This window comes from Rhea americana, unplaced genomic scaffold, assembly GCF_003343005.1.
Source record: "Rhea americana isolate MKP2758 unplaced genomic scaffold, rheAme1 scaffold_13, whole genome shotgun sequence".
NCBI lineage: Eukaryota > Metazoa > Chordata > Aves > Rheiformes > Rheidae > Rhea > Rhea americana.
Genome location: NW_028185372.1, coordinates 4,573,252 through 4,639,229, shown reverse-complemented (window position 1 = coordinate 4,639,229; position 65,978 = coordinate 4,573,252). Strand labels below are relative to the sequence as shown.

The 65,978-nt window shown below is 37.2% G+C and overlaps 3 protein-coding genes across 10 annotated transcripts; all 3 read left to right on the top strand.

Moving 5' to 3' along the window:
* Nucleotides 1-76: 76 nt before the first annotated feature.
* Nucleotides 77-23,945, top strand: PAIP1 (poly(A) binding protein interacting protein 1). 2 transcript variants are annotated; one of them, XM_085326407.1, is made up of 11 exons: nt 77-483; nt 1,562-1,731; nt 5,847-6,035; nt 9,549-9,661; nt 11,639-11,750; nt 13,016-13,141; nt 16,964-17,070; nt 19,249-19,366; nt 19,500-19,554; nt 20,295-20,388; nt 22,474-23,945. In XM_085326407.1, exons 1-11 carry the CDS (start codon nt 219-221, stop codon nt 22,565-22,567), a joined length of 1,443 nt encoding a protein of 480 aa, XP_085182533.1. In that variant the 5' UTR covers nt 77-218; the 3' UTR covers nt 22,568-23,945. The 2 variants fall into 2 exon arrangements, with proteins under 2 accessions (XP_085182533.1, XP_085182534.1); XM_085326408.1 differs by lacking the exon at nt 77-483 and adding an exon at nt 894-996.
* Nucleotides 23,946-26,508: 2,563 nt separating this feature from the next.
* Nucleotides 26,509-39,052, top strand: CUNH5orf34 (chromosome unknown C5orf34 homolog). Of its 4 annotated transcripts, none has more exons than XM_085326404.1 (12): nt 26,510-26,929; nt 27,085-27,174; nt 28,613-29,247; nt 29,848-29,946; nt 31,233-31,356; nt 33,091-33,182; nt 33,420-33,489; nt 33,797-33,967; nt 35,365-35,453; nt 36,226-36,318; nt 37,125-37,165; nt 37,757-38,123. In XM_085326404.1, the coding sequence occupies exons 1-12, from the start codon at nt 26,762-26,764 to the stop codon at nt 37,780-37,782; spliced, it is 1,698 nt and encodes a 565-aa protein (XP_085182530.1). In that variant the 5' UTR covers nt 26,510-26,761; the 3' UTR covers nt 37,783-38,123. The 4 variants fall into 4 exon arrangements, with proteins under 4 accessions (XP_085182531.1, XP_085182530.1, XP_085182527.1 ...); XM_085326401.1 differs by lacking the exon at nt 37,757-38,123 and adding an exon at nt 38,457-39,052 and having other exon boundaries at nt 26,511-26,929; XM_085326405.1 differs by lacking the exons at nt 33,797-33,967; nt 37,757-38,123 and adding an exon at nt 38,457-39,052 and having other exon boundaries at nt 26,509-26,929.
* A 341-nt stretch (nt 39,053-39,393) lies between these two features.
* TMEM267 (transmembrane protein 267) lies at nt 39,394-54,129 on the top strand. 4 transcript variants are annotated; one of them, XM_085326399.1, is made up of 4 exons: nt 39,394-39,587; nt 42,238-42,405; nt 43,951-44,338; nt 50,278-54,129. In XM_085326399.1, exons 3-4 carry the CDS (start codon nt 44,015-44,017, stop codon nt 50,611-50,613), a joined length of 660 nt encoding a protein of 219 aa, XP_085182525.1. In that variant the 5' UTR covers nt 39,394-39,587; nt 42,238-42,405; nt 43,951-44,014; the 3' UTR covers nt 50,614-54,129. The 4 variants fall into 4 exon arrangements, with proteins under 4 accessions (XP_085182525.1, XP_085182524.1, XP_085182523.1 ...); XM_085326398.1 differs by having other exon boundaries at nt 39,394-39,600; XM_085326397.1 differs by having other exon boundaries at nt 39,394-39,641.
* The last annotated feature ends 11,849 nt before the right edge of the window (nt 54,130-65,978 follow it).

The following is a 65,978-nucleotide window of genomic DNA, read 5'->3' as shown; positions in this document are numbered from 1 at the left end:
GGGTTGCCATGGCGACGGGCGGTGCGAGGCCGGCAGGGGGCGCTGCGGGCGGCGCTGGGCCGCGACCATCGTGGCGCTGCGAGGGGGGGTGAAACTGAAAGTGAAGGGCTGGGGCCGCCGCCAGCGGCGAAGCGCGGCGCTGCTCGCGGGCCCGAGYCCCCCCCGCGCCGCGGCCTCCGCCTCCCGCCCAGGAGGGCGTGAGCCGCGCCGGCCCCAGCATGTCGGAGAGTTTCGACCGGGCTCCGGGCGCCGGCCGAGGCCAGGGCCAAGGCCGGGGCCGGGGCCGAGGAGGCGGCGCCCTCCTCAGCGGCGCGGGCGCGCCGGAGAGCGGCGGCGGCCGCCTCGAGGGCAGCGGTTCCCACGGCCCGGGCCCGGCCGAGCAGCAGCAGCAGCAGCAGCAGCAGCACAAGCCGGGCGGTTTCCCGCAGCAGCAGGAGCCGCTGCGGCCGCCGAAGACGGCGCCGCCGGGCACCGGAAACGCAGGTACTGGCCGGCCGCGGGGGGCCGCGCCGGAGGCCGCCGCGAGGCCCCGGGCGGCCGCGCTCCCCCGGCAGGCGCGCCGGCGCGGCCTGCGGCCCTGCGGCCGCCCCCGGGCGAGCGGCCGCCTTCCTGGGTGGCGGGCCCGTGCCCAGGTGAGGGAGGCGCGTTGCGCTGAGCCTGCCGCGAAGCCCCCCCTGCGCGGCCTTCCCTCCGTCCTGCCCCCGGCRCCGCCGGGCGCACGCACATCTGTGCGCGCCTGGTCCCCATCTGCTCCTCCGACCGCAGATGGCCGCAGCCTTCCTCCCGCTGAAGAACTCTTTGATTCGGGCCTACAGGTTTGCCAAAAAGAAACCCAACCCAACAATAGCACAGAGCGTTTGTTGGCTGGCTTTCCCAGATAGCTATCAGATCCTGTTTTCAGCAAGCTTAGGGGCTATCCCAAAGAGAAAACGTGGAAAATAAGCTTAAAAAGAAATACAGTTTGATTGGATTTTTGGCTGGTGATTTGTAACAAAGGTAATAGCTAAAAATCTTTGAATAACGTGTTAAGATTTAGCGAGGCTTGCCCTTGCCTTTGAAATCTGTGAAAACAACTACAAGAGAGCAAGCTTAGCAGAGGCAGATTTACTAGTTTCTCCAGTTAGCTCTCTTAGAAAAAGTGTTTTAATGGTAGAGGAGAGAGCTCCTCTTTTTTTCTCTCACCTTCACATGAATGTTGCATCTACTTTCTGACTTGTGGAAAGGCCTCTGGTGTTTGCCAAAGTCAGAACTTCTTACATTTTAGGAAAAGCAGTAAAAATGGAGCCATTACTATAAGTTCTAAAGTAAAACTGGACTTTAGAAATTAAATCTCTAAAGATTGTCAGACCTAAAGTATTTAAACTGTTCTRCAGTCTAAAAAGGAGTACAGTATCACTTTGAGGGGAAAAATATCGTGGTAACATTGTTATTGCCTGTTAGAGCAAGTAATTCCTGTTCTCTTTCCCACACTGTCCCCGGAAAGTTGTGTATTAGGTTATATGAATGCATAGAAATTCCTTGATGTCYAAGAAAAGATATTAATGTAACAAAATCTTTCCAGAACACTTGCGACAGACAAGGATTCCATCTGGATCACAAGATAAAATTTCAGTTCCTGATTCTGGACCACCAATGGCTAAACCTCAGGTGGCCGTGGCTCCTGTGGTAATCTCAAAATTGTCTGTTAACGCACCTGAGTTTTATCCCTCAGGATACAATCCAAACTTTGCAGTGAGTATTCATCTTCTCTGCTTGATGTATGCTAATTTATTTATATTGAACTTAACAATATTTTCTTCAGATCTTGTGTATTAGAGAGCTTGAATGCTGCACTGGCCTAAGAGAATTCCAAATTTGGATAACAACCACCTGAGACACAGAATGCTAAGTGATAATGGGTGAATAACAGGGAGTACTTCAGAGTCTTCAGTGTGGGATGATTTGCTAAAGTTAACTGAAGATAACTGCATTCCTTCTTAATTGCACCAGGCATTGACTTCACCAACATGAGAGCAAGCTGTTTCTTCTGAGACTACATCTGTTTAGCTGCATCTACGCTTCATTTTAAGTAAAGGCTTAACTGTATTTAATTAAGATTTCTCATTTTTTTTGAAGCAAGTGTGGAAGACAGCTTTAGCTCGTGTTTTTCTAAGCACAGGTATCCCTTTCTTAAATGTACCGAGCCTTGGCTATGATTGACTGTGACTGCCCAACTGTTTGTACCATCATGTGTCTTGTATTACTGAAAGGCAAAATTACAGTATCATCAAAGGAAAAGTACGGTTGGGCTCCTTTCTAGCAGCTGTCTATCTACTATAGAATATATTGGCAGCCAGGCTAGGGGTAATCTCGGATCTGAGTTGTAGATGCCCCATGTAAATACAAGCTGATTGCTTCTTATTTTCTACTCCCCYGTCTTACATGTTACTGGTACAGTAATTTTATTCCAGGAGAGACCTATGTTAATCCTGTAATGCCCTTTTGCCACACAAGCAGACAAAATCTGGTGTGTGTGKGGGGGGGAATTACGACTTTTACAAATATGGTCAAGTATAATAAGCAACTAATTTAAAGCAATTAGATTTTGAATAATTAATAGAAAAATACTTAAGTTGAATAGTAAATAACGTGTTTAGATGTTTTAGAGGTTTTTTTTCCTCACTTTTATAAAACTCATGTTATCTGGATGTTACAAGCTACGTCAGTTTACTGAATAAAATTACTGTTCCGAATAATGCAAGCCCATAGCCGATAGACAACTGTTGACAAAATACCAACATGAACATGCTTCAGTGAATGGATAATCTAGGGGGAAAAGAGTGCTTTGCCCCAATGCATGTTTCCAATAAAAGGATTTCAGTTCCAAGATCAGAAAATGCTATTTGGAATGAATACATTTGCATGCATGTAATTACAAACACTTAAGGCCAGTGATGTTGCTTTTTGACTGTTTTACATAAACACACAAGCATGTGGGACTTTCTAGTTGCCATGCTGTAAGAATGGTATGAATATAAGTGATCTATTAATAAAAATAGCTTTAAAATGTTAGTGAAACCTAGAACAGTTATCTGRAGGTATGTTTGGTATGCTGTAAGGATCCTAATCTAATCAGAGTATACTAGACATGCAAGATCCATCACAATCTGATAGACATAAAATAGTGATCCCTAAGAATTGTTAGTCCTTCACTATTACATTAGTAGATTTTTATTTTGTTATTTTAATGACCAGATTATTTTAAGAAACTGGGTTCATCTGCAGCAGTGTGAAATTTAGCATGCTTTGCACAGGTTTGAGTTTTACAATGGCAAATAGGAAGCAAAACAATTTTGAGAAACTTGTTTCTCTGAGTTATAAATAATACTTAATAGCTCTCATTTAGAATATTCCCTAGAGTTTTAACTATGAAAACTCACATTTCTCTGAAATAATACACAGCTTTTTTTTGCTATTTACTAAGCATTTAAGCTTTGGTTGCRTATAATCTGAAGGAAAAATAGCATCTTCCTAAAAGGTCTGAGGAGAAATAAAGTTGATGATAAATTGATGGTGACTAAGACAGTTTGTGAGGAAAAATGTTTTGAATGCTTCTCAGGTATAGCAAAGTAGTGTTTGGCACGTGCTGGAGCAGAGGCTGAGAGCAGATTTGGATCGTAGATCTTTTCCTACAGTTTGGGGGTTTTATGTTTCTGTAGATAAAAGAGGGATCTTACTGTCTATGTAGACTTTATTTAGCCATTATTATGTCTTTAAACTTATAAATGGATTCTTAGTAGAAGAGAGGTAATGTTAGAAAGAGCAGCTTCTTTTGCGAGCTACAGTATTTCCTACCACCTGACTATGAAGTTCTCAAACAGATTGTTTGAGGAGATGTTAGTTCTGCTGTATGTTACTAATAAAAGCTACAGTTGTTACACAATGTCATGTTTTTGAGGAGCAGGATAGTCTAACTTAATTGTATAGTACTTTTATTGGGGTATTTGAAATTGTCTAGTAAAAGTTGATTTCCTTTACAGAGCTAGAATATTTAGCAAGTTATATAGAGGCCTGTTAGCTTCTGGAGCCAAGGAGTAAAAGCACCAAATTGTTGGAATCATAGAATACTTTAGGTTGGAAAGAATCTCTGTAGGTCATTTGATCCAACCAGCAACTCAAAGCACAACCAACATGGATCAGGTTGTTCACAGCTTTCTCGTTATCAGTAGTAACATTTTGTCACAATTTCTTTAAGTCAAGGTGATTTTTTTTTTCCCTTTTTGATGGGCCAGATTAAGTCCCTTTAAGTCTTGTTCAGTGTTGGCCATTGGGCAATTATTCTACTTAATTAGATATCCCAGGAATGCCTTTCTAGTTTATCTTGTTATTTTGATGTGTCCCCCATTAACTTAAGTTGTATACCTTTAAGACATGGGTTTTTCAATAATTTTGGAATGTATGCAAGGTTTTCCATGTATGCAAGGTTTTCCATGTGTTCCTTACAGGCCCTGACATTAATGTCAGTACTTGATTTTTTTTCAGTAATGTTTATCTGCATTTCTCTATAGCTCATATCATGGTCTTTCATTTTTCACAGATGGCACAGTAGAGGAGAAACTGAGGCATTTTGGAGCCAGAAAGTAAAAGACATCTGCTCCTTTAGGGAAGTGAGGGAAGAGAGAGAGAGAAAATAAAAGCCTGTTCAGTGTATATATCTCCAAAAAAAAGAAAAAAAAAGTTCTTTAGCTTAATTTTTCCTTGCAGTGTGTTTTAAATCTTATTAAATAGTCAGTTGAGAATTCTGTTATCCTAAATGTTACCCTTCAGTTTTGAATCACTGAAGTTGATTCTTTAGTGATTTGTCTTTGGGTTTTGGCTTTTACTTCTGAATGCTCATGTAAGAAACTATTTGCAAAATGAATTATTTGTACTGTATTAGTTACATCACAAGTTATCTCATTCCTGATGCTATTCCTTTTGTGACTGCAATCATTCAGGAGAGTATTGAACTATACAGAATGTTACGTATGTCCATTCAAAAATTGACAAAACTATCAGCATTCTGTCCCATCAGTGGGAGCATAAATGCTGATAAGTCAGTATTGTGCTAGCTCCTTTCTTTAGGAAGCAGGTGTGTTTACTGTCCTTTCTTTCAACATCAGTAACTGCTGATTAATGCCTTACTACCTAGCTTCATTTGATGCCTTGTGGTCTTAGTCCATTGCCAAGCAGTTTGTTGACTTTAGAAGATTAGTTTTTGTAGCTTTATTGTACATGGAAAAATTACACTATATTTACTAGATTTCTTCAGTTTCTCTTCTCCTGCTTATTTGGAGCACTTTTTTCTGTAAGCATAAAACATTCTGTTTCCAATTACTTTTTATTATACTATTCTGTTATCTTCAGTACTATTTGTGTATGCATCAGGCAGGAAGGGTTCTGAGGCTCAGTTTGGTAGCTTTATTCTTAACATATATACTTATTTTTTTGTTTAAGGGGTTGAAAGTTAGCTGATCTTACACTCAACTTGGCAAACCATTTGATTTGCTTTTTAGTCTCTCTCTCTGACATGTTTGGCTAGGAGACTCTAATCTGTGTAATGACAACTGACATAGTTCTTAGAATTACAGAACTTAATGGAGCTCTCTGATGCATTGAGGTGTATGCAGTCTAAAAATGTTCTAGTATACTATGTTTTTTCTTAAAAAAAAAAAAAAAAAAAAAAGAAAAGAAAAGAAAGAAAAAATCCCACATGCGGAGTCTCAGGAGTTATTTAAGGGCCGTATAGCTACTTTTGGAGATGGTATGTGTAACAACTTTGTTTTAGGTTCTCGTTAAATTGTTGGTATATTCCTTCACTGTTCTAGGAGTCTTCCTTTGAAGATGGGTGTGATGGCTATCTGACTTTGACAGAGTATGTACAAGATTTCCTGAATCATCTCACTGAGCAACCAGGTTGTTTTGAAACTGAAATAGAGCAGTTTGCTGAAACGCTGAATGGCTGGGTCACTACAGATGAAGCTTTGCAAGAACTTGTTGAACTCATCTATCAACAGGTAGCCTGTGTATACTGTTTTGTGATGTGGATATTATGCCTCTGTTCCCTAGTCCAAGATACACATACGCATATAATTTGTTAGGTAATTTTATATATGTAGTATTTTATTTTGACTTTATTTTTCTATTTTTTTTCTTTCATTTTGGACTGAACAGTATGGGGAAAGTTTGTGCCTAGCAAACTAGCTCAAATGAATGCTCAAGTGTGGAGTACTTGCTTGGCTGATAAATTCCAACAATTTACTTCATTTCCTTTCTTCTGTCTTTGGATTTCTGGGGGCATATACTGGAGTGCAAATTACAGCAATTAAGAGTTATATTTCAAATGTTTTATGGTAGAGATTGAACAAAGCCTTAAGCTATGTCAGAATTCTCCATTTTTCTTCTCTTCCACAAAAATAAATGTTTCATAGTACTTAGATATATTTTCTTTTCATTATTTGCTATTTAAAAAAAACAAACTCCCACTCATTATACATACTACCCTTTGGGAAACACACTGTTATTGACTGGCTTTGTTCTTTTTTTGGAATCTTATCTATTTCAGAACAGCATAATTGGAGAAAAAGAAAGCTAGTCTGATGGGTAACTAGGTCCAGTCTCATTGATGGCTATGGAAATGAGGGCAGAGACCTTGAATTGAACTCTGTACTAATTGAGGGAGCCATTGGAAAGAACAGCTTAATCTGTGTTGCTAAGCAAATGAGCTGCTGTTACTGTCTTTTGGTCTTGCTGCAGAGAATAAGATTAATAAATTACATTGGGTATCTCTTAATTTCCTGTGTTGGTTTCTGTCAAATTCTGTTTTTTAAGGATGAGAACAACCAATCTTTTATTCACTTTTTAAGTGCAGATACTTGCACRTTGTTTTTTCTCGTGAAATAAATGAGGGTATGTAGAGCTGCATGACTGGTCATCATACAGTACTGTATGGTATTAAGTTTCTTAYTGTCATACAGAATTGATGTACATTTAATTCAGAACATAGTTCAGCCAGCGGTTAAGAGAACCTGTGCTTTGTTCAGCTGCATTATTTTTTTTCCATCTTCTATTTGGACACATGGGAGTAGAGATAATTAAAGACTAAAATATGCAATATTACTTTATTGGAAGAAAATGCAGGAAATTATCCCACATGTAACACTTCATGTACATAAATAAATAGTCTCATATTTTGGTGTAAAGTCTTTAATGTCACCTCCTCTTCTCTCCTCCTGTTTAAAACAACAGTACAATGTTGGGGGATGGCTGTGCCTTCCTCAACTGAGAAACAGTGGATGCAAACAATTTAAAACAATATTTATGTGAGAAATAAAACTGTAGCTCAATGTAAAAAAGCTGTCTTGCTATCTAAAAGCATAAGACTTCAGTTTGTTTGTAGATCAGGAGAATATAGCATTTGAATGCCAGTCAATTATGTTTATTATTCTTTCTTGAGCTTCTACTCAGGCATTTGTGTTTCCTAGTCCTAGCTTATCACAAAACATCAGTTAACATTTATGAAAYGCATTTATAAGCCATTGCTTCAGTGATGTTGATTTAACCCAACTGAGCAGAACTACAGATGCTAGGTTTGTCAAGGAAAAAGGCTAAAACAAAAAAACTCATTTTTTGTACAGCTTTTCCCCTCATCTGGGTGTCAAGTAATTCAGACTTTCCAAAAGATTATCTACTTTCCCCTGTTCTAATTTATTTATATCTCTATCCAGAGTGAAGTGTCAGTTCTCCTGTCTTCCAAAAGCTGAGCACTCTGACTCAATGGCCTCAAGAATCCTGGTTGTTGTGTAGTTTGCTACTCTTATAGTAACTAAAATTTCTCAAGCTGTGCATTGATAAACTAGCCTTTATGCTTAGATTCTTTTTTTTTTTTTTTTTTTTTTTGAGTAGGAAATAAACTGGATTTGCCAGCAGGAAAAGCATTATACTGTAATTGGTTATTAAGATGATGTTTTAAGTGATTTTTTTCTCCTTTGGTCTTTGGTCTTTGTCTGATGTGCAAGGACATAATACCTAAAATTGAGTTGCTTTAGTATTTGATACAACCACAAATGAAGACCAACTAATTATAGGAAGGCAATGATTATAAAAATGCAGCTGAGGTTTGAAAAATATTTATTGTTGTTCGTTTTTATTGCTGTCAGTAAGGAAAGTTGTGCTCTTAATTAATGCATTTTACCTTTTCTTAAAAGCACCTTCTCAGATCCAGGCAATTTATTGAACAGCACCAAAATGCTTATTAGATGTTTTAATAACTCTTAATGGATAGTTTGGCTAAATCAAATTCACTGTAGCTTCCAAAAACAGCTCAGTTCTTTACAGCAATATGATGCAGATTGTACAAGTGCACTGAGTGCATGTTTTCCTCTGCTTGTAAAAGGTAACTAGATATAACACATTGACTTGTTAACTGCAAGATTTTTTTTTTCAAACACTTAAGCAGAAGCCTGCAAGAGCATCTGCAGTGCAGACAAGTATTCAAGGTGTAAAAAGAATGTTCAAGGATGATAAAGCCAATGGAGAGAAGTTTAATAAATTCTCAGTATCCATTCTTCCTTTGGTAGAGCTGATGGAGTTTCTTAGTCCAGTGCCGCCTTTCACTGAAGTTGTATCTGAGAAATAATCTTAAATTTGAGTGTCACTAGAGGAGAGTTTAAAACAAACGAACAGTAACAAATTGCCAAAACAAGGGGATGTTCTGCTTGAATTTCTAAAAGAGACTTCATGAATTTCTAATTATTTTTCTGCACCTCTAGAAGTTTCCAAGTGTCAGATTTAAAGCAAAGTATTTTCCAGGCAGTGTCTAACTCAAATTATGGAATTTTATTGCCATCACCTGTGTTTTAGTTGATAACAGTGTAAGTGTTCAAAGGAAAAGGAGTCACTTTAGAGAGAAAATAAAAGACACATCAAGGACTACTGACTGGAAAGATGCAGTTTTAGCAACTTCCTGATTCAGCACTTACTCTGCAGATTGCTGATGAGTGAACTAGGGGAAGTATTTATCTTTACTTGACCTGTTTTTGCGTTCTTTCCCTAAACATTCACTATTGCCAGAAACAATTATGGGCTAGATAGCCCTTAGACTGAATGAAGGTGAATTTTTGATTTTAATGGCCTCATTGCTCCTCTAGAGAGTGTGTGTCCTTAAGAAAGCATCTTAACTCTTGGTTTTTGTATAAACAGGTTATAAGTGACATTCAGACACTCAGTGTCGGTCACAGTGCAGAAGTAGAGTTGAGGACACGTGGCATAACRCTGGTTGTTTTCTTAAAGCCAAGAAATCACAATATAATGAACTTCTCAGTGCTGAAACGCAAATAGCAAAGTGTTGCTGAGGTACAAAACTTAACATGAAACAAATAGTAATTCTTGTAATTTTTGATAATACTGCTCTTCAGTGGTCTAGTCAACTGTTGATAAACATTGATTTCCAAAATGCATTTAAAGATACTTCCTAATAATCTAATCATTACTTTGATGGATAATTTATTTTTTCAAATTTATTTTGGAAGGCCACATCTGTCCCAAATTTTTCCTACATGGGAGCACGGTTGTGTAATTATTTATCTCACCATCTAACCATTAATCCACAAAGTGGAAACTTCCGACAATTGTTACTTCAAAGGTCAGTATCAGCCTGTCATTTTAAGCCTATTACTCCTGTTACATGTCTTCCTCTTTTGTGTATGTAACTCTTAACTCAGTGGGTAAAGTAGTATATCTTTAAAACCGGAGCTTAAATTGAGCATTATTAAAGCAGAGGTGCATACTGGATATCTAATACCTGTATGTGTATTATTTTTAATACAGAAAAATAATTTTAATATAAACATAGGACAGTTCAGGGTTCTGTAGGCTCTTTTGAACTCAGAAGAATGTTAGGCTCTTTTGAACTCAGAAGAATGTTAGGCTCTTTTGAACTCAGAAGAATGTTAGGCTCTTTTGAACTCAGAAGAATGTTAGACTGACATCAGATTACAGGGGGAATCTGAAAGATAGTCAACCTTAAAAGTACTCTAAAGGTAAATTATACTTATTGTCCTTGTCCTTGACTCTTTACTTACTTCGTTGTGTTTTTTCTTCAGTAATTACAGTCAAAAAAGTAATTGTATAAAGTTTATTCACACATTGGCTAATTGACTTTGCATGTGAGATAGGCACACAAAACGCAGAAGGATAAAGTATCTAAATTTTCARTTACAGAATTTTGTGGGCTTACAGTTCACAAATGATTAGACTTCATAGTTGGCAGAAGCGTGACTTATTTTTAAATGGATGTATTTCYTTTTAAATTGTGTTAGTACATTAATACTTCCTGATTATTTAGAAATGATCGCTTTGAGGACTTCTAGATTTTAAGCTACAGGTTTATTTTTCATTAAGTCTCATTTAGTCCACCTGTGGTTAGGAGCAAATGCGTGATGAACTTGTAAGTACATCATCAAAATGCATTTCTGTAAAGCAGAAGCATTTCCTTATGGAATTGATGGAAACTTTTTCATTGTCTTAAAGCAGATGAGCCTTTTCTCTTTCAAAATGACTGCAAACCACCATTTTTATCTTTTTTTCTTTTTTAAATATGTTTGCTTCTTACAACTGTTAGTCTTGTGAAAGATCCATGTTATTAGTGATTAGATACCAGAATATTCTCAGCCCATTTTTGAATGTTCTGCATCACTTTGTTTTTCCTTTCTCTGATTTGTGAGTATACTTGTTCCTTGAGCAATACCATAAAGGAAATCCCTGTTGATGCTCAATTGTCTATCTCATTCCTAGTTTTGAAGCCAATCCAATAAAAAAACATCCCTTTTAGCACCTTGAATCCACAAATTTAAGGTTGCTTATATTTTTATTGCCAATATCTATAAAATGGTGTGGGGGGGAATATGAACAAGCTAACAACACCTATAGAAAACCTTGATGTTTCTAAGCCCAGCCTTGTATTCAAATTTTGAATATTCCAACTCCTTAGATTTTTTTCAGTTTCTCAAGTGCTCTTTAATCTATTGCATAACCTCTGATTTGTTCTTAATGGTTATCTTGTGTTCCTTTTATTTCAAATACTGAATTCCTTTTATGAGCTGGTATGTAAACTTGCATGTTTTTGAGACAATTGTTGAATACTAGAAAAATTACCTCACTGCAATGTTATCTGAAATTATAAATACTACTAAATCAATTCACTGAATTTGAATCCAAGTGTTAATAACTAAATTATGCATAGCTGTAACTTAAAATAGCAGGATGAAGAATTTATGAAATAAATATAAAGGCATATAAGACAATGAGACTGCTCAACTAAAACTTCTTGGACCTATTTTCTGAGATAAACAACCATCTTTTATTTTTACTTGCTGTAATTTGCCCTATTCTGTTCTCTCAGACTTCATGGTGTTTCAAAACATAATAATGTAATCATGTTTATTCATATACAACAAATCCACATTATCTTTGTGAAGACCTCGTTTTCTTCACAATCTGTATTGACGTTTGGTGTTTAACAAGTTTCGATGCAGTTTATTAGTTCTTAGCATTGCTTTGTGTAAGTAATATGTTGTGTGTGCTGTGATGTCTACAGATGATTTTTTTTCCCGTGTTTCAGGTGTCGAACGGAGTATGAAAACAGAGATCAAGCTGCAAAAGGAGATGAGACTACTCGAAAACAATTTCATGCGTTTGTGCTCTTCTTAGCTGAACTTTACCTTAACCTAGAGGTAAGAAGAAAGTTCTGTGTCATTTTTTTTGTTAACGTTTTTGTTGTTTTAAGCAAACACTGAAATGGAATATCATTTTGAGATTTTTTTTAAAAGGGTAAAGGGAAGAAAGTCAAAGAACTTCAGAACGATTTCATTATAATGTGCATCACAGAAGCAGATAAGCAAAAAAAAGGACAAGAAGGTAGAAGAGAAATATATCCAGACGAATACAGTGTAAGAGTTTATACAAAGAAGCAACCATAAAACACCTTTCCTGAAATCTGTSTAGTCACAAGTGTTTTCTCTGTTTACCTTGGAAAATTGGAAAGAACCTTTTGATGTTTTCTTTTGTTTTCTGTCTTGAAACTACCAGATTATTATACTTAAGCTGTATATTTCCTATGTTTACCAGAAGTAGATCAGGATCAGTAATCCATRTAATTCAGTATTCTGCCACCATTGGGAGCTATTAACAAATGTTTGAGGAAGGTGTGGGAACCTTCAAAATGAACAATTAAATGCAAACTTTTAAAAAAAACTTTCCTGAAGATTCCGTCCTTCGCTTATATATAAAGCATGAAATCTTGTATTTAGATCAGTTTCTCTTATACAGATAAGAAGAGAACACCTTCTTTGGTACACATAAAATTTGTTCGACTCTTACATCCATGAATTCAGTAATCTCACTAACTTCTGTAGTTTTCTTAAATATTTTTCTGGTTTGTTTCAATGGTTTGATTTAATCAGGCACTGTAAAAATGTTCTCCTGGTATGAGAAAAGAAACCAATGCTCTGACCCATTTTTGTTTGTAAGTGGGCCTTAAAATTTACTTAATCACTTGCAAGAAGTAAAAAAAAGAAGCTTTCCAAAGGGTGTGGGGGGTTGACAAGGTTTGTGGAGTATTTCCTTAACTTAAACCATTTTCTGTATTTATAAATTATATAAAGAATGCCTTCTAGAAGCAAGCCATTGTACAGCTGTAGAGAATGCATAATGGAAAGGATGGAAAACAGCACAGGATTCCAAGAATTTGGGATGATGTGCACCATTTGTCAGGCATTTTGCAACTTCCTCCAAGAACTGATTAACAAAGAAACAAAATACTAGGCATGCACTGTTTGTCAGACTTGCAAGAATATTGCTCAGTCTGTATTGAACATGTGCTGCATGCTCTTCCAACTGAAGAGCCCATGTATGTTGATCACAAACCAGCATTTGCGAGGGAAAATGTGACTAATTTCTAAAACTTAAATCTTTTTAATGGGTTTTTGGTCTTCTGCAGATTAAAGGAACAAAGGGACAGGTAACACGAGCGGAAGTTCTTCAAGCTGGCCTTGGGGAATTACTAAATGCTCTCTTCTCTAATCCTGTGGATAACAACTTGATATGTGCAGTGAAACTGCTGAAGGTGAGACAATAGTTTTAAAAGAAGAAAAAATTGTAACTTCTGATTTTTCTAATCTATTATAGTCCTGAATGAAAGAGGGCGTTGTCTGTATTCAGCTTAAAATGTATACATATACGTATATATATATATATATATATATATATATATATATATATATATATATAAAAACAGCCTAGCCAACTGACCTGAGGCTTGTGCCTTTAAAATTTTGTATATAATTCCCATCAAATATCTCACTCAGTTAATCAGAAGAAAATAGACTATATTAATACTTAGGAATAATAATTTCTTAAATACTTTAAAGGTCAGAACTTTAAATAATTCAGTAGAAATCTCAGATAAAATCTAAACACTGCCATTTTATTTCTTCACTCCTCTAGCTAACTTACAAATTCAGATTTCCATGGCAAATCTTAGATGCCTCAGGTTGTTCCCTTCTTAAATTGAACAGCTAACGAATTTTGTTAAACCTTACTTAAACAGTAATAATTAGCATCTATGGAAAATATTTCTCATGCTTATTTAATTCTTGCAATTTAGKTTTTTTGGAGAGGGGGTTGAGGGGATAGTTTGCCTGACTGCAGGACCTCTCTTGTCKTCTTGTTTGTATGATACAAAAGAGCGCTATCTAAATTGAAAATGTTTGTTTGTAAGTAGTTATAAGTGCATTGGTTAAACTGCATGGAACAAAGGTATATCTGATTTCCTGAATATATGTGGCATCCACACAAATGCCCATTTTCAAATAAGCCAGACTGTTCAGGCTGAATATCTTTCATTTTGCTGATCAGCTATTCAAAACTCTGCTGTGGTATCTCCCTTTCCTTGTGGTGCATTGCAGGAGATCTACTTAAAACAGTAACACTGAGACTTGAGGATGGATTGCTAGCTAACTCTAATTAGCTTGTTAGTCCTTTGCATCTGTTCTCAAACTGAGACGAGACAGCAAGTTTGTAAATCAGGTTTATGGCACCTTTTATTAAACTGAAGAGAATGGCACATTAGAGCGTGTGGCACAAGAGAGGGCATTTTGCTCTGAAGTTATGTGATGCTCTCAATGCTGTAATTATACAGTTACAGAAAAAGGAAGAAAAGGAGGGAAAAAACACATAATTGCCTGAAGCATGTACACAGTAAAAACATAAAACSTTCCTAGAAAAACTAGCATTGATTGCTGAAGAGGGTCAGGATGCAGTACTGAAATGGTGAGCACTGACAGTGGAAAATCAGGATGATGGAGCTCATTTTTTCTGAAAACCARCAGAGACATTGTCTCAGTACCTGTTAATTTCTGTAGGCATGGGAGGAACACAGGACTGTCAGCCACAGCTATAAGCAGTTCTTGGTGGTCAGTGGGTGACAGGTTTGATACTGGCCATTTCTTGCAGTTGCRGTTATGGAGGTATGTGAAGCTGAGCTGTGAATTAAAGCTTCGTTATGCTTGGAAGACTATTAATTTTTCACATGTGTATATTCAGCTAAGTAGAATTCAGTGACAGGATACATTTCCTTATCTTTCCTTCCCCTCTTCCTTCACCTTGTCTTCCCCCCTGCATGTGCATGTGCCTCCCCAAAAGAAGGAAAAAATAAATTAAGGTCTGTTTCATTGTGGCACAGGCTAGAAAGGATTCCTGTATCACAGATTCAAGATTCAGGCCAACCCAGGCAGCTGCAGCGTATGATTCTTGCTGTAGATCTGTGCAATGGCATGTGGTTAACTGCTGTCTTTAAGTGGAGTGATATGGAGAGGTTTCTGATTAGAGGTAATTAGAAATTCAGGATTTATTAGTTGAAAGGAGGGAGGAAGTGCTTCCTCTCCAGACCAGCATGAGCATTAGTGGAGTTAAACAATTGTCTGTTATTGCTGGAACTCCAACTTGTCATGTGCTTCCGTGCTCTGGGAATGCTTTCACTAGATGCCTGAAAAGGGAAAGAAGCAGTGCATAACGTCAGTAGGTTGTAATTTTGGAATTTGGAATAAGTATAGGTGACTGTTTCACAGAAGTTTTTCTTGGTAGAAAGATGAAAAGTTTTGTGTATCTAGAAGTGCTTGAAGATTGGAAACAGAAAATAAAGAGGCTTTTAAAATGTTTTCAGTAACTGAATGGATCTGTCTTCAAAAAAGCCCTAGCAGACAGGGAAATGTATGTAGGGAAGTATTGTGTTCCTTTTGAAGGAATGGATAGGCATGCCTCTGGGAGCAGTGGGAGAAACAACTGCAGCTGAGGAAATGCGTATAGGATTTTATGCATTACACCATTTGTTGAGCAAGCTGTACTTTCTTTTGCTTAGTACCACTATGAAACTGAGTAAATTGAGTAAACAAAGTAACATACTGCTTTGCACAAACAGCCTTACAGTTTGCGTCTAGATAGAAGAGTAGAACTGAGGCCAAGACAAAGGTTTAACTGCATTTGCTGTTTCTGATGTGAGAGAAAAAAATGTTACTGACTCATCTGAGTGATGGGTTTTTTTTGGTTACATTTTGATTAACACCAAAGAGTTAGGGTGTATCACTTGATCTCTGCAACAAAGGATTCTTTTTTTTTCTTTTTTAGTTCTTTCCTACTGTTTGCATCACTACAAATATATAACCATCTTGCTTGATGAAGACAAGTCTTTTTGCAATTAAGCTTTACTTAAAAAAATTATTAGCCTCCATGCGAGGAACAACTCTTATCTTTATAAGCCGTTGTTACAGAGTGGGAAAAACGATTTTCTTTAGAAGTGAAGATCAAAAATTAAACTATTTTTTTTCTTTTGGTTGGTGGTTTATTTCTTTCTCATTTCCCCCCTTCCTCACCACACAGTGTATGTGGGGGGGTGGGTCTGGGTTTTTTTTTTGGGGGGGAGGGTTGGATTTCTGTCTTAAATTCACATTCTGGGGTTTCCTTTTGCTATAGCAAGTAGAGAAAAGGAAAGAGARATATTACTTGTAATCTAAGCATTTTGAACAAAGATAGGATGTTCAAGCAGGTTGCTTTATAGCAAGCATGAGATAGTGTTCAATAAGCAGATTCCTTCCTGCAGGTGGTTGTTTTAGTAAAAGTTTAGTGTCTTACTGAAACAATAAATGTCTGTTTCTTATGTCTTTTCCTTTTAATAAATGCAGATTTTTACCTGTTTGCTTTGCAGTATATTTATTTTTAATCAAACCACCTTTGTGTTATTACCAAGGGTCAAGGCAGGATTGTAGTAGAAAACTGGGAATGTGAATTGAGTGTTGGTAAGATATTTGMTTTTAGCTTTACGTTTTAGTCCTTTGTAGCATGAGACACCACTCTGAGCACTTTGGATCATGTGACTTTTATGTTGAGTACATTGGGAATTGCTATTAACTTTGCTTGCTATGGTGGCAAACTATTATTTCCTAGTTTAACTCTTAACTCCTACTGTGCAATTGTTGGGCAATGAAATGCAGATTCTTAATGGAAAAGGCTTTCATCCATGGCAGTTCTAGGCAGTCCACTGCAAGAACTTACTGGGCAGCAGTTCCAGACTCGTAGATTTTACATACTAAAATTCAAGCTGGCTTTGTTACATAATTCTTGGCTTCTGTAACACATCTCTGTATGAAATTCTCTGGCATATGTCTGGTGCTAGCTATGTTGACTGAAGTGTTCCTTATTCTCAGGTAAACTAGTGGCTTGCAAAATCATGGTCCACTTTTTCATACTGTGAACTTAAAAGCAATTAGGATCTAGTACTGTTGGTTCTCTGTTGGTTACAGAATCTCTTATGTTGATAACTTTTCTTATTTTTCTGTATTTGATTTAAAACAAATATTTCTTTTTTTTTATTTTACTAATGCATTGTCTTTAGTTGACAGGCTCAGTTTTAGAAGATGCCTGGAAAGAAAAAGGGAAGAATGAAATGGATGAAATGATTCAGAGAATTGAAAATGTTGTGTTGGATGCAAATTGCAGCAGGTAGGAAGGCATTTTTTTTTGTTCAGCATTTTAGTTTTTATTAATCATCTTTAGAAACTTTTCATGAAAAGTAAGGTGATACTTTGTTCACTTCCCACCTATCAAAAAATATTTTTCAATCAATTTTTTTAATCTCTTAATAGAAATAGATACACTCAGAATTTCTAACCTTTGTCTTGATATATCCCTTCAGCGCTTTAGACTCTAAGAAATTAGAAGTACAAAAATACAATAATGGTATTGTGTGGCAGTTTATACTTTTACATCTGAATTTAATGTTAAATATGGTATATATAGGTCATCATCATAATAAGGACATAAAGGAATTCTTTTTTTTTCTTTTCCTGGAGACCAAATATCTTTTTGGTAGAATCTTACTACAGGCTGGCAAAAAAAAGAATGCCCTGCTCATCTATTCTTCTTCTGAATTGCAGTTAGCTCTGTACGTAAGGCTATCTGATTCTGCTGTATTCCATCCTCCAGCTTTTTACAGACTTGTTAAAAACGTAGTGTGTTCAGACACTGAACTGATGTCTTACTTTATGCCTTATGAAGGGATGCCAACAGTACCTACTTAGTAGCATCTGTGGGTTGTAATTGAGCTTCTATGCAGGGAAGAAGAGGAAGGTTCTGCTTCGAGAATTCAGAGAACACTGATGGCACAAGCCACAATCCAGGACACAGAAGGACAAACCTCTTTTAGTAAAAGAAAGAGCTGAAAATACATTTCTTTTTTAAATTTATGAGACTCACTGAAGTTTGTTCATGGACTTGCTTAAGAGAAAAAAGCAATTCCCCTTTCTGTAGGGAAGTCATTGGAGACAGTATTTAATGCATCGGCAATGTTACCATTCACTGTTTGCTAGAGAATTTCCTTGTGATGTAGAGGACCAAAGTTAGGAGCATAAATTAGATGCTTAAATTAGTGTGATAATATCAGTCCCTGTTGCTCCCAACTACCATCCTTTATAAGAAAAGGATCTGCTCCTCAAATAACATGTACTGTAGATTTGATATCTTGATTTAAAAACTACAGCAGTTTCTACTCCATGTGGGCTGCCTACTTCACTACAGAGGAAGCAGAGAGGTAAAGTAAGTCAACCCTCCCTATATTTTGTAACAGGGAGGAAATACACATAAAGCATCTAGATTCAAACAAGAGAATTAACTCAATTTTCTGTAGACTGTACCAAATTCTGTCCTTTTAGATTTTTTTTTTTAATGTTGCTGTGGGAGGAAGAAAAATTACCTTGTCATCAGATTGATATAACCAGTCAAGTAGTTGTAGTTATATATTTTTTTTCCTGTTGTCTGAGGAATATTATAAATTGGGATTCCATAGATAAAAAGCAAAGCTTCTTTGATGTTGATAAACTCTCTGTGTTCTGCTGTGAACACTGTTTTTATCACCTTTAAAATATCCTGTGAAAATAATTTGTTAATTGATGCAGCCCAAAGGTGACATTTTAGAAAAATACATTCTTCTTGTTGTGAAGGAGGAAGCTGTTGCTTAATGTGCTTAAACGTACTGCAATGGCTGTGTGGAGCTGGGAGAGGGTAGTATGAGAAAGATCTCCACCTAAAAGACCAAAATGGTAATTTGCCTTAACTAAACAACATTTGGTAAAGTTAAATCTCGACGTAACAGAAAATGCATCATGTGTGTGCTGTTTCCAATCTTATAAGCCTATTAGTAAATCTTAAGGACTTTGTTTTTATTAGCATTATATTCAGTGATATTGACAGCAAATTAGGAAGAAAATTTTGTTGCTTGCAACTGTGTTATATAAAATAGTTTCCATAAATAGGTGTACTTGTAGTTTATTCTTATYGCTGAATCTATTTTGTTAAAAACATATCTTGGCAGGGTGGGATTTAACATCACAATATACATATGCAAAGTAATTCTGATCTTGTGTATTGTAGCCATTGTAAGAAAGTATTTTGGTTAGCTGATATTTTTAAGCCAGTTTATGACTGTAAACCTGCAGTAACAGGTTTAACAAGCATTAAGCAGTTTTTTCTTATTAACATTTTTCCCCCTTATTCTCTTGCCTGGGTTGTGGTCCCTAAATGATCTTAGGGACCAATTTGTGAATCAGTACTTGCAGGGTAAGACAGGTCTGATTTCTTGCTTAGCACAAGACATTCAAACTTCAGTGCTTTTCTCTGTTTCAGAGACGTGAAACAGATGCTTCTGAAACTAGTAGAACTACGATCAAGTAACTGGGGTAGAGTTCATGCAACTTCTCCATATAGAGAAGCTACCCCTGAAAACGACCCCAACTATTTTATGGTAAGAATGTACTCAAACTTTGGCTCGTTAATATATTGGGAATTTAGTTTGATCATAGAAAATCATGTTGTTGAAAACCACGAACAATTATATCTCTGAAAGCATATAAWTTACTCTATAATTTTATTCTTAGAATGAGCCAACATTTTACACTTCTGATGGTGTTCCTTTCACTGCAGCAGATCCAGGTATGTCTTAAGCTTAGTACACCTGTCTTCTCATGCTTAAGATACTTGTAATTAAGTTTGCCCTGCTGAACTACATGCAAAGTTCTCCTTAAAGTATCTGAAACCAATACATTTAAATGGCAAAATTATGTTTGAATTTCTGGCTTTAAAGTGTGTAATATATGCCCTGTTCTGGATTAAAATAATGCAAATGTTAGAGGGTATGCTTGAGTTCAAAGAATCATAGAATTGGTAAGGTTGGAAGGGGCCTCTGGAGATCATGTAGTCCAACCCTCAAACGAGTGGCCCATACGGGGATTGAACCCACAACCTTGCAATTATTAGCACCACACTCTGAGCTAAACCTAACCAATTCATATAGTTCAGAAGAATTTTGGCCATAAACATCAGCACTTACTGCTGTCTCTCCAGGTAGTCAGAAATAGTCTCGCCTATTTTTGTTTGTCCGTTGATAGACATTAACAAAAGGGACTTTGTTTCTTTGGTGGCTCTTTTTCTGTTTTCTGGGCATAACATGGGGTGACATCCTTTGAAACAAACATCTGTGACTACTTTTACAGTTCTTTGGAAAATAGGTATCTTTAATCTTTGAGGTGATGTCAAAAAACACTGTAGGAAAGAAGTTTTTCTGTATGTTTCATGTCATTTATTGTCTCATTAAATATTTTCAATCTGTGTAGATGAATGTTAATTTATAGGATCTTATTATATATCACTCAGTCTCATTTTTACTGTGCTAGATTATCAAGAAAAATACCAAGAGCTGCTGGAGAGAGAAGATTTATTTCCAGACTATGAAGAAAATGGAACAGACTTATCAGGGGCTGGAGATCCGTATGTTTCCTTTTAGAGTGATGTTTTTCTTTTTTAATACCAGTTATTTTTACTGCAGACTTAAGAACACAGTCTTGACAAAAATGTAAAGCCTGTATAATGAAACTGTTTGCTTTTGTTGTAATTAGGCAAGTTTGAAAAAAATATATTTATCCAGTTGAGAAAGGTGGTTATATTTCACATATTTTTGCACATATGCGAGCATATTCTCTTCTACTTTTTTCTTTTTTTTCCTCCTGAATGAAGCATCAGAGCTAGGAAGTATCAGAAATAAATCAAACAACTCCAGGTTGCCTCATGTGCATACATCTTAGCTCTAGGTGATCACAAAATTTTCAGTCTTTCAAGGGGAAGACGAAAGGATTACAAAGGATTCCAGTTCCTCTCCTTAGGATAGATAGTATTCTCTGAATAAGTAGCAATTCAGTATTCCTGTAGAACAGGAAAAGCAACCTAATAGCAAAAGAGGAATCAGTAGATAGGAATATAATCTAATCTGTCTTTTGGATGCCAGTTTATAATCATTTAATAGGAAACTAGTAGAAGAAATTGGTTCCAGAACAAATCGCTCTGAGCTTTGTACTTACCTCTTTGAAGGGTGGAGAGGAGTCGCAGATCATGATTTGATAGTGAACTTCTGTATATGAGGTAGAGCGCTGTCCTGGATCAATATTTTTGGTAATAAATTAGAACTAACTTCTAGGTGGCGTGTAGTCAAGAAGAGCTGCAGTAACTTTAGAGAATAGGTTTAGATACTAGAACGGTTCTGGCAAATCAGAGGTGTTATCAGAAATGAAGCAAGCTTACATTCAGAGTAAATACCAATGTGAACTGCTGTGCTTTAAAACAAATGAAATGCAAAATGGAGACCATAATTAAAAAAAAAATCTTAAGAGTGACATATGGAAGACAGCGAGGCAACCTTTATGCAAGGTGACCGTGGACCCTTCTTTGTTAGAGGCTTAAGAAAAGCTTAGATAAATGTATCCTGATCCTTCGTCAGCTGCATGACTTGGTTCAGGAAGAAGGGTTCTATGTTTGAATCCCTCCTCAAGCCTCAACTTTTACAAAAAAGGAGAAATGAATAATAAGTACGTAGACATTCTTTTAATGCACAGTGTTCACGATGAAAATTCTTTCCTTAATGTGTTTCTGTGGTGCTTATTGTGGTTGGGTGTAAGATAGATGTTGTTCGTGGCCTCAGCACAGCTGAGGTGCAGCATAGAATCATATACCGTATGTTCAAACTACAACTCCATTGTCCTAACTTACGGTGATGAACCCTCCAGCTGGACCTACAGAAAACGAGCAACATCTAAGTTGCTTTCAGCAACTGTGGGGTGGGGGGAAGCTGTTAAGTGATCACCATTCCTGCCCAGTTTTATTTTGAAACTGTATGGTAGTTTCCACTCTCTGCAATATCAATTATCATTAACAGGACTGAATCTTTCATCTTGCCTAAATATGACAGATGTTCTATGAAATAAAGACTAGTTACCATATAATAGAAGGTAATACCATAATGCAGATGCAAAAGAGAAATGAATCAAGATTGCCTTCTTCCATGGGTCAGCAAATAGACAASCTGTATTCCTGTGCAAAGGGTTTCTTTTTTTTTCCTGAATAGTGTGTGAATAAAACAGTTGATGCAGCGTGTGCACTAGAAGGTTGACCAGGATGTTGACCAATCAAAAATTAGGCTAACATGATGCTTTTTGCACATAAATCAGTGCAGGCACATTACTAAAGTTTAGAAATAAATTATTTTGGATTGCATTATGGATTGCTTTTCTGTCATCCAGGAAACACTATTTCTGTCTTTTAACCCATGGACAGCAGAAGATGGTTTATAATTGCCACAAACTGCAGCAGTTAATACGTATTTGTGCAGCTTGGAGCTTTTTGTTTCTTTTTGTTTTTCTCCTGGTAACCATGAATTTCTTTCCTTCGTGGTTCATGTCATAGTTGACTTTTTTATGAATAAAGCTCTACTTTATTCTTGAAAATTACATAAAAATCTAACCTACTTACTTTTTCTAGAAAAATCTTTACCTAAACAGATATATTTTTTTGGGTTTCTTGTAGGTATTTCGATGACATTGATGATGAGATGGATCCAGAAATTGAAGAAGCATATGAAAAATTCTGCCTAGAATCAGAACATAAGAGAAAACAGTGAGATGCTACACATAAATGTTAGTTTATTAAAGCAGTTTAGGTATGATTAGGATGCAGGGGAACACAGAATTGTAACATTTGTACCAAAATAAGGAAGCTGAGTTTCTTCAAGTACTAACGTTACAGTTTTCATTTTGTTAAAGAGAATCTGCCAAAAATTGTAAACTTATGCCCTGTAACTTAAAATGTTGTGTATATATCATAGTTTATTTTATGTACAGGTAAATGAACAATGTTTTGGCTGCAATAAAATCAATTTAAAAATTTAAAGAGTATCACAATGGAAATAAAACTTAACTAACTGGGAATGGTCCCATTAAATTTTTCATGGGGGAGAAAGGGGATAAATAACTTGATTTAAATTTAATTGCTTGCTTGGTTTAGTATACGTGAGGACTCATTCAACCTTTTCTTCGTATGCAAAATATCTGATTTTTGGCAGGGTTTGTTTGTTTTGTTTTTTCTTGTTTGTTGCTCTTTTGTTTTTTGGGGTTTTTTGGGGGGGGTTTTTTGGTTGTTTGTTTTTGTTTTGGTTTTTTTGGTTTTTGCTAGGCAGAGTATTAGCCGAATATGGATTATCTTTTCTGTTGTCACAATCATGACAAGTGGTTTCTTAAGATTTTTTTTTCCCCTCCTCCCCTTTGCAAAACRCACATAGGTGAGGTCTGGACTTTTTTTTTCCTGGAATAAACATTTAATATATTGACATTGTGAAGAAGCAAGCAGTATTTTGGAAGTCAGGTGCTTTCAAGACCTTTGATTCAGCTATTTTCAACTTTTACAAGCAAAAACTGTCCTTTAAATACTTTGCTGTGTTCTTCAAGGCTACATGAATATAGTTAAGTTTTAACCATGTTCCTCATGAGTATGTGCAGTTCTTAATATATTTTCTGAATGTATCTAACATGTCTAACTTTCTGGCAACCTTTGTGATTTTCTCCATTCTTCTAATTATTTTATATAATTTGTTGTAATTGTGTAGCTTGTGTACCCTCATTCATTTATTTCATAAATATTAACATTCTGAAGCGAACTACTCCTTTTTGACCCAAAATAATCATGTTAATTTTTCTTGGATACTTCATTGTTGTTGCTATCTAAGTTGTATTGTTTCCTGTCATTTGTTGTTGGTTAGACTAAGTAGAACCCCTTTAAAAAAACAAATGGACAAATTTCCCGAAAAGTAGCTACTGTAAAGAACACGTTGTAAATATGCATGTAAATAATTCTGTTAATATTTCACTGTAATACGTTTGGTTAAATAACTTGTGCGTCTGCTAATACAGTGAGCACTGTTTTCTGGATGTTTTATTTAACATACTCATTTAGATCTGAGTTTTGGAAAATAAAAATTAACTAGCTTTGTTTCCTTTGGTATATTTCACTGTATTTTGTCTTTTTGTTTAAAGAACAAAAATGTTCAATTTTGTTCCTTCTTTCTCCTTCCATTTTTCCCTTCCCCTAACATCTCGTTGGTTTTTCTTTAAGTATACAATTGTAAATACTATCCTTTAGTACAGACTGCAAAAAGAAAATTCATAAAAGGACAATATAGTCATAAGTCTCTGGATAAAAATCCAGAAACTAGGTAACTGTAAACTGTGTAATTTTTTTCAGGTGAAAGTACTTCGCAAACACATTTGCTCACATTTAATTGAGAATATTTTTATTATTAAAACTTAATCCAAATACAGATTAGATTTCTTGGTAACTTTATAAGCAGATGCTTTGTGGAAAACATTAATGAAAATAATATAATCAAGAAACAAGGATTAAAGTATGCATTATAGTGAGTGAGTAGTGCCTTCAAGGGACTCTCCCCTGTGTTTATTTTTGTCTTCTGTGGACTGTTTCTTTCTTGTGTAGCTGTCTGAATCTGGATGTGTGCATCCTGTCAGAGAAGGTGTTACATGTAGATATAAATGAAATGTACTATGAGTCATCCTGTATGAGGCACAATTCCCTTATTGCAAATTGTGTATTTAAAGCAGCTGAGGTCAAGCTTTGCAAATTAAGTTTTTTTTCCTGCTGCGGAAATAAAGTTCACAAAGTAGGACTTAAGTTCAAGAGAGTGGAGAGGTTTAGTTTGTTTTACATGTATATATGGAGGTTTGTAAGACCTTTAAGCCTCTATTGCACCAGGAAAAAATTGGCAGGGTGTCTGTTTTTAACTCTGTCCTACCTAGTAAAGAAGACAAGATCAACATCTAACACACTACTGCTTTTCTTAAATCTCACAGGAGTCTAATACAAGTTAGTGATGGTGAAATGCGATGAGAGAGAGACAAAGAAGCAGCTCTTGCACTGTAACAGTCACCACTCGCTGCTTGTCTGCCTGTGTTTAACAGGCAGTAGCTAGTTCTTCTGTGTATCGTAGAGGTGAGTCTCGAGGGATTTAGAAATGATTTTACCTACTTTAATATTTACAGAGTTTAAGTGTGCTATGTAAACATGCTTTTCCACAAAAAAGTTTTATTTTTCTTGTGGCATAATGGGAAGCCACTTCAGGCACACAGACATGGAAAGAACACTTTGGGGGAGCGGAGAAGCTGTAGTTAAATGCCAGCTCTGAAAAGAAACGTACTGTGCTGTTTTTCTTGCRTGTAACTACATAGTTTTAACTTCACACATCGCTAAAACCTTGCACAGCATTTGCAACTTTGACAAATCAATTGTGATTTAGCAAAAATACGTCTAGTATTTGAAAATCACAGTTTCTTTCTGGTAAGAACTTTCTGTTGGACTAAATTATTTCGTATTAGGAATACAAACACTAGGTTATTTGAATGTTGGGTTTAAATGTAATTGTAGTACTACACAAAAATTGGTTCAGCTATCTCAGGTATCACAAACTATGCATAGTTGGGATTTCTTTTTTAAGCCATAAATCCATTATGGTACTGACTTCAAATGATATTCACAGTGGTTTGTATAATGAATTCTGTTACTTTTTTTCTTCTCTCAGGGCCAATATTTCCTCATCATCCTTTCTCCTTCCTACTGTATATAACTAATTTATTCTATTACTGATAGCTTGTTTGCAGCTTTCCCTCCCCTTGAATCAATTATAGTTCTAATTATCCAGTTTGTTCTTGTAAATCCTACTAGYTGATACCAAACAGAAAAGTGTCACTCCAAGTAAAAGTTAAGAAATATGCAGGTTTGTGAAGTTGATRGCTAAAAACAACACGTGGCTGGCTTCATCAGTAAATAAAGAATTAAAAAATATGAAGTAGAAAAAAACCATTATTCCTACCTGTTTTTTTAAGGTAAAATATAAATAATGTAATGCTCACCCACAACAAGAATCTCTGTATTCTGAATCCTACCCTAGTCCTATAAATGTTTGGACTTGTGCTTGTTTAAGACCAAATAGCTTTTAATTGGTAGGTTTTCTTTCAGTAGAAGTGCTATAATGGCATTTATAAACCAGAAAAAGTGCTTTGAAACTTGCCTCAGACAAGTGTAATKTGGTATAATAACTATTAAAGGGTGATTAGAAATTGGATGTTACTATTTTGATGCATGTTTGTGTCTGCACTTTCCCAGATCTACCTGCTCCATCTGCCTTATCAGCAAATTAGAAAACGGGGATTTATACCAAATTCACTTCCACAATTCCGTGCAGATCTAAGAAAGCCATGCATCCACAGTGAAGGAATGATTTTTTTAAGGCTAGATGAGACTGCGTGCATCTAGTGTGATGTGTATCAGAAGGTCTTGAATTACATTTGCTTAGTGCTTTACACAGGAATCTGTGTTTATTCCCAGGTTTTTGGCCTAAAAATGTCTCCTGATTATCAAAAAGCCACTAATTCTTTAAAGAACAATCCTTTTTTATTAATTTTTTTAATCAGAACTAATACTTTTCTCAGGACTCGACTCGTATCTCCCGAGCTTGCCGCCACCACCGCTTCCGCCCTGGAGGGCCGCGTCTCTGCGGCTCGGTGACCGCCCTCCGCCGGGCCAGAAGCGCCGCCGAGCAGGCGGCCGCGCGGGGAGGGCGCGAAAAGGGGGGAGAGTGAGAAAAGCTATTAAAAAAAAAAAAAAAAAAAAAAAGGAGAGAGAGTTCGAGCGAACCAGGGGCGCGCCGCCCTTCCGGCGGCTCTGCGCGGAGGAAGCGGGGCGGAGGGGGGTTACCTCGCCGCGGAAGCGAGGCCCCGCCGGGCTGCTCGGGGCGCCGCCGCCGCCGCCGATGGAGCCGCCCGCGCTGATGGTGCTCTACGGCGGCGGCGGCTGCCTGGAGGCGCGCAGCGCCCGCGGCTCCCGCCTGCGGCTCTCGGCCTGCGGCTCCGAGTACCGGCTCGGGCGGGCGGCGGCGGCGGCGCGGCAGCGGGTGCCCTTCGCCGTGCGCGGCCGCAGGGTGCGTGCGGGCGGGCGGGCGGCGCTGCGGGCCGGGCCGCACCCGGGGAGGCAGCGGGGTGAAATCTGCAGAAATATTTTCCYTGAACGGGACAAATTCGTGATGCTGCGTTTTTTCCCCCTCCCGCCTTCCCCCTCCTCTTTTCTTTAAATCAGGAACAACTTCTACAAGCTCTAGATTTCCGGAACAAGTTTTCCCATCGGCCGTACTTACCTTCGAATATTATACCCCCAGAAAGAAAAAAAGTAAGTTTTATACATTAAATGCTTTAATTAGGAAAAAGAAAAAAAAACGGCCCCTGGGAGCATGGCGACGGGACTTGCCCGCTTTCGCATGCTGGTGTGCGAGCACAGATCTCGACGGGCTGCGGGGCACGTTTTGGTTAATGTGTTTGTCAGGTCGATTAGAGCATAGCTGTTTCAAACTGCCATTTCAGACTAAACTTAGACCTGTATTTACACATGCCTTCTACAGCTGAGCGCTGAAGAGTTTGCTTACCCTTCTTAGCAACAGTAAAACCTAAGATTTTTTTTTTTTTTTTTTACATTTGATACTACGGGCCATTTTGTATATCGTATTTTTTTTCGTGTACTTAAAAGAGCTTTTTTGGAGAAGACTCGGTGAAGCAGGACTTCTCTGAGGGGCTGCCGGAGCGGGTCTCCTGGAAGCACACCGGGGAGCGCCGAGGGAGCCGTGGCTGGGGCAGACCCTGCGGCGCAGGCCGGGCTGGAAGCTCCCCAGCCCCTTTCACTGCTTCCAGGAGCAGAAACTTGAGCTGTGTGTTCGACCAGCGCCCGTATTTCCAGGGCCTCTGCTGCTTCCCGCGCTTGAGCCGCCCGTTGCAGCGAGGAGGCCGATGCCAAGCCCCGGCCGGGTACCAGGGCGTGCTCGCGGCTCGGTGGTGACAAGCCTGGCAAGCGAGCGGGGCCTTGCAGCCGGCGAAGGCACGGTTAGCGTTACGTGGCCTTGATGCTGCGCTCGAACGTCGTTCTGGGGTAGGAGGAGGCTCCTCTTCTGAGGCTTCCTAAATGTAGTAACCGTCCAAAATCTTTTATTATAATTTCCTCAGAAGCATGTTTCACATGCTCTCCCAGCAAGAGCTGTGTAACTTAACCTTCAGTGCTGCTACCATTGCCAGGGGATTAAGTAAGTTTACTCACCTAGTTTCAGAAGACTTCTGGTACGTTTCAGTTATGGTAAGAAAATGTGAATGCATGTTATGTGCCACTTCGTAGGATTATTTTAGTTTTATAAATGGAAGATTCAAAATGAATGATGCTTTAATGTACACAATTTTAACGTAGACTCTCCGTGAACTTTACCGTTAGCTGATTTGATCAAGATAATCTAGTCTTTCTCTAAAGTGTTTATTGAGAAGCAGTTGGAAACAGAAATGTCTGCTCTCTGTGGGCAATTATGACTGATCAGTTCGTTATTTTTATAGCTTACTGGTTTATGAGTGGATATTAAAATACCACCTTGAAATTAGAACAGGAAGAAGCAGGATATGAATATGATTTTACTTCCTCTTGAGTTCATGTATGCAGTTAATTATAGGACAAAATATCTTGCTACACATTACCTTGCAGAAACAATTAATTTAAATGTAAACCCTCTACTGTAACTTCAAGCAAGCATGTCCCTTTATCTTACAAAATATTCCAATCCTTTTTCTTGTATTAGATTCTTCTCAGTGATATCTTTGAAGTTAGATGGCCTGACCCTGCTACTACTGATCTGACAACATGCATAAATAATGGCAATGTGAAGATCTCATCAGTAGATGGTTATGCTCACCTTTACCTGTCAGAATTGCAGCAAGAGTTTACGGTGGAGTTCTTATGCAAAGTTAGTCAACCATCTCCTGCATCCTTACGCTCCTCTCAAAAGAGTAATCATCAAACCAAAAATCAGTGTGGACAATCAAGTAAAAATGCTGTTCCAGAAATGTCATCAAGACAGGTGAGGACAGAGACTAWGGAGAGTGAACATGGTTGTGCTGAAAGTAAATACAGAGAACCAACCAAACCAAAGGACCAGAAAGACAGAGACGAAGTAACTTTGTTCTTCACAAGTTGTTCTTCTGAATACACGTGGGTTACGCAGCGGTGGTCTGTTTCCTCATACCCAGAAGAATGGAAATACCCTTTGTCATTGGCGTTAATGTTACTCACTCCTAACAGTGAAATGGAAACTCATGAGGAAAACAKCCATACATCTATAGGATCTGATGTTTTAAAAGACTCTGAAACATATGAAAAAGTTTCTCGTTTGCCCACAGCTTTGCCRCTCAGCTGCAGTGCACCACATTTACACAGGTAATAGAAACTGTTTGCTTTCCTAGTTAACATATGTTTTGCAGTTCTGCAGGTCTGAACTTAAGCCTCTGGCAAAATAACTGAGTTTTAGCTATCAGAAATTAAAAATGCAGTATCYCGTCCTTTTTTATTAGGAACTTCTTGCGATGTGAAATTTGTGAGGCTGACAACGTTTATCCTACTGTGATGAAATTAAGATAGTGATTGGTCTAGAGAAAAATAAAATTTTGTTTCCTGACATGCTGTATAAATATGTAAATRAAAAAGAGAATACTGAGAAAGAACACCACTTTGTTGTTGTTGTTTTTGAGAAGATAATGCTTCTGAGCTGGGACAGTCACATATATTCACTGTCAGCACCGCTAAAAAGAATTCAAAAAAMCTTTGAATACTGGTTTTATATTTGAGAAAGTAAATGTGGTGCCTCTCTCAGACAGCTATAGAACAGAAGGTCATTGAAAATAACATGGCCTCTTTTCCTTTGAACAGGTATGGATACATCTGTTTTCATTGTAGAAACTTATTTCAGTATAGAATACAGAAATGGTGACTTTAAAAAAAATGCAGATCTAGTGAAACTTTTATTGTATTTTTACACAGATGGAGTTTCTGTGACTTCTTTCAACAGAATAGTGAAGAGAGTGAGCATTCATACCCTCAGCTAATTCAAATTGTGTGGTGCCAAGGTGTGTTTTACAGGTATGAAGAAGATCTGCTTTTCATCTTTGCAAGACCTCACTTGTACAGGAATTAAGCTTTAAGATTAAATGGCTGTCTCTGTCCCTTTCTCAGGCCTTGAGCAACTATACACAACGTTCATATAAGATTCTGTTAACTTCTGCTATTTGTAACTGACTTCAGATTGCTTCARATTTTCTAATACAGTATATTTCCAAGTCTGAAAGTGTGTGCCTAAAGCAAAGACTCTAAAATCATGTTTAAGGACTTTAAAGACATTGTCTGACTTCGTAGTTGTTACTGGGCAGCTGTAGCTCCCATAGGCTCCACTGACAGTTAAGTTGCTTGGTTTCTTTGCAAATTATATCACTTCTCTTGGTGTTGAAGACTTCGCATTTTAGAAATGTTTGTCTTTGTGATCTCTGTAATACTCTGTTACAGGCGGCTAAACTCTACTGTGGATTTTATTGGCACTTAGCTTATCCTTATGTTTTTTCAAATACAACTTTTTTAAAAATAGGCTTTTCAGATTGTGAAAATTCTACATTTGCTGTCAACAACTGCAATAAGAGAAATAGATATCAAAATATCTTTGATAAAAACAAGTCGGTCTTTAAAGCTTTAATCTTTCCGCCTAATGTTTTTCATTTTTCTAAGTRTAATTCCTGAATTCTGATCTCATCTGAAAAAAAATGTTTAGCAGCATTTCAGGACTATAATTCATTTCTTTTGGGTCTTAAAGCCCCACTACTGAAATCAAGGCATCTAACCACAGAGCAGCAGAAATCGATCCTTAAACAAGTTTTGAGCCCCAAGACTCTGCATGATCACAGAGTTTGGTAGTCTTAGTGAAAAATGTACAGCTGTAATGGGAGTGAATACTTCAGGTTGTTTAGGAAACAGTCTGACAATTCGTTCTTCTGTGTACAGTAGGTAGAGCTGGTCCACTAAAAAGAGTGAATTTTTCTCTCTCCAGCAACACTGTATTTTGTTGTCTGAGGATTAAATAGCTCTTGTGAGATGTTTACCTCAACACAGCATACTAAAAATTTCTCCTCAGTTTCTTTAAAAGAAAAACACGTGTGAAAAGAAAGCCCCTGATTACATTATAAAAGTAATGCTAACCTTGTGTCTTAAAAGAAATAATTGGTAACTTCTGCTACTTTGGAARAGTAAAAAGCTTTTCTTGTTTTTTTTGGTGAGGATGTGTTTGTGCTTAGTGTTTTCTTCAATCGTACTAACCTATGTTGCTTGTCTAGTGACACAGCATTTTGAATACCTTTTATAAATCTTGTTATTTCTCGTAGGTTTATTCATGGTAATACCACCATTGTAGAAATTTATCCTGATGATGGCACTTTTTTCAAGTCAGAAGGAACATTTTTGGGAAAGTACTTCAAACACTATACAATTCAAAAAGGAACAAAAAAGGTAGRAATAAAACTGTTAAAAAATACTTCCCAAATTCCTTTATCAGCAGCTTTCATAATTTTAACACATTTGGATATTTAGCCTATAGTGAGGTCCCCACAATTGTCTATCAGGTAGTTACTGTGATAACTAAAGCAATCAATGAGTTCTACACAATCTTTTAAAACTATTCCTTCTCTTTCAGAATGTATAGACACAATAAGAAAGATCTGTGTTACAACATTTATTTCAAAAGCTTAGGTATTGTCATTAGATTCTGTAATACCCGTTTCTCACTAATTTGGAAGAGGAGTTTGCTTTTTAAACATGCTACATTGAGTAAACTCTAATCTTTCTTAAGTACTTGGAAGTGTTTTCTTTTTCTCAGGAGAGTAGTGTGCAGGGGCACAAYCTAGGACATGCTGGTTCTGGACCCAGCTTTGCCGCAGACCAGCTGTTCAGTGCTGAAGAAGTGATTTTGCCTCTTTGTCTCTGTCTTGTCTGTTGTAAGTTTCCTGGAGTAGAGGCCATTTCAAGGGCTTACGCAGTGCTTAATACAATGCTTTGCATGTAACTACAATATTAAAAAAAAAAAAAAAAAAGAAAGAAAAAAAGGCTAGTAAGACAGCTTCTGTTTCTGTACTGCAGTTCACATGCTGGAGAAAAGTGGACTGGAGTTTGGGACAAAACCAGCAGTTAGACAAGCTTAGCAGTGAGATGCTCTGGTGTGTTTGGCAAGTGAAGGAGTAACTGCACAGTTAGGATGCATGTTTATGAAGGTGCTGTTTTACCACTTACACTTCACATGTTATAGGCTAGCTGAATGTCATCTGTTGAAAAAAGTGTATGTAAAGAGCAGTATCCAAATCTGAGCAGCAGAACAAAGGGATTTCTCCTTAGAAAATAAGGAGGGAAATACAGCACTCTACTGAAGGTTACCGCCCTAAAGAGGATATTTTTAAAGACAGTCTGAACGATCATGCATCATTCTCTTTTCTGTTATGGTGAGAACATCTTTGAAAGCCAGGAAGGAGATGCAGTAGTCCTTTAATCTCTCTTGTCCCAGAACATAATGTTCACTATTCAGTTGTAGTGGTGCTTGCTGATATGGAAGGATGGTAATGGCTTCTTGCACGCTTAGTTAGGTAGCTAGAGCAATTCACAAAAAAATCCCTGAGTTGAATAGCAAATTTGCTCAGTTAAAAAAAAAATGTTTTAAAGGCATAGTAGCAAAGATACTTCCTTGTTTTGAAGTGACACGTTTCTGTGGCGCAGCTTTTACTACATTTATGTTTCATAAACTTATCCCTCGCTTTTTTCACCGTTTATTGACTATATCTTCAAATCATAAAGGTTTTTTCTTCTGTCCTTCACTAGATTTGTATATTTGTATTTTTAAAGTAGCGTAAAGGTCAGTGTTCTAGCCTACAGACCTGGTCTGTACCTTCCAGTCAAACTTAGTCAATCAGTAATGAACTGCAGTCTGCTGTCTGATACAAGAAATTCTTGGTTCATATTGACTGCATGAAAACTATGAATATATATCTTGCCACGGAAGCAGACTTAAAGGATACATCTGACTTTTTTACTTTTCAACTAGGTACTTACCTGTTTTCTAGGATAAATTTAAATGTGATTATAGCTGCTGGCTGGGAGTTAGAAGTCAACACAATTTCGTGTCTTTCAGGCTTTTAAAGGTAGCTTTCATTCTGTGGTATCTGTAAGAACTCAACTCCTTTCTGCTTTTTACTACAGAGAGAAGAAAAGATGTATTCAGTAARCAGTCTACCTCCTGATGTACCAGGAAGTCCGTATTCCATATCCTCCATTATTACTCAGGCAACCAAGTAACTTATTCCTCTACTCCATTATTGTTATGTTAATTGCTCTGACTTTGAAAAGACAGTAATTAAAATGATGCRTAATGCTTGTTATGACATTAAGTGCAAAAACTAAAGGAACTTCAGCTGCTAGCATGAGGGAATCTGTAAACGTAAAAAAAAAAGTCACAACTGTATAAAAGACATCGTAAATAATTATGAAATGCATAGTATTTTGTGTATGTGCTTTTTTTTTTTCTTCAGGATGCTTCGGTACTGCTACAAGGCTAAACTTTCATTAACACATAACTATAGTATCTGCTGCTGGAAAACGGTATGTAGCTGAAGTTTTATAAATATTCGTGTGTTTTAAAAAACAATTATATCAGCTATGAGGAACAGAACCTGGTCTAGGAGGAAGAATGGTGTGTGTATCCTGTCAACAAAGACCAAGAGTTATGTATTTGGAAACCAAAACCATGCAGTGTTAAGATGCATTTGTGAAGCAGAAATCAACTGCATGAATAGGAAGGCTGTTGGTGTCTGGTAAAACAGGTGAACTGGAAATTTGGGAGAGAGAAACAGCTGAAAGGGCGTAAGTGACCTTTCCTGAAATTTTTGATGTATTTGTTTGGTTCTAGATACCCGAGACAGATGGATGTGAAATGTTGCCATTTTTGCTGGCTGAAAAAGTTACTCACGGAATAGGAAGACTTGTTGTATACTCAGATAATAAAGTTCATGCTATGTTTTGGGATGGGATGACCTTGAGTATGGTCTGGGATTTCAACCCTGGCTGTAGAGGGATCCAGGTAACTCATGGGTTAGAGGAATGGTTATTCTTAAGACTCTTAATATGAAACTGTAATTAGGAAATTAATAAGAAATGGGAAAAAAAAGTTTTGAGACTTTTAAAACAGAAACTGAACTTTTGGGGGGGAATTTCTTAAATCATATCAGTTTTCTACTGTGATTTGCTCTCAAGCTGGTGTGATAATCTAAGGGGAAAATCAGAACTGTACGGAGATGACACCATTAATGTACTCTTAGTATTTTAACTAAAAACTGAGGATGAAAAATCTTTTTGGGCACAACTCATGCCTAAGGAGATAAATGAGACTATTTGTCCATTGAACAAGTCATTCATATTGGTCAGAAAAGAGAGTATTTGATTTTMTGTAATTTCAAATTAGCTATAAAGGAATGAGGAAGGTACAGTTGTCTGAGAAATCATTCTCCTTTCTGAACTCCCTCCTGTCCTTCTAAAACATGAAAGGCAAATGATGGGATGGATTCTCACTTTTTTAGGCTATGCAATCTCGTCTTTTATATATATATATATATGATAAATCAAGACTAACTTGAAGCCTCGCCTGCTCTGTACAGTGCAATCGTGTCAATTGGTCTTCAACAGACTTGTTTCCCAGATTATAAATAATAATAGCTAAAGCTAGATGAACTATAGTTTGTAGCTTCTTGATTTGGGACATTTTTCTTGACCATCCACTAAGAAACTAATAGCATAYCTTAAATACTTTTCCGCTTTGAAAAAAAGCATCATTAAAATGTTTGTAATAGAGACTCTTTTTGAGCAAATGAATAGTGAAAAATTTCACTACTTAGAAATGTTACCTTATGGATATGGAATTCCACATACAATTTTTTAGTGTACTTAATATAGAAGTAAACAGGTTATGCTCACTTTTGCATACTTCGGGGTTTGTACTTTTGGTTACTTTTGGCTTGTATATCTTCACCATTACCCTGAGGTGGCAAGACACATAAAAGATATTGAAGTGTCTGAGGATCTCTTTATTATAAGCAATCTAAATGTGATACTTAATTTATCAAAAGATACAGTAACGATGTAATGTGAACCAGCTCAGTGTGTAGTGGTATACACATTAATGATAAAAGTAGAAAGAACTGAAAGTTCTATGCATTTGGAAACTTCTCTTCACACTTTTATGAATAGGTTATTCTTAAATAGCACAAAATCAGTGTCAGGGACCATGCCAGGTTTTCTCCTCTTCATTTGTGACAGAAGGCTATGCCAAATACTATCCTTAACAAAATACAAACTTCAAACATTTGAAGTGGCATGTTCACAGACATTTAATTTTTAAATTAATAGATAATAGTTTATATGCATCCTTTTTTCCCAGACAGTAGCAGAACATTAATACTTTCATTTTTTTTTTCTTCTAAGGTAAATGAAAATGTAGGCTGGTGTAAGTTAACTACTCCTGATGGGGTACAGCAGCTAATCCAACTGAGTCATCCTGGAATCTATGAAAGGTATAAGTAATATAAACAATTTTAAATTGAATATTAAATAGTTCTATGCAATTCCTTTACTGAAAGTGCATCAGAAAGTGTATCAGAAAACCTCCACAAAAACRCAGTGACAAAAGCTGCATCTCRTATCTGGCAAGGATTCAAGACTTGYATGACTCAGGATCACAGCACACTGTCATTCCAGAATAACTGTTATAAAAAAGTAATGTCCTTAAAAAATAAATTCTCAAACTAGAGCTGCAACTTGGCACTTAAATCAGTGAATAAGCAAAAAAAAATAAAATAAAATAAAATAAAATAAAATAAAATAAATCTTTGCCCTAAGTAGAGCAAGGAAGTGATAGAGCTTTATCCAATTTTTGCTTCATTACAGATACTGACCTTTGTCTGCAGATTGTTTTTCTAATCTGTTTGCTCTAATTACAGCATCATTATGGAAATCACCACAAGCTTACTCTGCTGCATTTTAGCAAGCAGACATTCGCAGAAAAATAATTAACATTTGTATACTGTTAGTTACAAATCATACAGCTTTGTTATAATTTTATGTGACTGCATAGATTTAAATATGAAGGCGGTTCTAGGGGAAGAAAAAAGTAGGAATCAAAATATGTCAAAGAATCCTAGARAAAAAGCTACATTTTGAATCATGGCTTTTTCTTTCAAATACAGATGTTTGGGTTAATACCTCGAACTTTTTGTTTGAATTAATAGAGTGTATTTCTCATCTAAATAATCACTTATTTTTTTGTGAATTTTCATGTTAACATAGGTACATCAGAACAGTAATAGAATGGTGCAGAAATTTGAATGACAGAGAGAAGGTTTCTGAATATACTGCGTACTCTGTAAATGAAGAAAACTGGTATTCGTCTTTATCTTATATAATTGATTATAAATAATATTGAAAATAAAAYTCAGTTATAAATTCTGTATTTTGCAGACTGCATTTCTTAAGAATCTGAAATGAAAACCTCAAAATCCACTATTTTGCATTATTTTATATTTTTCTTTCAGTATTTAAAACATTAGATAAGTTGAGTCGTAGCTGAAGCTTGTTTTCTTGTACTTCATTATCAGAATTATGGTGACATTGTACTTCATTATCAGAATTATGGTGACATTGCCAAAGTAAGATTAATGGTACAGAATTAATATTTTACAAGGTGAACAGGAGAAACCAGACTAAGAAAGGCTTTTTTAACAGAACACCAAACAGTCCAAAATAGTATATAGAGCTTTTAAATTACATCTGGATCACTCGTGCTTAATAAATTTGTCCTTTTTGATCTAGGAAGCTGACCAAAGGTCTAATGACATCATATAAAAACGTAATCTGGTATTGAAAATGATAATTAAAATTGATTATACTTGCACTTGTTATTCAAATCATTGGTAATTCAGTAGTTGATGAAACAAAARTGTATCTCTACACATACACAGCAGAGACTATTCTTAGATCAGAGCCCTGATTTTGAAAACATATGGGTTAGAAATGCAGCCATTGACTAGCTGTTGAAAGAAAGATAAAAATAAATCTTTTTTTTTTACTTGATTTTGCTCAGCTGTTTGTGTATAGTTTTGCAAAACTATACAAAAATAAATTCTGAAGTACAATATTTTATTTGGGAACCCTTGTAGATACTATGATTGATAATGATCTCTTTACAGGTCTGCTGATGCTGAGCTTGAAAAAATACAGAGATTTAACTGTATCCTTTTGAAAGATGTGGAGATTAGTACTTCTTGTTCATCTGTATATTCAAAGCTGCAATTTTAGATTATCAAAGACCTTTCCCTCATTCCAACCTCTTTTACTATCTTACTCACTTCTTGAAATTTCCTTTTTAAAGACACCTTTGTTTTCTCATTTATCCTTTTTTTTTATTTTTTTTTCTCGTGTATCTTATTCCACTTCTGTGTAAGACCATTAGCAACAAAAAATGGCAGAATATATAATCCCCTCCTTATTTCTAACATGTTACATCTGCATAGTAGATTGTTTCTGAAGATTTTGTGATGCTACTTGGAGCTACAGAAAAAAGTTAAATCATGTGCTAACAGGGAGAGTAATCTGTGATGTTATAGAATTTTAACAGCTCTCAGCAGTTACTTCTCAGTAGAGAGAGATACCAAAGATGGGAGCCACTATGAAGGGTATTTAATGAATCATACARTTTCTATGGAACCCTTCCCGAGTTGAGCCTGGTGGGTGACCGTATGCCCAAGTCAAATTTGGCGCGTGGTATTTGGGGACTAGATCCCAAGTCCCAGTGTACAAGGCTTAACCACAAGGGAGCCAGGCAACAGCACAACTCTGCAAGACTGAGCAAGCCCATATTGTCTGCATGATGAATTTTACTGTTGCCTTTACAAAAAAAGGACTTTTAATTAAGAAAGTCACATATATATTTTATCCAATTTAGCCAAGAAATTAAACGCCATTACCMTTACTAGTAAAGATGTGAAGGATGTCCGCGAAGGATAGGAGAGCCCTTCRTGAGTATTATGAGAGTTTTACTGACATTTATGTACTAATCTGGTCAAGAGAATCATCAAGAGATGATTAAGTTGCCTTTTGACATGTTCTTGCAATAAACTACCTTTGTATTTATCAACTCTGTTCTGCATTGCTGTTCAGTCAGTTGTAAAAAAGKATGCAGTGCTTCATATGCTTCAAACTGTTGCTTAATTTTATTAGTATGAAAATGTAATCCTGTAAACTGCAATGTGATRTCTGATTTATTATATATTATCTTAATATAATTTATTTTTAAGTCTACTTCGGGATATATTAAAGTTTTATATAAAGACCTTTCCTAGAAATACATTRTGGACATTTTAAGTAATTAGCACTTTTAGTCTTTAGTTTTGTGTAATGAGTGTGCTCTGAAGTGTGAGGCTTGCTAATGATGCTTAGAATGATGCTTACAAATATGTAGAAGAATTTTTCTCATTATGTGGAAAATACTGATTTTTTTTTCCTTAATAAGATAATATTAGTTTTATTGGAGAATARCAATGTTCTGAAAAGAACATCTGCAGACAACAGTCCATCTGGTATTACTGGCAAAAAAACGGGGAACGTGAGCACGCCCAAAGAAATCAGCAAAGAATGCATCTTGGAGGCGTTGGAAAAAACCTCTAAAGTAATTCAAGATATTGAATCTTTGCTTGCTTCCTCTAAGAAGTGAAGTTTCACAGCGTTTGAAGGCCTGTCTTAGTTATCTTCATAGGAGCTGTCCTGCAAACCTTATGTCTAATAAGATTTTTGGGGTGTTAGAGGAAGGCAGGCTTCAAGCACTGGTAGTTGAGAGCCTTTTCAGACAAGCAAAATGCATCATTCATTGATGTCAATGTTGACATGATGGTGCARCTTCTGAAGTGTGTGTGTTTGTATTTTGGTCGTTTAATTTTACAGAGAGTTGTATGAGCAACTTCTAATAGGACGACTCAAGTGCCTGGGGCAGCCTTTAACTGTAAAAATGTGTTTTTAGTTAGAAGCTTACAGCATGTTTTTCACTACCCAATARAGCAAAAAGTCCCCCAAACTAATTTTAGTTTACTGTTTGGTAATAAAATGTATATATTTATTTAAATATGTGTTTGCTTCCATCTCACAACAGCCCGTTCAGGCATGGCATCGCTCAGTCAGTGGCGCACAGCAGGAAACTGACATTTTCCCTCTAACCTTACTGATTAGATAGCAGCCTTTTTACCTCCTTTTTTAAAAATACTTTTTTTAAAAACCTCCTTCCCCGCCTCTTCCGGCGCGTTATTTAATCCCGTTGGGAACACTCAAAGGCCGCTTCGTTCTCTGCTGTGAGAGAAAACGGATTTTAAACCGCCGCCCTCACCGGGCGGGGCGGGTCCCGCTCCCAGCGTGCCTGGCGGCCGCGCACGCGCGGTGGCCGCGCGCCGGCGGGGCGGGGCGGGGCGAGGTGAGGCGGCGCTGCCGGCGCCGCGTGAGGCGGAGGGGGAGGCGGCGGCGCGCCGAGGGGATGGGRTGAAGGGGCCGGGGCGGCCGCCGCCGTCCCGCCGAGGCAGCCTCCCTGCCCTCGCCCCTCCCACCCCGGCTGGCCCGGGAAGGTGGGAGCGGGTTCCCGTTGCCGCCGGCGGTGGAGCCTCGCCGAGGTCGCGTTTCTCGGTGAAGAAGCCGGAGCGGGGGGAGGCGGCGGCGCGGTGTCGGTACGGTGCGCGCGGGGAGCGGGCGCGTCCCCGTAACGGCCGCGGGGAGGGGGGGGCGGCTGGTGCGGCGCCCTGGGGCCGTGCGCCGGGACGGGCAGTACCTCGGGTCTAAGAAGGGGCATCGCCTCTCTCCAGCCCGCTTGTCTTGCCGTCAGCCCTCCTCGGCTGCGGTTTTGACGGGATCCCAATGCCGTTGTAACTAGCGGGGCGGATACCTAAACCTTGCCAACCACACTCGCTCTGTTTTTTTTTTCTTTCCCCCGGTCTAGGATGACAAATTAAACTTTCCTCAACTTAATTTTACTGTGATTTAAGTTCACAGTTTGTTCCTCRGTATCTTGTTAAATTCTGCTGGTGGTTTGTATGCTTTAGGAAGCGCTTTTGTCCTCTTCCTTCCCCAGYCGCCGCCTCCACGCCCTCGCACCAGGCATAATAAACTGACCCCAAAATATTTTATTTACTAGTCCTTTACGTTGTTTTACTCTTCGATCTGCTCTTTTTCTGGGAGATGCTATGCTATAGGTTTTATCTTGTGTCTTAAACCTTAATTGTATTTGTTGAAGTTTTTCATATGTGTTAATTTCCAGTACCAAATAATATTTTAGCAGATTGTAGAAATACAAGGAATCAATGTGGTCTTTTGACTTTTTGGATAAAGGAGATGGTAGAATTTTGTTGCACTAATTCCTATATATATTCATGCACCCGRTAACTTGTTACTAAATTGGAGCAAAAATTTTGGAGAGCAGTAGTATTTCTAAAAGTTTATTTAGCTGTTGGCTTTCTGTTTTGCTCTCATTCTTACAGGGTAATTTGAAAGGCCTTTTAATGTCAGGTGTTTTCCCACACACATGCTTATAGGGCTGGTATACTAAATATCTTCTGTCAATAATTTATGATGTCAGCTGTGGGKTTTTTTTATGTTTTATCAGATGAGGTGAGATATGTCAGCAAAATTGCATTTTGTGGGTGTAGACAGATTATGCTTGATATTTTACTATATCAGCTATTGTGTGCATACGGTTTATGCAAACCCAACCTAAATATTTCCTTAAGTATATTAACTGGACTCATGGTCTTTAGTTGTGGAGTTAGCTTCCTAAGCATTCTTGTGTAATACAACTATTTCCCAATTTCCTGTTTTAATAATAAGAATCTGAGCTCCAAGCTAGAGGTAATACTCCTGTTGTGCTACGTACAAATACGATATTCCCGTTTATGGTCTGTAGTGGTTTGATCCTTTAGAGGTTTGAAGGAGTGACAGGATACTGTGTTTTAGGTGACTGTATTCCAAGACAAAGAATATATGCAGATATTAATATTATTAGCATAATCCCCTTTTTCTGAAAATTATTAAATCATGTATGCAGTCTCACAGGAAGTAGTACTTTTGTCTATGTAATACTTTTGCATGGAAGTTAAGCTGTAGGATTTCTGTTCAGTATTTTGTATTTGGAATTAACAGTTTGGAAAAAACAATCAAGATTTTGTTTCACGAAGTAGAAGAAACTGATAATTCCATTAACGCTGTGCTTTGTAAAATTTATAGTATGGAAAAAACTGTTGACGCTTTCTTGGAGTATTTTGTAAGCAGTTCGAAAAACATTATTATTCTGACAAAAATATAGTTTCTAATTTTAAATTAAAGAAAGAGATTTAGTTGAATGGAGTTTATGCTGCTGCTTTGATTTGTCACACTTGACCTGTAGCATATTTATACCTACACTGTTGTGCCTGGGAATGTGACTTTGTGCCTGGGAATGTGACTTGTTTTTGTACAGAGAGTAGTCATTTTTATCTGTAAAAGTCTGCAGACTGTTTAGAAAGAATAGTTATGCCAGCAATGCTGGCCCTTCTCACTAAGGTAGTCCAAACCTGAGTTTAGCTTCCTGTTCTGTGTTCCTGCTCAAAGACACCCAGCTTGTTTTCTAGTTGGCATTCTTGCCTTTATTTCATTTGTGGTGAATAATTCTCAAAGGTGGTATTCATTTAGGAATCTTCTTTTAAGTTCATAGTGATTTTCCTATATATTTTACGTACGTGTATATAATACTAGTAGCATAGCAGTGTAAGACTATAGAACTGACACAGACCTCTGTTGCTTTTTGAATTTATACATTTCTGCTTATCTATACTAAAATTATTAATTGATGGGATTAAATTAAAAAGTATCATTGGATGTGACTTGTATTATGTTTCGTTAGAGCAGGAATCTTTAAGGCACATGGCTACAAGGAAAAATCTGTTCAAATAAATTCTTGATATTTTAAAATGCAATTCCTTAAAATAGAAGGCTGAAAACACACTTTTCTGACTTTATGGCATTGATTTTACTATTTTTGTTTTTTCCATCTTTATTTGTGCCTTTCTGTTATGTTACAGCCTGATTTTTGTTTCTTTCTGCAGATCTTCTAGGCTCTAGTTGAACTTCTAGATCTCAAGTTACTTTCAGCTTAATTATATTTACTCAGGAATTCATTAGAAAGATGTTGCTTCCTTCTGTATCTTGAGTATTCAATTTTCATGCATGTTTTGTAGAGAGTTAAAAGCTTTTTGTAGTYTCTGTCCTTACTATTGCCTCTGTTCTTTTATTTAGGTGTGGAATGAACTGGGCAAAATCTTTCCTACATTGATGGAACTGAACAGGATTCAGCAGCCACAGAGGTACAACTCTGAGGCTTAGACCACATTTCCTACTGGAATAAGTCAAGGCAGCTAGAATGGAGGGAGGGAGAAAATAATAAAGTGTCCTCCTAGTTCCAGGGTAAGTTTGGCTCTGAATGTTCATATGCTTTTTAAGGATATGTTGCTGCATCAGTTCTCCCTAGAGAGGAGGCTTGTACAGGATTAATCTAGGTCTCAAATAAAATGTGATCTGATGTGATGCCTGTATTGAAGTAATACTTTTAAGGACTTTGTTCCATTTGTTCCTTCAAATGGCATTTATTCAGAAGTATAGTGTATTTTGTAAAGTTATTGTAACAAATTACATTTCTAGTGTTCAAGAAACCGTTTTATTTACGTGATTATTCAGAAGAGACACAGTCATGGTTAACAGACTCTAAACTTGACCTGCTTTTTCTCATCTGTATGCAAAGCCTATGTATTATTCATGCTTTCTTCTTTCTGTTCTTAACGTTTTTCAAATAAATGCTTCAGTGAGCTTTTTTCTATAAAAATCAATGCCTATAGTTGAGTCTTGTAGATAATTCTGCAATAAACCGGCATGTAGATAAAACAGAAAAAAGATTTAATGTGTTATGGACTTATAAAAGTTAATGACACATTTAAAATCGTAAAATATTATGTGCCAACAATGTTAGAAATAGATTRTTTTTAATGAAAATTTAAAATTAGTAAAATCCTTTTTAGAATAAAATTTTACCTGATAGAATTGTTAGCAGAAAGGACATTATGTTTATCAAAATTTAATTTACAGCACTGAAACAGGAACCTCTTGAGCAGAACCTATTTTCAGACTGTCATTTCAAAGCCTACATACTGTCTATCTCCATGGCTTCCCAAAAAGAGAGAAAAGCATAAAAATTTGACMGTTAGAATTCATAGTGTTTTAAAGTCTGCTTTTTAGTTATTATTTAATGTAACAAAGCTAGGGAGTGCATCAATTATGAGGATTTTTATTTGGAATTCTTTTTTTAATTATCACAGAAATGAGTAATATCTTTATGACCCAGGTATTCTACAGTTTCTTGTTGTGTGAGGTTCTTTTGATTTAATTTGAAGTTTCATTTGAGGTGCTAGGCAGTTACTTAAGGAAAGGGTAATTATTCTCAAAAAATCACTTTACAGCAGAGGGTTTTGTAACCATCACAGAGTGTATAATTTATATACAGAAATCAGTCATTAATACTAACATTAATGTCTTTCTTTTCAAATCAGTAAACAGGATTATTTCTTTCATCATTTGGCTTTTATTTCTTTCAATGTTTTGCCTTTTCTGCAAGAGGAACTGTTTTTAAAGTAAATGTGGCAAATGTTGGAAGAGTCTTGGAAATAACAGTAGGCATTACTGCTGAGCACACGCTGAGGAAAAGCACATGTAGCTTTGCTCTGTAGGGAGTTAATTTTGATTACTTCTGCTTGATTGACAAGTGGTCTTCAGGTTTGTGTTGATCCTAAATACTGAAGATACTTCAGTAGTGTCATTTTTCTTAATGCTTATTCTTCATACCATTCTCCAGGATGAACTCTGAGTTGCTTAGAGGGGGGTACCAGGGTGGAAATACGTACATTTATGAAGTATGTTTTTCGTTCAAACTTTTCTTTCTGTTCTCTCTGACATTTACAGAACAACTGAAGTTACAGAGGACAATGCACAGCGTATATCCTGATGACACTCAGTGTGCAGCGACATGGTTTTTGCAATGGCATCTGAGACTGAAAAGGCCCATGCTCTTCTCCAAACTTTCAGCACAGCTTCAGTTATTTCTAGTCTATGTTTGGGAATATTCTGCTTTGTAGTGGACAGACTTTTGCAGTTTTCCTTCATTCAGCAAAACGACTGGCTCCGAGCCTTCTCTGATAATGCAGTGCATGGTATACTAGGAATGTGGTCCTGGGCAATAGTGATTGGACTCAGGAAGAAAAGTGACTTCACTGAAGTCTCTCTGGCTGGCTTCCTCTCCTCTGTTATTGATGTGGACCACTTTTTTCTTGCTGGCTCTCTGTCATTAAAGGTAAGTAAATTGATTGGTGATTGCTTATTTTCTGTGTTCATTGTTAATGACTGTTTACCGTATTAGTTCTTCTACCACATGCTATACAAGGAAGTTTAAACAGTAATTAGATAATAATTAGATTTTTTGGAGGACATATGGGAATTTCTACTTTGTATGCAGTTGCTGTGATTATAAAATCCCACAGAAAAATAATGTGTAGAAATCTCTGGAAAACAGATCATCCGGTCTCTATTTTGTCACTTTGTCAGTTTTACTGAGAAGTAGCCAGTCCTAACTATTCCTCCCCAGCCCCGATGAAACTTGCAGATATTTTCCATCAGATTAAGATCGCTTCAGTGTTGGTTACTCGTGTTCATAAATTGCAGAGCAGAAATAGCAGGCAATATATGACCTGTTCAGTCCTAAAGTAATCTAAGTTTGTCCTAAAATATAATTGGTTGCAGAAGAAACTCAAGCAAGTGTCAAACTTGTTAATAAAAGCAGTGAGTGAGTTGGTTGCTGTTCAGGAATATACATGATCATCATTATTCTGCAGAATTACTTGTTAGGATGGAATTCCTCAATGGGATTAGTATAGCCAGATCAAGGCATTTTGTCAGTGGTTCTCAAATTTGTGTCTGTCTTATTCCTACTCCCCCATAAACGTGCTTACATTTGTCCTTGTCTTGCCAGCTTCAAGCATTTCTACCAAGCTTTTGCCTGAGTATAACAGTCTGCTGTATACTCTCCAAAACACACGCGCTTTCCCCAGGCTGCAGCAGTGGCAGCCCACACCATGCTCGCTTTAACCCTGCTCTCCAGATTCCCTCCATCAGCTTCTGGCAGATGCTGTTGCAGCTGGCTCGTGGACTCCTTAGCTAGAGCCCTGGCACTCTACTTGTTACCGCAGATTTGTTTTGCTCAGAAGCACAATTGCTCACACTCTGATTGTGTTGGTGCTGCTAGCAAACATATACATATGTGTATACTCCTCCCAAAAATGTACATCCGCACTTCCAGACTGAGCTGCTCTTTGCTCAGGGAAGGCTGAAAAGATGGCAGCCTTTGTCCAGCAAGTTGCCGGAACATACTTTGATCCTCTTCCCTTCTTTTCTCTCCTTCCCCAGTTTATTTGGAGTAGTGTTAAACTCTTTGTGTGGATGACAGAGGAAATAATGCCAAGAAGTGGAGACAGGAGAGGAAGGAAGGAGATGGAAGGAGAACTGCTGTTTTGTGTAATTCTTTAATTAAAGAGGAACTGTGCAAAATTGTTTATCCATTTTTTTAACTTGGTAGGGATGATGAATGCAAGAAGCATTACTGCTTGTGATAGAGATCTAAAAGTTAGGCTTCTGACAGGAAAATACTTTATCTTCTTTGTTTATATATAGCATTTGTAGTTGCTATAATTAAAAGATACTCATGTTTCTTTTGTTCTTTTGGCAGAACTTTTGATCTGATCACTTTCCCCTTTATTCATCTTTGACAGAGAAGTAATTTTTCCCCCTTTACTGTTCTTTTTGCGTATGGAAATGCTGTAAAAATCATTGTGGTTGATTAATGAGACCTGTAAAACACTAGATTTTTACATTAATAACACTTTAATATTGTATATAAATCTATTTTTCTCTTATTTTGAAATCAGTAAACACGCAATGAATACCTAGTTACTAAAACTATTAAAAACTATTAATTGTTACAGCATTCTTAATACTTCTTGCATTTGTTATCAAAACCTGTATTTTCCTTAATCACCACCACTAGATGGCGTTCTGCAACAATGTCAGTTTAGAAAGCTGATTTTTTTTTAATCCTAGGATTGTAGGAAAGAATTGGGATGGGTCCTTTCTCCTTACTTTCTTCAGTGAGGCAAGATTAAATACACTTGCACTTCCCATGATGCAGAAATTTATCTAGCCTGTTCGAGTGTCCCAAAGTAAATTACTGCAATATCATCAGTTAATTTGTTCCTGTGGGTTTTTTTTTCAGTTCTTAAACACCTAGAAATTGTTATTCTAATACCCACTTAAGTAATCTTTGTTGGCAGTTTGGTCTTTTTTCTTATTCTCTAAAACTTCTTTGGGAGAGACAGTTGACAGTTCTTCTCTCTCAAAAACTGTTTTACAAATTAGAAATACAGGATCTTCCTGCAGAAGAATAGTTGGGCCCTTTAATAGCCCAACTTACACAGCAAAAATGAGAAGGCAAGTTACCCAAAGAGCCTGAAGACCTTTCCTAATTACTTTTCTACTTAACTCCTCCCACTTGAAGTATGTTAACTGGGTTAATAAAGGAGGTTTATTCTGCATACAAATACTGTGCATCTTCTGTGCATCTCTAGACCCTTACAGCTATAACAGCTTTACTCTTATAACTTGTAAAAGCATTATGCCTTCCAGAAAGTCTCTTTTTGACTAAATAACTCCCCCAAAAGGCCAGAGGGCCTGGATTTATGTTTTCTAGACTTTGGTCTCCTTTGGATAGACTCTTGCCTAAAAGATCTTTAAAGGGTTTTGTCCCAAATTGCGTATGGTATTTTAGGTGAGGCCTTATTTGAGGCAAGCAGAATAGGGTAATTTTTCTCATGCTGCATGAATATTGCACTTCGGGGGGGGGGGGCTGTTTGTTCATTTGTTTTTAGAGGGGGAAAAAAATCTGTTACAGGTTTTATGTCTCCTTGCCAGACCAGTACAGTCTAGTGTTTAGTTTGTGATCTAATGTAATCCCCATATATTCTCTGCTGTTTTGTTGCCTGGCTAGTTAGACCTGATTTTTATATTTGATTTTTCTTTCTTCAGCTTATTATGATGTGCCTCTCAGTTTTGTCTCATGATTCCAGACTCTTCCATGTAGCAAGATTATTTTGAATTCTGATCTTGTCCTCTGGCAACTCCTGTTGCAACTGAAGTATTCTCCTATGATTTTTTACTTTGAGTTACCTTTTTGTTAATTGTTACTTTACCAATCCCATTCTACCTCTTCAGTCTGCTGGCTTGAGAGTTACTGATTTAAAAGACTACAATGTTTGGTGAAGCAACACGTTACTAAGAAATTAATAATCTAATTAACTAAGCATAGCACTATTTCTAATTGCAGCACTTTTCACAATACTGTACACAATTTTAAAGCTATTCATTATCACTCTAAAATCTGATGATGGGTTATGTTTTTTTAATAATGCTTCCTTTCACCATAAGGCAATATTATCATCTATCTTCACTTGCTGCTCCCAGACTCCTCCAGCAGAATTCCATCTACTTCTGTTACTGCCAGCACAGCCTGCTGTTTGGCTTTTGGGCTCTTTTGCATAGTTTCATCATTCTGGAGTTCTCAGGGTAGATAGTCACCTGTGGTATTTATATTCTTCCTCTGATGAGTACTTGTACCAAATAGTGTGATCTAGCCTTTTACGCATGTTTCTTTTCTTTTTTTCTTTTTTTTTCTTTTTTTTTTGAAACAGGTATAATTAGATAAAATCTACCAAATTTTGCTGCTTAGAATTTGTAGTTCCGTGTATTGTGTATATATACAAGCACACAAGAATCTAATGGGGAGTTTGTTGCACTGAGTAGTCCTAAAGGTGGAAATTAGTGCAGCCTGCCATCATTCAAGTTAGAAAACAGGTGTGCAGAAATTGCTATTTTGCTGCTTAATACTCACTAGCTCCTGAAAGTATACTAAATGCAGTTGGCAGCAAGTAATCGGGACAGATTGTATCAGGAAACATTCACAACAGAGCTGGTTGATGTGCCACTGGTGATCTAGCCTGGGCCGCACAGGAGCATTTCTGTAACTGGAGAATAAGCGTGGCACAGCGAATTTAAAATTAAATGTACAGGTCTRGAATTAGCCCCAAAACTTACAACTTCATGTACTTGTGAGACTTGTGAGATATCACAGAATGAGACTGAGGGAGCTCACATTGTTGTTGCCTACCTCCAGCTTCTCATTGTAATATGAGAGGTGCTGGAGGCACAGGATCTTCAAGAAGATCTTACACCTTGGTTGAACATTTAGGCATATGGAAAGGTCATTTGTGTTGTGAACAGATTTTGTTAGTGACTGCAGCCTGACCTTTCCTATCGTAAACTTCTCCCCAAATCTGCAAACTCTGTACTGATTCATTTTTCCAGGGAGCTTAAAGGCATGAGAGACTTGTACTTGTTTGTTAAGACTTGATGATTTCTAGGGCCAACGAATCTACTTGTTAGGAGTAAGAGAAAGTGTAARAGTTTATATTTCCAAACAGAAATATGTGGGCTTGGCAACTCAAGGATGTAACTGTTCTTCTAGCTACTAAATGTAAAAAAGAAGACAGATCATGAACATGGACAATAACTTTTCAGAAACCTGATGACCATAGTGCAATTATAAAATAGGGTTTCTGTTTCAAAAATTGAGCAACATGGTTTGCCTTACAAGCAAACCCCTACTTCTATATGAAAAATTATCAGTCATTGCCTCCCCGGAGCTAGTAAGTTGCTTAAGTAATCAACATTCAAATTATCCCTATGCGCTGAGTTTGTGGTTACCACCTAAGCTCCATAGGGCAGAGGTAAAAGAACCATTTGGGTTTTGCCATTAGAAGTTTTTTTTTTTTTTTTTTTTTTTTTTTTTTTTTTTTTGTCTCCCTGAAGCGCAGAAACAGTGACCAGCGAATAAGATCTCTGCCAAAATGTATCACTGTCCAGGACAGTTCTACAGAAAGAGATTCCTATGGACTTTTTAGACTTTTGCTGACCAAAAAAATGTGACTACCGTGTAGGCTAGGTGATAAACAATTTCACTATCACAAGATCATGCTAATTTATTCTCTGAACAATCTGCTTGTATGGGGGGAGGGAAAGAACACCTTACAAAAACTGTATCTTTTCACTAAGTTAAAAGAGTCAGTTCCATACCATGACAGTTAAGTTGTTGAGAAAGTTTTATGAGACTTCTACTGGATTGTTTTTGTATTTGAGAACTTTTTCCCCATCACTTGCTCAAGAAAGTCACAGGCAAGCATGTGGTGGGAAGCTAGTAGAGCAAAGCTTTTTGCAAGATTTCTAGCATAGCCTGTGCCCTTATCTAAAGCCAGTTGTATCCCAAGAAAGCCCATAACTTYCCATCTCTGCATTTCTTGGCTAATGTTGAGACATCTTTCTTCCTTTACATCTGTTTCCTCGTAGAGAAGGCAGGGTTCAAGCACTTTTCTAAAATACCCACAAGAACTTGAAGCTGTTTCTCGGTTCCACAGTTGCAGGTACAATAGTAGCTAAGTCCTGCAACAGTTAACCCAGGTGTGCGTTGATGGATTACTGTTAATATCAAAACCCCTAGTCACAAGTTATACATATGTTGACTTTTGAACATCTTTTCCTTGTCAATAAAGAATACTTTGCCAAGGCAATCAAAATTTATGTAAATTTCATCATTTTTTGTATGTATGGTATTAGACATTACTGCTTTGTATTGCATATTGGCAAACCAGTATATTACAGATGGTAATTAGTGTAATATACAGTGTCTTTTTGAACATAAATGTCAATAAAGCTTACTAAATATTTCAAATGTGTGGTTGTTTTATCTTTAAATTGTCTTGAAATGATGCATAGTTGGTGTGGTATACTACACGGGTTCACGTATACCACACAACTAAATGCCAAATAGCATACTTCATCTCCCTCCTCCCTGTTTTACTATTAGTCCGGCTTAGTAGGATGCATGATTCATATCATAAGCTAGAAAGCCTGACCCACCACCTGCAACTCTGCTACTGGTACAGTAGCACACAGCTCTCATATATTTGAATATTTGTATTGTTGATTTTGATCAACTAAAGTGGAAAGGAAGAATACCTTTTTCTTTGCACTTTCATTCAGTCACTTGATAATACACCTCTAAACATGCATAAAGCATTTTTTTTTTCTTGTCATGATTGTAGCCATCGCCAATTGTATTTTTCTTTTCTGCAGGCTGCTCTGACTCTTCCACAAAGACCACTTCTTCATTGTTCTACTGTGATTCCTGTTGTGGCTCTGACATTAAAGTTTATTATGCACCTTTTCAGGCTTAAGGACTCATGGTGCTTTCTTCCCTGGATGTTGTTCATATCCTGGACTTCTCATCACGTCCGTGATGGGATTCGTCATGGCCTCTGGATTTGCCCAGTTGGAAAAACGCCGCCTTTGCCATATTGGTTGTATGTGGCAATTACAGCATCTTTACCTCATCTATGTTCATTCATTATGTACTTAACAGGGACTAGAGAATTAATGTCTATAAAACATGGAATCCACATTGATGTATAAGGATGATGGATCTTAGAAATTGCTTGTATTAAAACATAAGCTATCTATCACTGTAAAGGCTTCATAGAAACACATTTCATGAATGGTAATAATGTCACATCTACACTTTCCCCTTGTAAAATATGTGGTCTTCCATTATGGTTTCTACGTAGCTAGCTGATTTATAAAGTACTCTCTGTAGTAATTAAGTTTCTTAAAATTCTGTTCTTACTGACATGGTGCTGATCATCTGATAACCATTCACTCTGGATTTGTGTCCTGCCTTTGAATAATACACTTCATCCATGTAACTGATGATAACTAGCATTYGTATAGCACTTGGAAAATGTACTGTATGAATGCTAAGGGTTAGTCAGAATTTATTAGTGTGTCACTTCTGTGAATCATCAGTTAGACTTTTTAGGAATTATTTGTTTTTGTGCTGGATTCCTGTATTCAATTTTTTTTTAAATGATGCTTGTATTTCACAATGTTCAACTGCATATCTGCACCTGTTTGAACACTGACTGCTGTAATACTRTGTTTATATTGAATTCTGTTCTTCCATAGTTGCTTGATACTCAATTTGCAGACTATTATTAGCTATTATTTATGGCTAGGAGAAAATAGTTTGAGTACAGTACTATGGATGTTGACCAATATGTTTAAAAATATACTGATTATGAATATTATTTAATTCAAAATGAAGGAGTTCTAGTTTCAGTATTTAAGGATAACATGTAAAGACAAATTTGTATTATAGTAAAATGCAAGCTTTAGGGAAGATTCAGTGCGACAGGAAAATTAAAATTGCTCGGAATAAGAGTTTGCTTTAGGGCCTTCCTGCTATATTAATCTGTGTAGCACTTTCCATTAAGTGTAATATTATTATTATTGTTGCAAAATAAAATGCATTGTTATTATAGCGAGATAGAAATTTCCTTGAAAATTAAGTTCCATAAAGAAAAATAAGATCATGTTGCAGCTTCATAAAATGGTAGCAATTTGTACTGTGGGCTATTCAGAATAACATTCTTAAGGAAGTTCCTCAGAAAAAGTCCCAAAGTAACATGTTAGCTCGTGTCTGGTTGACAGCGTACGAGCTGAGAAGCGTCTGTAATAGCTATTTTATTAATCTTCTTATTCATTGAACTCCATTGCCCCATTAAGGTCATAGGACCTAGGTTATTCCAGTGTATGTGATGATTAGGTGACAGAAAGGGAGTATGTTTGTAGAGGAGCATATTCTATCTTAAATAAGACTGTAAAAAAAAAGATACTTTCATATTTAGCATTCCTTAAGTTATATGATATTTACATTAGTAAATATATATTAGTCTAAAGTACAAAAAATTTACAGGAAAGATTAGCTGTGATGACTAGCTTAATAGGTACCAGAGACCTTCCTCTACAGTTGCAAAGTACTGAAAGCCTCTGAAGCCCACTAAGTTGTTTACAGAAAATGTTGCACCTTTTAAAAATGTGCCTTCTTTCAAAAAGAATGGTCTCTGCCCTACCTGTTTTTCATATATAATTCCATGCTTACAGAAACTTTTCTGACAGTTCAATGGGCTGTTTAGTCTAAAATTAATAGAGTTTAATTAATTAATGTTTGTTTTTCTTGGAACTTGGGGAAGCAGAACATCCCTTAAAGAGTTGATCTTATACAGTGGTTCTCATTTTTTCTTTTTTACAGCATGGGCAAGTTTCTGTTAACCTCATCACAAATGCATCGCTTTAGCACCCTCAGAGAAGGAAATAGATATTTGTATTTTGTCCAAAAGCATGATGGACTAATAGAGGAGGAGTGTTGCTTGCTCATTCATTTTCAACATACATTTTAAAGTATATGYTACCGAATGCAAATATGTCTTGGGAAGATGTGAGCACTTAAATCCATACAGAAAATTTTCTGTATTCTTGTTTTATAGCAAAATATTTGTATAGTTTTGTGCTATATTCAGATTTGTAGCAGAGTGAAAGATATATAGGAACAAAGTGGGGAGTTGCACTTTCTTATTTTTAGGTTGTAGCTGTAGCATTTTTATGATAACTATTTCCACCAATGGTCCTTAAAACCCATTCTGTTCTGTCAGATGTTTGATTCTCTGCTGAAATGATTTATCGTTTTAACTATATTTAAAGATGAGCTAATGGGGGACATCTTCAGTAATTTAAAAATACATATTTTCAATTTCTGTATTTTTTTGCAAAAAATTTATAGCTAAGTTTTGGATTTGGTATATTGTTTTTTCTGATTTTGTTCTTATACCACTTCTACTCCTGCAGTGGACAAACGTGATAGAAACGTATTAAGGAAAGTAGCAAACATTTGGCGTGTGACTCGTTTCCCCCCCCCCCCCATGACACCCACTTCTTCTTCACTGAAGTCCACATATTTCTATATGCGTGCTGCTATCTGTTGCGTTAGCAAAACCAGGTCAAGGAAGTGCTCCTTGCATTAGAACAGGAGGTAGCAACACTTTGAAAAGATCTTCGATTTTGTGGGAATTCAGAATCTTGAATGTAGTCCTAAGAAAGGTGTGCATGAGTTAATAGATAAATCTGAGGCAGGCTTCGCACAGAAGACCAGACATGTCAGTCTCATGCCTCATGCTGACATTTAGATGACTTTATTTCAAGACAGTTTTATAAGCTTTTTTTTTGGTCACTTAAAAAAAGCTATCATGTTGCATGGGATGCTGTAATTTGTAGGTAGCCAAATTAGAGAACAAAGGGGAAGTTAAATATTTGTTTCAGCCTACTCTATCTCCTATCACTTAGGAGATAAAATTCCCTGTTACAAATGAACTTCCTAAAAATTACAGAACAGTATTTCATGTACATATCAACTGCATTGATTGACCCAACTGTGTTGGTACTTGCCACTTTTATAGCAAAACCATGGCAAAAAATCCCCCAAAAAGTATCTTAACGAGTTTGTGCTTTATTGCATGCGTTACAATAACAAGCAAATGTGAAGTACAAAAAGCATATGAATTACACAAAAAATTGTTAATAAACTCAAGCTAGTAATTTCATGTACATTGTAATACACTTACTACTAAAATATTACTGTTATTCTAGTGATTCACTTATTTTGCTAGTCTGAGCTGCTTCTGTGTATTTTAAAGTTGAAGAAAGTGTGGGGTTTTTGAACTATGTTATTTTTAGAACTATACTGCTTTTTTTCTGTCTCAATGAATTGCTGCCATAAAAAATAGATAATAATAATCTCTAAATTAAAAGAAAAAAGATTGAATGATTCTTCTTCCCAGTTCTCCAGAAACAAAAAAAAAATTCTTTTACCCTGGAGGCCTTAATAGAAAAAGTGAACACATTTCCTATTAGTTTATGTTTGACTTTAAAGTGTAATCTGTTTTCTTATGACTACTGGTACCATTTTTTGCTCTTGTGAAATGTATAGTATTAATGATCATGTACCTTTAATTGGTTACTGATAAGTGAATTATCGATAATTGATGTTATGCTCCAAAGAAAATGCTGGTGAGTTTGAATTAAATTGAAATAATTATACTTTCAGCTACCAGGCTGCTGGTATTGGCTTATTATTGGAAGGACAGTTCTTTTGCTAGTGCAAATAAAGTACTGGGAAAACATGGAGAGAGGAAGGGGTTCAGATTCATTCTAAGGAAATGCTAGTACGTAGTTAATAGTTTTGGACATGTATGGTGTTACTCCATCGTCTAATGTCAGAATGAAACTAAAGGATAAAATAAATCAAAAGAGTACATTTCTATTTAAGAATTGAGCCAACCTAAATTCTGTCAATTATGTAAATGTGTTAATGGCAGAAGAGAAAATAGTTTTTTTAAAGTGTTACATAGCAGGAGGGGGTTGACTAAATGGTAATTGATTTTGCAAGTTACATTTTGTTTCCATGTTACAGAAAACCTTGCATTGAAACAAAAGAAGTGCTGCCAGCCTAAAGTACCCTTTGCACTTATTACAAAAAAGGTAATAACACTTCTTCTCAAAATACTAAATTATACCTGACATTTTTTTCTTAAATTTTTCCAAATGCTACATTGTCCACACTGAATCATAAWTTTGGATGTCATACTGTAAAACTGTTTTAGGTTACTTACAGCAAACCTGTCATTAAAGATAAATAGTACTTGTATTTACATATATCACTGTTTTATTTTTATGCTTATATGATCACTTTGTATTTGCTACATGTATTTTCTTAATGTAATTTAGTGTTGAATTTTCATGAGGGAAGAAGGAGTTTTTGTCTAGCAAAATAGGAAACCCAGCTATGCTGCTTCTTAATTCTGCAACATAGTTTTAGTGCAGTGTTAAGGATGTCTTCAGATTATTGAAAATTAATTAAAAGTGACCCTGTGTACCCTTAATAGAAGTTTTAAGTAGATTTCTAGGCAGTTTGTAAAACCAAATTTGTTTAACCAAAACCGGTTCGTGTGTGAAAATGGGCGAAGGGATTGTATACAGAAACTGTTGAAAGAGTAATTCACTGAGTCAGACTATATGCTGCGTTGCCATATCCACCACAGAAACAGTTTTTGTGTCCAAGGAATGCTATTCATGTCCCTTGAGCCTTCCTCATGTTCTCAAGTAAATTATTAATTCAGTTTTACTGGAGTGATTTAGTAATTAGTCTTAGTAATTTTTCCCCTTTAAAATTGCTCGTTATGCAATAAGGGTTCCTGGACTGGTGTATGGTCTTTAGCTTCATGTGCTGTCCACCCATGCGCAACAGTTTTTGCGAAGGAGCCAGAGAGACAAATCACAGTAGCTGTGAGTTTGGGTGCAGGAACTGTGATAAAGTAAAGCCAAAGATAGCAGACATAACAGGGGCATGAGGAATGTGCAGCTTTCACCACATCAGGGCTTATTGTCTCATTTATTTTAGCAGAATGTCCATTCCTATTACAACGCTTTAAAAGTTCCTAGAATGTAATGCTACTAGTTTCAATTTAACAATTCAGTTTAAATTGCTAGTAGTTAAACAAAGGCAGAATTACAAGCCTAGTCAGAAAAAAGCAGTTCTGCATATTGTTGCTGGCATAACCAGCGTAGTCGGCTTTTTAGTTAGAAACAGTAAAATAGTTTGGATTAAAAAAAATGTATGCACTGTAAAGCTGTAAGTGAAGAAAAGAAATATAGAAGAGATTTGATTATCTAGCTCAAATGCACAGTAACTTAAATTTGCACTTAGCAGGCAGAAATGGATTTAGATCTTACTGTGACTGATGCTGCCAAGATCTTCAAAATGCCAGCTCTCAGGATTTTGATCAAAACTTTTAATGAAGTAAAACTAGATGGCAGCTGACAAAAATAGGAGCTGAGATAAGCAGTTCAGATGTAGATACCTAAACTAAGGAGGGATGAATCCTGTGTTCCCCTTCAGATATCTTGTAATTCTTTTCCAGTGCAGAAAGTAGTAATTGGTTTGAGGAGGGTTTTGAAGGAAAAAAAATGGGTACTTGTCAGTTATGTTTAATGCTTTCCAATTTTTCATATAGTACTGAAAAAAAGTAAAACATACTTGTGTGAGGAAGCTTACAGGCCAGCTGCAATTGGAATCCCAGGTGGCTGCTTTTGCTTTGCCTTCATTCCAAGTATGAATATGATCTATGGGTAGGACAGACCTCCAAAGGGAAATGGCATGACTGCAATAATAGATCAAAACCAGGTTGTCCACAGCTGTGTGTATCATGGATTGAAGTGAGGGAGGGCAGAATGCCTCGTATGAGATGGGGTGACTATGGAGGAGACAAGCAGAGTAACCAAAACAGGCAGATAATAAAGGCATGAGAAAGGGGGACCCTGCCTGAAGAAGGGAACAGCGCTAGGTTTTATTGTTTTACTGAGGAAGCATAATGCATCTTGGCTTGGCTCTGCAAGAAACTGAAAGGAACTGAATATGGATCTCAAGCTTAACACTAGTTGTCTAGGAAGATGGGAGAATAAGCGGTAAGAATGCAGGAAGAGGATAAAGGCAAGAGATTTCTTTTGTTTGTGATTTGAATAGCAAAACAGTAGTGGGAAGAAATCAAATAAACATCTAAAATCTGAATTTGGGTAAAAGAGAAGGGAAGAACATAAAGGTAGATCTGTAGTGAATTGGCATTAACCAAGAAGGTGGCTGCTTGTGCTACTCTGACTAATTCTAAGGTAAAGATTTATTGTATACCAGAGTGAAAGACTGTCTGATATGCTATGATTTGCTAATGTGAAAGTGTATGGATCACATCATTCTTGGCCTTTTTTTATCAATTATTTTGTTGAGACATTGCAGAATGTGTTTGATCTGAATGGAGAAAGTTGTTTATTCCCAGAAAATGAGGGAGAGAAGGCAGCATTATTTTACTGTCAGAGCAAAATCAATGTTCCCTTACAGGCAAATGCAGTAATATTCCTGAGAACAGTGACCACTTGTGATAATTTTCTGTTATAACATGATGCTTCTTTTGCAGGGATTTTTACCAAATATGAAGAAGGATTACAATGTCAGCATTTTGTCTGAGTACATATTCACTAAGTCAGGTTTTCTGCATGAATTTTGGGGTCCTTAAAGACCACCCAATATTCTTGAAAATGAGAGCGAGAGCTCCAGTTAAATCATGATTGTGGGCCCTCACTCTGTTTTAGTTTGCTGGGATTTGCATCATCCATAGTGCAAGCATAATTGCTGTGTGAATTCCCCAGGTCCTGGAAGCTATTCTTCTTGTCATCCTGCCCAGCAAGTCTTTTACTTCTTTTAAGTCATGAAGAACTTGAGGCCTAGGACTGCCAAACTGCACTTATTTACACCTACGATATGCACCCTGTCCACTAAGGCCAGTAGCAAAATTCAAAAACGAAAGTTAGGTATAGTTAGGAAGGAGAGAAAAGAAAACTTTAGCACACACTCAGATATTTCCATCTGAAAGTGCTTCTGCGAGTCCTTCACAGGAGTTGTAGTATGGGTGCTTCAGGCTCCCATCTTCATTGAATGGGATTGTAGATCAGGCTATACTTCCTGTCATCTGTCATGATTTCCTGTTACTGGAGAAGGAAACCATCTCTTCAGGGAATATTTTGTCCAGCAGATCTTTTGACCTGGAAGGAAAGATGGAAGACTGAAACAASGGAATGCAGTTCTCATGAGGCAACTCAACATCACTTCTAGACAGGCTCATTTCACTAAAGGGATGATCAGCTTTTTTAAATGAATTCTAACTTTTTTAAAGCAAACAAACATTTATTGTAAAATTAGACATTTTTTTCTCAACAGTCCAAAACCAGAAACATCTCTTTTTAAGTTCTAACAATTTCAGTTATTATCCCCGTATTTATTATGGCTGACATTTTCAATGCTAAGTCTTTGCTTCAGTTTCCATTTCTTTGAAAAATTTAATTTTCTAAGGTTATTTTTCTTGTAAAAGATATTTTCCTTGCACTTTTTAAATAGCTTGAGTATGTGGAAACTTGGGCTAGGACTATAAAATTTGTTAAAAGATTGCTCTTCTTCCCCCCTCCCCCTCGAGAGTTGATCCTTTTTTTTTTTTTTTTCCATTTATAAGACTTAGAAGATGCTCTACTTGTATAACCTGTAGTAGAGCTTGTACAGTGCACTGTCAGTCTCTGTTAATGGCAGTATAAAACAGTTCATCATTTGTGATTATCATACCAAATATTTATCAAAGCAGTTAAAAGCCTCTGATAATATTCTGTGATGCTCTCACAGAGTTGGGTTGTACTTGCTGCTGCCATCTGAGCGCTCAGTGCAAAGGCGCGCGAGAGCATTGGTTAAGGAGAACCATGATTGCAGTATGTGCTGTGCAGGATTCCTTCCTTCTGCAGTTCCTCTGGGTGTTAAAACTTGCTTCTCTTAACAGTAAATCTTGCGTTTCAGCTGTGATTTTTTTTTTTTTTTTTTTTTTTTTTTGGCCACTGAAAGTCACATTGAATGATCAAGTTCTATAAAAGCTCATTTCAGATAGGAAAGCCAGTTTGGCTCTGCCTAGACTTATGAAAAAAGTATATTCTTACTGCCCATTTCAAAGGGACAATGTTAGCATGTTCTTCTGCTGTTTGCATTTACTGTGCAAGAAATGCAGCATCTCCTTCATCATCAAGAGCCTGAGTGTTTTTCCTGTTTTATAGTGAACAGATGCAAAGGCTTGAAAAAAATATGAGTACAGCATTTTCTTTTTTTGCCATTGGCACGTGTTTACAAACTTTCTCCCACTGTAGTCACAAAGGGTATTTCGTTAAAGATGGAAAATGGCTGAGACTAGGCTTATACTGAGTATTCATCAGAATAGGTTTGAACTGCTTATGCAGTAGAGTGTAAATGCATCTTCTCTGGAGAAAATAAATGATATGAAATAGTGTGTTGGAAACACATGAAAGACAGAATTGTTGCTCTAATTTTTACTTCATCCAGTTTTTCTACCTGCCTACCTTGCTGAAAGACTGGCCGTTTAATGAGTTTGTTTGCATTGCCACATAGTATATACGTACTCTACGCTTGCGAGAAGAAAGAAAGGTTTCCAGTGCACAGGTGAGGAAGAATTGAGCGATTATAAAAGCACTGTGTGAAAGCTCTGTTACTGAGTTGCTGGATGGCATGTGATACCAATTACTGCAAGGTAAATCAGGGAAAGGAGTGTTTCTGAAAAAGCGTGGTATTGACTGAAGGTAGAGAACAGGTTTTCTCTGATGCTGGTGATATTTCTTCATGTCAGGAAATCATTGCAGTTTCCCTGGCAAGAGTTACTTCACTGATGGAAATAAAAGCTTTAGTTTTCAATTCAGTTTCCAGCTGGTCTGGCATGCTGATATAATTACAGAGGTAGCAAACAGATCTTCTTTTTGCAACAAGAAAAACTACTGTTAAAATTTTCTATTGTTTTACTGTATCTAGGCTTTAAAAAATGTGGCACAATGTACTGTAGTACAAATGTGTTTAAAAACTCTCTCCCATCATGTTCAGAAAGGATATTGTTATTTCTACTTATTTTCCATCTCAAAATTACCCATACTTGCTGACCTTTAGGAATAATTGAAAAGTCTGCTCAATAGAGAAGAAGAAGACTTGCAGAGGTACATAAAGAGAAAATGCTTTACCAGCCTGCTTATTTATTGTCATTTATTTTGTGAGTCATGAGGGCTGCAAGGTTTATTTTATTATTCAGAGCACCCAGACCTTCCGGAGCAGGTGACTTCTTGGCTTTCAAAATCAAAGTAGTTGAACAGAGGTGTCCTGTGTCATTAATAAAATATATTTGAATGCTATCAAATGTCACATTCCTTCATAATTTATCAAAGCAAAACTTCTTAGCTGACACCAGATTCTTTCCTCCAGTATTCCTATCTCAATGAGTCACCTGGTGGTAGCATTTCACACTGCTGCTCTTATCTTCAAAGTGCTTTATAAGCATTGGCAAATCTCACTAGGTCCCTAATTAGTAAGGGAGGAAAAAAAAGAAAAAAAAAATAGGTTGTTTTCCTCTATGCACAATTGGGGAAGCCAGGCCAGGTAAGTGTGTTCAAAGATAAGTTCTTCAAAGTTGAAGAAGTAGAGCTGACTGAGAGATGTTAGGATGAAACACAGCTCTGCAGAGGATCGCGTTTCAAACTCTGTAATTCCTAGCTTTGAGTTGCACGGTTAAATCATGTCATATCAGTGACTTCCTGCTAGCTGGCCTTAAATGATGTAACAGCTTGGTTTTAAAACTATAAAAGGACAGCAGATTACTGCAAACAATTTCCAATACCAGGAAATAGGCTTTAGAATAGTGATGAAGATTTAAGATATTTAATTCACTTGCCAAARTAAATCTCCTTCCTGCCCCTGGTAATCAGTAAATACAAACGTGCAAGATTTTTGTTCCTTCCAAGTATTTTATGTGCTGGAAACCATTGGCAATAACAGAGATTATGGCAGGTAGTGCACGTAATGTCTTCAGGAGAATATAAAACCACCTCTGGGAAGGACAGTCAGTACCATATGAAAAGCTTTCTTGTGTTTCTTGTTTGTTTTTTATTAGAACCCCCAAACTGGATCCCTGAGAGAGCGGAGAGGTCAGAGTGCCCCATCTGTGACTGACGAGATACAGTAAGTGGTACCTGAGCGTAGGTAAGATAAAACAAAAGGGATCACTCACTTGCCTAACGTTAAGTGGTTACTATAACACAAAAGAGATTTGAGCACATGTACRTTCCTGTGTGTTTTCCTGGATCCAGTTATGCTCTCAGGTCTATCTGTGCAGCCTTAGTCTGCTAGCCAAGAGAAGGGTTTGATCCACTGTGCGAGTTTAACAGAGTAGCCTGCATTGCAGATGAGGAGTATTTGAATTATTTTCTGTGGAATTCAAAAGAAAAACAGTCCTAATCCAGCAAGCAAAGTGCTCTTTGGCATTAGTGAGTGAGAACTGCAGAAGCAGGCTATTATTAACAATGCTCTTATTAATAGTTTTTTTCTGTTTTAGCTAGTGCAGAAAGGTCTCAGTCACTCATTATGTTAACTATTGTACAGCTGTCCAAGTAGTCTTATGATAATCTGTTTTATGTGTAGGTAACCTTTAACTGTAAAAACATAAATGAAAATAGAGGAGGTGACTCTGGTCTTCCTTAGMTTGAAGTAACAGAAAAAATGCTGGTGTTTCCCATGCCTCTTGAACTTGTGAAACTCATGTATCAAGTTTTCCAGAAGGAGAGCTGCCAAAAATAGCTCTATGTAATTTTTTTCATAAATTCTCACCAGAAAAAATTCTTMAGTAGATTTTCCAGAGGTGGTGACATGTAGAATTCATGATGGTGGAGGACCTGGAGGACCTATACCATCTCATGCGTCACTTTACTGTTAAAATTTTAATATGGATGTCTCCCATTCATGTTGGTAAAGTATTATATTTTTCAAAAGCAGTAGATACACTTCCTGCAACACGAGTGCAAATTACAACATAAGCTCAGCTGCAATCCTGCCGACCATGTTTCTTCGTAACATATAATTGAGCTTTATGCTGAAGTCCTTTTGTGTATTTCTGGGAAAAAGAAATTTGGAAATCCAAAAGGAATGGGGAAGAAGCTGTTTGGGATGAATGCTCCTTACACGCTGAGTTTTCCCATTACTGCCAAGCTGCTTGGCAGCCCTTGAATCAGGAAGTACATGGATAGAAAATTCATGCAGGTGAAAACACACCACTCTCTTTCATGTCCTGGACCCTTGCCATGATCAGAGGTCCAGGAAGACYTTTCAGATAGGAAAGATCCTTAATTAGAGCAACTCTCTTATTTCTTAGTAGGATACAAAAAGAAGTCTTAAAGCTCTTTTTCTTCTTCCTCAGCTTTCATGCTTATGCTGAGCATAAATAAAATGTGAATTGAACCATGTGAATGAATAACTAAGTGCATGATGCCAGACTGAAGAGATGTCACAGCGTCAGAGGAAAGGACTGTTAGTTGGCAGGGAGGTAGTACAAAAAGCCTTGGTGCTGACTAACTAGTGCAAATGTAACATGTGGGCATGCTGGCTTATAAGACAAAACTTAATTTCCTGGTATAAACCAGGGCTGCCAGAGCTCAAAGATCAGGGTTCGTCATGACTCCACACACCCCTGTAAGAGCCGGTGGATTTGGGGCAGCAAAGCAGGGGAGTCGCACTTGTCACCTGTGAAATCGGTRCAAGCCTGTCGATCTCCATGCTTTGATGTGCTGTGCTGCGTATCTTCCACGCAGCTTTGTGTTAATATAACCTTGGGCAGCGGTTATGTTTGCATTTGTCTCTGCGTAAGTCTTTTGTCACCATAAACATGTTTTCAGCCAAAACTTAAGACCGGAAGCCAGAACATCTGTGTCTATTTATGCTGGTAGAAAAGGGCACCAACGTTTTTTGCTTAACTTAATTTCAGTTAGTTTCCATTAGTTTCCACTGAACRTTTCTTACTTATTATTATCCCTCTACTGTAATGTTGGTTTTAAAAAGATAGAGAGATCAATGCAATATGTTTGGAAAGCCAACGTCAGCCTCTTTTGGACTAAGGAGAAGCAGATTAGAAACGAAAGAAGTACCATACTRAACCAGACCACTTATCTGTGTGGTCAGATATTAGCTCTGTGGGGCATGATCTTTCACTGATTTTATATTTGTGTGTAGACCTTCTTTCCTTTCCCCAATTTGCATTTAGGAATAAAAAAAAAAAAAAAAACCAGACTCACTTCTTCATCCAAAAAGCCAATTAAGAAATAAGATTAAAAAAAAAAAAAATAGGAGAACCTGTTTTTTGGCACTCTGTTTTGCCATGAAAAAAAAAAAAAATAGGAGAACCTGTTTTTTGGCACTCTGTTTTGCCATGAGAAATCTTTTGGAAGGTAGGTTGGGAAGAGGCTGTGGCCAACTTATACAAAATTCCCATTTTGACATATTTTGTTTGAGAGAATGACAAAGCTATGTAGCCAAGGAAAAATGTTTTAAATAATAAGAAAGCCTACAGAATTAAAGATTAAGAAATTGTACTGACATGTATTGAATTGTATTGAAATTAAAAGATTAAGAAATCTGTATTTAGAAATACAGATTACAGTATTCTTATTTCCCACTTGCGTATCTCAGTGGCAGCTTCTCTCCTGGGTAAAGTTGCTGGCCAACCATGGAAAATATCCCCCAACCTTTTCTTTCAGGGTCTTTTCGGGTCCTCTCAGCACACATCACAGTCCTTTAAATTATGACTGATTTTAAAGAGTGGGGATTGAGAAAGGAAGTGCTGCAGCTTCTAGAACAAGACATTTTCCTCCTCTAGCTTCTTACAGCAACTTCAGGACTTCCTAGTGCCTTGCTTCCTTCCCACCACCATTTTTTTTTGACCTGGAGGATTAATAATGTCTTCATTTTTTCTTCCCCTTCCCCTTTCCTTTCCTTAAAGGTCATTTTTCTAAACCTGCTCAACAGTACGTCAGTTTTTAAACGTCACATTGGAGATATGGAAAGGGTGTTTYAGTTTGGCTGGGGACAGCACATTGGCAGCCAAGCTTTCCAGTTCAGCAGCACTGATGTGTTCTTTGAAAGACTGGAAGAAAATTCTTGGGATGAATCCTGGGTTCTGCTGGCAGGTGACTTCCCAGAATGATTCAGCAGCTGCAACGTAACGCTAATATAGCAGTCTATCAAACTGGTATCCCTTGCTGCTTCAGTAAGTGAATTTTTGGATGTCCCCTTCTCCAGCGTGCAGTATTTTGATGTCTCAGTTTCTTGCCTTCAAAGAGGCAAGGAATCACAGACATTTATCAGCCTCCATTTTCCTTTCAATCCTCACTTCCATCGTCCCAGGGAGATTTTTACTTCCCTTCTCTTGAGTCCCAGTCAGATTCTGATCCCTGTTAATCACTGTGCTGCAGCATCCTCTGCTCTTCCTGTGATCTCAGAAGTGCCCTTCTGCAAGGGAGGCGATGCAGAACAACGAACCCTTTTGTTGTGCRCTGCTGGAAATGGTTTTCTCTGTGCTGTTTCCATTGGCGGCAATAGCCAACACTACAGTAAGAGCTGAAATCCAGGGAGTTTACCTCTTCAGGTAAAACATCTGGCACTTAAATAGTGTATGWGGTTGAGTCAGCTGCTTCAGCATAGAATTCAAAATACCCATGAAGAAAAGTGTATGGAAATAGGCAATAGAAAATATTAGGTACTTCTCTGCAGCTTTGGCCCTGGAGCGAGCACAGGCGCCTTTGTGTGCTTGGAGGGTAGAGCCTGCTCTTCAGGGCAAAAGCCCTGAAGCTCCCTCCAAAGAACTGAACTTTTGTCTTATATYGTGATTTAGGTGTCAGAGTGCCCAGTCCCTGAGTGGGAAATCCATGCTCACATCCTAACGCGAAGCACCAAGCCATAGCGCGGGTGAGCGTCGGCGTTCCCAGCTTCTGCTGATGAGGCTACGACACTGGGCAGCAGAGAGTGCGAGAGTCACGGGTCTGGGGCAGGTGAGCCAAGGAAGAGCTTGRCAGCGTGATCTGTCTGCAGGGACATTCACCTGCAGGCACTCCAGGATCTTCTCTTCTTTTAAGTATTGATAAAATGTAACGGTGAGTGTAAAATGTACCTGCTTGAGTCTCTAGCTAACTGACTGGGGAGCTTTCCTGGGAGGTGGGGTGTATTTGTACCCCTCAGTCTCAGGCAGAAAAACTTGAGAGACCAATAGTTGATTATTACAGACTGAAAAGCTGCAAAGACTCGGTTTTCTCTTGTGTGTCTCACAGAATCTTTTATTTTGGGGTTCAAGAATATTGGCTGAGCAGAAGCCTCTGCTGGTGTCCCCCACTCAGCTCCTCTCACTGCAGAGGAGGTTTGTCCAAGGGTAAGGAGAGAGTAACAGGACGACAGTCTATCCTTGCCTTTTTTTTTTTTTTCTTTTTTTTTGAGGAACTGGAGAAAGCCATACAACATTATATTACAATAAGCACTAACATAGAGAAAGTCAGACTTTCGCAGAGCTCAGAACTTKCACGCTTAGATTGAAAGAGCAGTTTTAGCATTTTCAGCAGTCCTGCATTCACAAATGGAAGGTAAAACTTAAAGGACTACACGAAGAATGTGCTTTGTTTCTCAGAACAGAAGAATGACAACTACCTTTTCTACTGCAATACTTTCTGCCTGCAGGTCAGCATTTTTGTTTGAGCTTTGAATGGGATCCAAGTCAATATGTCAATAAAACTCTTCACTTTACTTTAGCCATAATTGTAACTAATGCCATTGTCAATTTAAGTCAGTGCAATTCTGGGAAAAGAATTTGTGGCTGGCTTGTTCTTTCTTTATAAGCTGCATGGTTGCCAGCACATTGAAATAAATAAACATTTGCTTTCTTTTGGACCCACTGTGAACTCTGAAAGAACATAATCCATAAAACTTGAACTAAAATTGAGTAATCTGATTGAAGAAGGAAGGTTTATTCAGTTTGCAGTAATTTGCTGTCAGCAGCAGAGGAATGACTATCTGCAGATATGCCTAGTTACTCAGTATGTTTCTCAGAACATAGTATGTATGCTTATCTGAGCAACCAACTAGAAACACTTTGATTTCTTACTGAGGAAACAGAAATATGGAAAGCCTGGTTTCTTCCCCCCCGCCTTKTATCAGTGCTATAGCATACCATACTTGATTTGCTTTTACTGGAATGAGACTTTCGTAGTCTCTATCAGGCCTCTCAAACTGTACCTGGAGATTGTACATAAAGCATTTGTCAGAACAAACTATTTGGTTACCCTAAGGTGCACAAAGCACATCGTTTTGCAGTGAGTGTCCAGCAGCCCCTGGAATACAAAATCTTGTTAATATGGACTGATTCTGTTGCTCTAGATGTTACTTCTGTAACACCTGCCTCATTGTGTTTCGTTTCTTTCTTTTTCTTTTTTTTTTTTTTTTT

Bases quoted from the DNA above. Each gene is read 5' to 3' on its own strand.
- TMEM267 (XM_085326399.1), top strand. From the start codon at position 44,015: ATGGTTTTTGCAATGGCATCTGAGACTGAAAAGGCCCATGCTCTTCTC. The intron at 44,339-50,277 runs GTAAGTAAATTG...TCTTTTCTGCAG, and splicing joins CTGGCTCTCTGTCATTAAAG to GCTGCTCTGACTCTTCCACA.
- PAIP1 (XM_085326407.1), top strand. From the start codon at position 219: ATGTCGGAGAGTTTCGACCGGGCTCCGGGCGCCGGCCGAGGCCAGGGC. The intron at 484-1,561 runs GTACTGGCCGGC...AAATCTTTCCAG, and splicing joins GCCGGGCACCGGAAACGCAG to AACACTTGCGACAGACAAGG. The intron at 20,389-22,473 runs GTATGTTTCCTT...GGTTTCTTGTAG, and splicing joins TTATCAGGGGCTGGAGATCC to GTATTTCGATGACATTGATG.